This window comes from Cebidichthys violaceus, unplaced genomic scaffold, assembly GCF_023349555.1.
Source record: "Cebidichthys violaceus isolate CVI_PGR_0920_01 unplaced genomic scaffold, fCebVio1.0.p SCAF_17, whole genome shotgun sequence".
In the NCBI taxonomy this organism is placed as follows: domain Eukaryota; kingdom Metazoa; phylum Chordata; class Actinopteri; order Perciformes; family Stichaeidae; genus Cebidichthys; species Cebidichthys violaceus.
The window spans coordinates 5,555,852-5,627,940 of NW_027176340.1; the positions used below are offsets into that span (position 1 = coordinate 5,555,852).

At 40.0% G+C, this 72,089-nt stretch overlaps 2 protein-coding genes across 15 annotated transcripts in view; both read right to left on the reverse strand.

Annotated features, from left to right (window-relative positions):
• Positions 1-521: 521 nt before the first annotated feature.
• On the reverse strand, positions 522-27,348 carry slc6a11b (solute carrier family 6 member 11b). The gene is made up of 15 exons (XM_068712310.1): positions 27,069-27,348; positions 26,325-26,552; positions 25,588-25,722; positions 25,090-25,230; positions 24,824-24,905; positions 21,989-22,121; positions 18,699-18,833; positions 11,214-11,317; positions 10,866-10,990; positions 9,867-9,979; positions 9,449-9,586; positions 5,953-6,055; positions 5,169-5,269; positions 4,396-4,566; positions 522-2,965 (listed from the first exon to the last, which is right to left on the reverse strand). The coding sequence occupies exons 2-15, from the start codon at positions 26,533-26,535 to the stop codon at positions 2,822-2,824; spliced, it is 1,836 nt and encodes a 611-aa protein (XP_068568411.1). The 5' UTR covers positions 26,536-26,552; positions 27,069-27,348; the 3' UTR covers positions 522-2,821.
• A 13,412-nt stretch (positions 27,349-40,760) lies between these two features.
• The window catches only part of atp2b2 (ATPase plasma membrane Ca2+ transporting 2), a 125,879-nt gene continuing 94,550 nt past the window's right edge, over positions 40,761-72,089 (reverse strand). For 8 of the 14 annotated variants that reach the window (XM_068712313.1, XM_068712314.1, XM_068712312.1 and 5 more), the window contains 13 exons: positions 71,279-71,493; positions 70,434-70,676; positions 58,935-59,176; positions 57,737-57,971; positions 52,545-52,724; positions 52,342-52,429; positions 52,031-52,137; positions 50,895-51,086; positions 50,421-50,634; positions 50,105-50,316; positions 49,917-50,024; positions 49,574-49,756; positions 40,761-44,692 (listed from right to left, as the gene is read on the reverse strand). In XM_068712313.1, coding sequence (XP_068568414.1) covers positions 44,384-44,692; positions 49,574-49,756; positions 49,917-50,024; positions 50,105-50,316; positions 50,421-50,634; positions 50,895-51,086; positions 52,031-52,137; positions 52,342-52,429; positions 52,545-52,724; positions 57,737-57,971; positions 58,935-59,176; positions 70,434-70,676; positions 71,279-71,493 — 2,528 coding nt within the window. In that variant the 3' untranslated portion in view covers positions 40,761-44,383. Of the gene's footprint in view, positions 44,693-47,240; positions 47,291-47,616; positions 47,807-49,573; positions 49,757-49,916; positions 50,025-50,104; positions 50,317-50,420; positions 50,635-50,894; positions 51,087-52,030; positions 52,138-52,341; positions 52,430-52,544; positions 52,725-57,736; positions 57,972-58,934; positions 59,177-70,433; positions 70,677-71,278; positions 71,494-72,089 lie in introns of all 14 variants that reach the window. The other 6 variants (XM_068712325.1, XM_068712324.1, XM_068712320.1 and 3 more) reach the window with 3 other exon arrangements.

Sequence of the window (72,089 nt, forward strand, 5' to 3'; positions counted from 1 at the left end):
GCAAATCCACATGAATTATTTGAGGTAGCAGGAATGTTAAGACCTCTAGTCAGGTGAAAGTAGGGTGGAGTTATGCAGGAAAAAAGACAACATAAGAGTGAGGAAGCCCAGTTTGAACACACACACATACACATACACACACTCACGCACACACACACACACACACACACACAGAGAGTCCTAAGAAGAGATGTAATGGGGCAGATTGAGTGAAAACACCTGTGTGGGAGGATAAAGGGTATGTGGGGGATATGATATGTTAGATTTTTCAGATATTTCATTCAGTCATCCGTCTTTCAAATGTCGTTTGCAAAATGCATATACAGTTTTATTAAAATGCCATCTTATCCGATCCCATCATTTTACCTATAAAGTCTCATCATAGATACAGTGGAGGCATTGAAACCCTTTCAAACTACTTTAAGAAGGAAATGTCAGTATCTGAGATATCCTCTTCAGGATAACTGTGATGCTGAACTATGAGAATGTATGAAGTTAAATAAAAAGACCGGAGCCAACACTCTGTTTTCCTTTATAATATTTATTCTTAAAAATGAGTAAGCAGACAGTTCATGTGTCCTGTGAATACCAAAATGTGTATAGAACAGCACAGAACAGTAAAACACCTTTCATTATATTTCTATAACAAGATCTTTTGAGCAACATATCAAAAGTCAAATCAAAGGTTGTATTCTTTTTAATACAGCAATTCTTTTTAAAACATCTTTCATGTAAAGAAATAGACCACAGATTTCTAGAAGGAGATGTAAAAATATACATCAACAAGATCAGTGTTAAACAGCAGGCTAGAATTTCCAATGCACACAACTATTAACTTGCACAAACATCAGTGAGGAGGTGATAACGTCATAATGCAACCACGCCAGCGGGACCAATCACATGTTTAAGAGGATGTCACAGCTTAGACAGGAGGGGCTTCAGTCACTAAACACTTCCTCTAGTTCCCTCGTTACTTACTCGATCACGCACTTCCTCAGCTCATCAATTCCTTATTTCTTCCCCTGCTTTCTTTGCCTCCTCCTGAAAAACTGTAAAGAGAGAAATTTGAGTTTCATTCTCTCAGATGCTCTCCTTTGATTGCATTTTCATCAGGAAACAAAGAACAGTGGGAAGAAAGGACGGGAGGTGAGAAAGCCAGATAAAGCAAGGAAGGGAGGTAGGAGGACAAGAGTCCTTTGAGTGCTGATTGGATGAGGCTGTAATGAACTGAGTTTGATCTGAACAATGAGACCAGCTCATTGACTCTTACCACAATTAAATGAATGACAGGAGCAGACTGGACTTTCACCCCGGCATTGCCTCAATCAGCAAAATTAAATGATGTATTCTTTCCAGTGTGGTTCAAGAAACACTAATCAATAGCAAGACTATCGCTGATGCATAAGTCTGCGACGAAACACAAAGCATTCAGCAGCATCACAGTTTCATACAAGGCGAGTGTCATTGCTCAAGCAGTGATTAAGAGAAGTCAAAGAAAGAATTGGAAAAACATTGGAAGAGGAGGACAAGCAGACGTTGAGGATGAGAAGGAAGGACAGGGGGAGAAAGGAGAGATGGAGAGAAGGGTAAAGAATAAAAAGAGGAGGTATAAGAGGACAGATGGGTTTTAAAATGCTCATCCGATGGGCGTGCATCTTCTCCTTTACAGGCGGAACAGGAAATAAAAATGCAGGGGTGGAAGCCCGTCTGTCCGTCACTCTGTGTTAGGCTCAGCATAATTGCTGTGAAATGACAGAAACCCACGACTTATAGGAGGGCAGCTAGAGGAGGGAGAGAGGTGTGTTTTTAGACTCAGCCTGCGAGTCACTCTCTATTTGTGGCCATGTGAAGCTTTGTAGCTTAAAACAATAGTCAAATTTAAGATTTCTAAAAGAGGAATGCTTTTACAGGTTTTGCTATTCATTTTCCTTCAACGTTAGTCTGAACCTTCCGAGAAGAGATGCCTATTTAGAAAGAGCAGTGCGTTGGAAATCAGCAAAGCCCTCAAGAACCTAATAAATCACAACTTGATGGTGAATATTCTAATAATATTATGCAATTACAGCAGTAAGCAGAGTTTTTGCTGATGTTGCTTTGCAACAACAATGAATTCAAGTAAATAAGAATCACTGAAGGCCTAAAAACCCTCACAGTCACAGCTGGTTCAGATAACGTCCGACATTTTGATGGCAAAACTCTTTTTATACAACTAAAGTTTAACTTGCAGGGTATGCCCTCAGTACTCTGGTATAGCTTCAGTACTAACACATACTGCAGTATTCTCTTAACACACACAACTATGTAGAATGGTCCAAAAGCTGCTACATCTTAGATAGTCACATTTGGGTACCTAGTACCTAATAGAGAGGCACAGCACTTTGCCAATAAATGTACAGCGTAAGTCTTTTGCAACACAGCACATTGGTATTGTTCTACAGGCCCAGACACTAGTGTGACCAGTGCTGACAAAGTACCAAGACAAGTTTTAACCTTAAATTGTATGTCATTAAACATATTTCAAAATATTAATGGTTAGAAAAGAAAGAAACAGCTGCTTTACTCACGATGTTAACTGAAAAAAACAACAACAAATGTGTTATGAAAGTTTGTGCAAAACATAAGCAGACTACGAATAATGTGATAGCTTTTGCTTTCTTTTCCCTTTTTTTTTTTTACAAAACAAAAATAACACTTTGAGTCATTTGTTTCATTTCCTGTTTTGTGTAGTGGTGGATAATGTTGTTGTTGTTTGCCGTAGTTTTCATTTGTTGGACTTATTGTGACGAGGGCACGCAGCTTGGTCGGTCAGTCAGGCGGTTGGTTAGAAATGCGTCTCCTTCTCTGAGATGGTGGATATTTTCCCATCAACCTTAAGTTTTGCATCGTTGGCAGCATAAGGACTGAGGGTGGCGAGCTTCCCTCTCATTTTCAGGGCCGGGCTGGGAGTCGTCAACTTCTTTATTCTCTGCAGAGAGCATCAAGACAGAGACACAATGCTATTTTTCAGTCTCCCACCACAATGCTTTTTTCGGATAACGGCATAAAGCAAATGCAGTTCATGCATATAGTCTTACTCTTTGAAGGAACTTCAAATGCATCAACAAAAAAATGTATCCAGATATAAAATGTCTGTGCCAGCGATTCATTTGTTGACAAATACAGTAAATCAGCTTTTTATGACAGTTTATCAACTAACCATTACCTCATTTGTATAGACATTAAACTAATAGGTGATTTCCTATTTATTCAGTCTCGAGGTACTTCAGGGATGACCAAGTGAACAGAAGACACTCACACAGTTTGTTCCATAACATACTGTATATATCATATCAAATGATGAAGTATGTCTTCCACTCATTTGACAATGTCACACTAACTATCCAGTTCACTAACTGAATAGTCACTGTCCATACAGGACTGCACATGAACATATATGAAGCTGTCACAATATATTGGCATTAAAAACATACAGATATCACTAGTATCATTCCTTTGCTTTTCATTATGCATCAGGTCTGCTGAAAGCCAGAGGCTACTACTGATCATCTCACGTCAGAAACCTGCAATTTGTCTATTTGATCCTCCCTCGAGCGGTGATGGAAGATAAACTGTGTCAAAATCCCTCTGAGAAAGTCAAATAGATACAGTAGCTGGATTATTTTAAATCATGTCCTTCATTACAAGGTGATACGGGTTGCATCTCTAAAACAACAGTCACTAATGCTGGTCTGCTTCTATGATCTTTACGACTGTAAAGTTTTATCTACATTAATTCTATGAATTATATCACATGTGGTGGTCACACTGCCCATTGCTGTGTTGAGGAATGACCTGCTATGAGAAATATTGGCTTTGCGTTAACTTCCAAATATTTTGCTTGCGAGGTACACCTATTGATGATGACAGTCACGGCCGCAAACCTTGTAATCCACACTGCATTTTGACAATGTTTGCCACAGATTTGGGGAAATGACCTACTAGATTAGTTGAACACACACAGGAAGGTTCTCTATGTCATCAAACTGTTACCATTGCAGCTCATCCTGTGCAAATATGACTACTGTAAAGGTTCTATGGTCTCTCTATCTGTCTATGGTCTGTGCAAACCAAATAAACACTACATCTCATTTCTGGCCTTTTGAAGAAGAAAACAATCTGTTTTTTTATGTAGGAAGCAAATATTTGTTCTCAAGATTGAACGTTGCAGGGTTTAGTTGGAGGCTACTGATCATCAAGAGCATTGCTTCATTGATTTTAAAGTAATTACTGGTATGTTAAGGAAGTTAATTTGTCAACGACATTATAGTTAAAGCTACATGCAATAAGGCATGAACGTTACTGTTTTTCTTTAATGAAAGAAAACCTTGTAAGATTTGTCCATGTGTGTACGCGTACCTCAGAGAAGGTGCCAGGAGTCTGCCAGATCTTCCAGATCATACCCAGAGGGATGCAGACCATCGAGGACATGGCCATGAACCAGCCGATACCATAGCCCCAGTCAGGGTAGGTGTACACGTTGTTGTACTTCAGCGGCTTGTATTTAATCAGGAAGAACAGGAAAATTGCCTGCAGGAGTTGAAATTAGAATCCTATTTGTAAATGTTGTTTTTTTGCATTGTAATAAACAAATACAAGTACAATACATGTATTGATGACTGAAGGTTGCATACTTTGAATTCAGAGTCAGTATGGTTCTGTAGCAAATACAGGTCTGGTAAATGTAAGGCCACACACAATAGAGCCTTCATGTACAGAGTAAGTCATGTGAAAACAATCCAAAGCCATTGTTTAAAATGTTAATACCTTCACCCAAACCCAGATATAAATCAAAGCTGTATATGCGACACTCTGTTTTTGCTTCTATCAAGAAATATTTAAAAGATAAATCCAAAAACATTATGGGTTTGTGTAACTGGATATAGAAACAGCTATAGGATAAAATGTAATTGTTCACCCAAAGTGAGAAAGTATCTTGCAAACTCAACCAATAACAAATTCAACAATTGCTTTCCATAAATAAATAGGGGTATTAATTTGAAACCCAGGATCCATCTGAAAGATAACAAGGAGCATCCTCCGAATGTGTCTGTCCTTCATCACTATTGAGCTCATGATATGTTGTCGATGCTACTGCTGACGCTTGATTTTGTGTCTGCAATCAGACTCACAGCACAGATGCCCGGGGTCAGGATCATCCAGCACCATTTGATGAAGAAGACAGGTTTGTAGCCAATCATGTCCTCGATGTTTGTGTAGAATCTGTCACTACCTGAAATGCAAATACGTGTCACTCAGAGTTTCTGCGTGTAGCATCAAAATAATGATGAGATTGATGTCTTTTGGCAGTTTAAAAGATATATAGCCATCTAAACAAAGCTGCTGAATAGATGTGGATAACATTTTGTTTGAAACTTTCTTGGAGGAGAGACAGACATTCTGCATTACTTCATGTAAAATATACTTTTAATATATATATATATACACACACACACACACACACACACACACACACACACACACACCAATCGTCTGCCTAACAATAATTAAATGTGATGATATTTAAACACATAAATAAAAGCCACAAATTCCTGTGGGCATAATGTCAATTGCAGGAGAGCATATAAAATAGAAACAAATGCACTACACTATGTTTGCTTAATAAAATAGAAAAAAATGTCACACTGCTATAATACCATAAAAAGATGTGTGTGCCTTGTATAACTCTAAGTGAGTGATGCATGTGTTTGTGCCCATTCTCCAGCAGAGGGCAGAGAAGAAATATTATTTCAGCAGAGGGTAAAAGCATGATTCAATGTTTGTGCAATGGCCTTTTTCTGTGTGACAGTTAACATAAGAAAGACAATTGTTATCTGAGATGACAAGGGTGAGAAATGAAAAAGCACATTTCTCTGAGATCTCTCGTTATATTTCAAGTTGAGACTGTTATCTTACCATACACCCAGCCGATACATATGGACTCAAATATGGCCACAAACAGCAAACACATCCCGCTGGCAGCGTACGCGTCAAACAGCTGGAAGACGTACATCCCTCCCTGATGGGACGAGACAGGTGTCAGTTTTCTGTCACAGACTTGGTTTGATCACATCAAATATGAAATTATTCATGTTTTCTTAATTTGGTTGTTGGGGCCGATATCATAGTGACATATAGTAAACCAATGTAAAAAACAACTCGGCACTGATATTTCTTATAACTAAAATTTGGATTTGTCCCAAAATGACCATGGCTCTCGTGGCCTCCAGAGCTGCTGTGGTGTTAATTAAACATCTATGCAGTAATCATGGTTATTTCTTTGGAGGGCTATTTAAACCCAAACTACACCCTGTTCTTGTATGGCCCATTATAGCTCCGATACATTTTAAAGCAATGTACTGTAGAAAATCAACTTCAGCCAACAGCATGATCTTTTTTTTGTTCATTATAAGATACTGCATTATATGTGATGTTCATGCCCATTTTGGGAAATACTCTAATTTGATATACCACACTAATATCTGTCAGTTAAATATGTAACTAAAGCAAGCAGCTGCTTAGCTTAGCTTAGAATAAAGACTGGGAACAAGCTAGCCTGATTTTGCCAACAGGTTAAAAAAAAAACAGCAGCTCTAAAGCTTACAAATGAACACGTCATGCTAACCGTCTGCTAGCTGGAGATTTGAAAGGACATACAATATATATGAGAGTGGTATCAATCCTATGATCTAATTCCCAGCAACAATGCAAATATTCATACATTTCCCATAAATCCTTTAAAACTGTTCCAGTGCTCACATCATCCACTCTACCTACCCTACCTCCACTCAAGACAACTCATTTGTGCTTTTATCTTCCACTAACAGGGTCATCATGAATAAAATCTCACATGAATCTGAAAGTAGGGTTACATCACAGCTCTGAACTTCTCGTAAACACATAAGAATAACACCAAAATGTCTCAGTGAGTCTTTTTATCCCCACACTTCAGCCTGGTATTGAACTTTACTCCCAGAAGACCGTCTGAGCGGTTATTTAATCCTACTCCAGGCCTCTCGTGACTTTTTATTAATCATGATGGCTCTTTGGTGGCAGAAAAGAATAAAGTGGCAAGAGGTGCAGGTGCTGAAAGCCGAGGGAAAAATTGGTGGTGACAATGAAACAGTCTACAATCGCAGAAAAACTGAGAAAGTCCTGCACTTTAATATTGCATTAAATTATTCTCCCCTGTTCCATCACCATTATGGGCCACCAGAGAGGGGATGGATGGAGAGCAGTGCATATGGACACATGAAAAGCTTTTAGTGGATGAAAGACCTTCTTCATAGTGTCGGGAACAAGATTCTCTTCTATTATTATGACTTAAAGATGAAATGTCTTAAAAGCACAGCAGAGCTGGTGACATGAACATAGCTCTAAATGGATAGCAGACCTTTAGGACTGAAACATGATAAACTCTGGATCAAATGATTTTAATCCAACAGGGCCACATTTCTTCTATCATATGGATTGTTGACCTTTTATCTAGAATGTACCTGACTGGGTTTCATCTCAGACTTTAGACGTAAATTGGTGGTAGTGATGATGATGATGGTGATGATGATGATGATGATGACGGTGATGAAGGTGATGCTGACATGCCCACATAGAAAAGAAAAGAAAAACATGATGTGAAGGTAAAACCTCCCCAGAAATAAGGTTGAGTACACTTTGACTGTACATTTAACATATTATTAAATACATTTTCATATTGTGTGTCTTGTATGCAAAAATATCAATCTGTCAAGTAACTAAAGCCATTTTTTTTTTTTGTCTCCTGTTGGGCTGTACCAAATGGTTTGAAGCATCGAAGCTTCATTCATAACGTTGCCATTCAAATTCTAAATCAACATTCAAATGCTGTGCACCTTTGTTGTGCACGTCTAATCATTCTGTTTAAACCCAGTATAAAAATCTGCCCAGACGCCTTCATAATTACAGATGAATCTCTTTGCAGTTTAAGTAAATGGGGACGATATTGTTGATTGTCATAGTCTTCAACCAATCAGACTTTTAGTTTGACATGTTGGTCGTATTCTTTGGCATGTCAGAGCTTCTAGCTGGCCTACAAGTACGTCAACATTAACGTGTGGCTTGATTGGTCAGTGGACTAGCGTGACTGTTGTGAAACAGCTAGCAGAACTTTGTAGTAGTAAGAGTTCAAGTTTAAAGATATGTAAGACGTTTTTACGTGACATTACATTTTTAGCGTTTTGGCATGTTTGCCGGTGACAATCCCAATATCTACTGCCTCTGGCGAGCGGACATTTTCACATTTTCAGCCCTCAAACACACTAAAACGTATTCAAGAAGTACAACTGGGGAGGCTCGACTGTCATCACTGGCGTCCATGAATTAAGAAGGACCTCTTTAGGAACTGAACCGCACCGATGTACTGTACAACCGTGTCATTAAACTCTTTATTAACAAAGAAAGGAGGGTGGACTTTGTCTTTAAATAGTGAACAGCAGCTTTGGTAAGTGATCTGCTTTTGTTGTTTTTACATCTGCAGTAGCGTTACTAATACTGTGTTAATTTTTCTATTGTGTCGTTTTTATGATATGGTTAATATTGTTCCCTCTGATGTGAATAATATTTGAATGGTCCGTGCCCAGGAGTGTGTGGTGGAATGCGTGTTTTAGTGCCGCAGTTTTGCTGGAATGTGCAGAGGCCTGTTGAGTCGTGTTATTTGGGTTTTATGTTATTCTACCTGCTTTGTTGTCGTATAAATATGTGACTGGTTCTTGTGAGTTTGTTCTTGTCATTGTGTTAATTACATTGATATTGACTATATGACTATATTGACTATATTGACTATATTGACTATATTGACTATATTGACTATATTGACTATATTGATTATATGACATATATATAACACTGCCTGTTAATGACGAAGCATCCCGTCCTGCTGGCGTCATAAGGAGGTTAATTGGGTTCAGGATTTCAAGAGAACATTAAGGGTCTAAGGTGGACATTAAAAAAACCCTAAAAAAAACAGTTTTCTCTCTCTTGCCGCACACAGGGTGGCACCTTTATTAACAGGGCGGTCTAGCAGAAATCTAATAGCACCTTGAATTACATTTATATAACCACAAAAACTAAAATTATAATTTTTTTCCATTGTCTTTAGGGTGATGCCGTCATAAATTATGACAGACATTTAAAGCTTCATTTAAAAACCTCAATAAAAGCTTTGAATGTAAAACAAAACCACAGTCTACAGTCTACATCTTTGACTCGTTTGTTTCATTGCTCAAATACTTCATGCACTGTAGGATTGTAGCAGTGCAATGCTAAAAAAATAGTTTGTCTCTTGGTGTAGTTTGGCAAAGACGTTCTACTTTCTTTTACTTTCTTTCGCTGGCTTCTCCAGATTATGCAAACATGTCTTCCTATAGTTGAGTCTTACCTCTGTACACATGATGAGTCCTATGAAGAAGGAGACTATAGACATGCCCAGAATCAGCAGCTCTCTGCGGTAGCCTCTCCTAAAGGTCTCCGGGTACATGTCCACCACAGCTGTCACTAGACTCTCCACACACACAAACTGCAAAAATAAAATAGATAAGATAGAACATCCTTGAGAAAAACAATACTATGGTACAGTACAGACAACATAGTTATTTCTGGCTTAGTATTCAACAACTGAACAAAATTCAAAGTGTAAGATAATGTCAATAAATATTTATAAACAGTGTAATTTGAGCGAAAACATCAAGTCAGCCCCCCCCCCCCCCCCCCCCCCCTTTTTTTTAGCAACCTTTGAATTGTATTCAAAAGTTAAAGATTCTCTATATTCTCAGTATTCTGACACCAGTGTTCCTCACCTGACTGTCCAGACCGAGGAAGATGAGCATCATAAAGAAGAGGCCGGCCCAAAGTGGAGACAGTGGCATCATAGTAACAGCCTTTGGGTATGCAATGAATGCAAGACCAGGACCTGTACCACAAAAAGAAAACATAACGGTAGTCATATTAGAGCAGGTGAAAATGTCAAGACTGGAGTCTGATGGCCTAATAGCAATAATCATAGATTGGTCCATAAATCTTTCGCTTTTCAGCTACACCCTTAACCTTCGCTCACATTTCTTTTAATATTTAGCAAAATCAGCTGATCTTTGGACTTATAGCTGTCTATTTGACAGCGCCTTAAGTTCAACACTATTTTCCTAGGAGTCCACATAAGGCTTTAGGCTTTATTGTTCAGTATAGTCATTTTATCATTGGCAAATGATTGTGGTGTAAGCAGGATTATTCCAATACAAAAACATTATCAAAAATCAATGCAGATGCTAGTAAACCTCCACTTGGCAAAGTGGTTTGAATAGCTCTCTCAAAAAAACGCTGTGTACAAACTAAAGGCAGATAGACGTGTAAATACACCGTCAGTGCACAAAGTGGCACAATGCCTGATCTTGGGGGAAATGAGCGAGATGAGATGAGATACAGTTGTAAAGCTGATTCAAAATAAGAGGTGGAATGCCATTGCGTTATTTAACGCCTACATTTTGTGACAGACCCTTAAACACATTATTTAAAACATTGAACTTTGTCCTCACCGTGCTCTGAGACATTTCAAATCTCTCGCTCTGTCACATTCACTAAATCATTCATACTGACTTGAATAAATCATCATACGGTGGTCTGAGAGCTTGGGTGAAGAGTGTGGCATTATATAACTGGTTATGTTTCTCCATTTTTTTCCACAATACAATGATTCAGACAGGCTCTCTCCAGTCTACAGCATGCCTTAGATAAAGTATACAGCCACACTACAGTTCTTGGACTTGATGCTTGATGAAGAAACATGATTGTTATTCTCTCACCAGATTCTGCAACAGCCTCGATAGGAACATTTTGTTCGTAGGCCATGAAGCCCAGCACAGAAAAGATAGCAAAACCTGCTACAAAGCTGGTGCCGCTGTTCAGACAACACAGCATGAGGCAGTCCCTGAGGAGCAAGACAGACAGACAGAGAAGGAGATCACACTTACTGTAGGGCTGTCCCCGGACCTTATACTAAAGGCAACGCAGACTCTCTGCCCTATATATTCTCATGCAGGGAACTACTGCGTGATGAATGGAAATGGAAACAATATAGTATGTGACAATCCATTCATTCTTATCAATCACCTTTTAAAAGTGGGGCTTTACCTGTATTCTGATAGTCTTACCGGTAGCAGTTATTGTTGTAGGAATTGTAACTTCCCAGAGCAGTGAGACAGCCCAAGCAGATGGCATAGGAGAAGAAGATTTGGGTTCCAGCATCCACCCACACCTGGGAATAAACAGACATACATACATAAACAGGTCAACAACAAATCATTATAAAAAATAACAAACAGAAAGTATGTCTAAATTGTTTTTCCAGCAGAGAGAACAGCTCTAATCCTCTTTAGCATATTGTCTCTAACTGTCCTGCAGGGAAGGTTGAACACCATTCTTCTGAAATATATTCAGACACAAATCAAAGTTTGAGAAACTGTTAAGGCATCTGATAATTTGTCATGCTTTGCAGTTAAGGCTTAAATTTCCACTTCATCTATGCGTCTCAGCGCATTGTCACTGACAATATACTTTTTTGTGAGATTGTTTTGATTAATTGAATCACAGAATTACGATAAGTAGAACAGGCTTTTCCATTCAAAAGAGATTACCATGATATGTCAAGAGGTGACACTTATCTGCTGTAATGAAACCCCATATTTCTTTTGTTACTCCTCATCTACCTGATTTTCATCATCTCAGTGACTTTGTAATGAAATTATGGCTCAGCTCAATCTATTTCTTTGCCCTCTAAGAGGCACACAGTGGCGCAGCATGAATCACGGATTAACATCCTAAAAGTAGATACAAAGTCTTCCGATGCTACACCAACTCCAGTCCTTTCGACTGTTTGGTGGGGGATTAACGGGGTTTACTTAAACATTCAATATTTTTTTTCCAATGGAATTTGTCTGTTGTGGACAAAGCATTGAAAAAGTAACACGCAAAATTAAAGCTTGATTTATCCTTGTTGCTTTTGCGAGGAAGACTTGTAAAAGAACTAAACGTTTCATAGTCATGATTCTGCTTCAGCTCATTTCTGTATGGAAAGCATAAATTAAGCTTAAGATGGTGAACATAGTTAACATTATACTTATGCAACTTGCAAATGTTGTCATTTTCATTGTAAGCATGCTAGCATGCTGAATTTAGCATTTAACTCAAAGCAACACTTAAGTACAGCCTCACAGAGCCACTATGGCCGTAGACCAGGGGGGCCCAAACTTGTTCCCTTGGAGGGCCAAAACTGAATCTCAATGGTGGGCCACGGATAAAAAGCAAAGACCTATTGTATTCTACTGTTCAGATGCAAAATGGTGATAGGATCCCAAGATCCCTTAATTGGATATTTTTTTTAGCTTTTACAGAGTTAAATAACACATTTCCATTTTAATCCCAGCCGCTTTCTCCCAGCGTACAGCTTTCTTTTCAAGCAATCTCCAAACAGCCGCAAACAAATCTTTCCCTTTCATGGTGCCGCAGTGTCTTGATACAAGCCAGTTCTTGTGTTCTGTTTATCTTTTCACTCGCAAAAACAACAAAAGCTGCACTGAATCAGAATTATCACTGCTCTCACCCCAAGCTATTGAAAAAGCTACAAATTCTGCAGTTTTTGCCCTTTTTTTCCACTATTATGTCCTGAGACATATCTTCAATGTGGTGTGTTAGTGTTTTCTGTGACAGGCTAATTTGGGAGAGCAGAGGAGAGTGCCTTGCTGTGTGCAAAGTTTAGCTAGCAGTTCGCTGGTCTTTAGCAAAAACGCATGAGAAAAGTTTTTCATTAGAAACATCTGGAGGGCCAAATCTAACCTCATGGAGGCCCAACTTTGGCCCGCGGGCCCCGCTTTGGGCAGCCCTGCTGTAGACTTTAAATCTTTTTTTGTAATTTGGGTGTCTCTAAGACACTATATCCTCACAAGAAAAGCAAAATAATTTGGTTGCTCATATTTTCTTGACAAGCACATTTTTGTGGTTATGTAAATAATGACTGTCCTCTCTGAGCAGCGAAGTTGGAAGGAGCTTGACAATGTTGTACCTCACAAAACCTTGAAGCATTGTGACTTTGACACTGACAAACAACCTATTTAATCATTTAGGTGTGATGATTGTTGTTCCGTAATTAGCTGCTACACTAAGATGTCCCTGAGTAAATTCCTGTCTTAGGGGATCATTAAAGATAATTCATTAATCTTCTTTAGGGTTGCGGCTCAGTTCAGTACACAATGGGTTGAAGGGAAACATCCTAGTTAGGTCCCTGTTTCAATGCAAAACAATTCAGAATCACACTGTTTGATGATAAGTAAAGATGAAGTGTAATGAAAGACCTTCATCACCTTCTTTATCCCGGCCAATTATGTAGGTATAATGTGGACATGGGTCAAAGTATTTTGATTTACAGTCTGCATGGGGATTTACACATGCAAGATTCTTTACTGAGACAGTGAATTAGTAAAATTATTAAACTAGTTTGTAGTTCAGCACAGGACCTTAGAACCCACAGGATAGCATGGTGTGCAAGCAAATTCAAACTTAATGCAGCATGGCTCTTTGAAAACTCTCTCACATCACCATTCAGCCACTAATCTCATTTCCCGACCAAAACAATTAACAAACGCACGGTCTTCGCTCCCTCCTGAGAGTAACCACGGTAACTTCTGTGACCTCACAAACACAGGACTGTTCCTGTGGTAGAACAGGCCTTTCTCTCCTAATGTTCATTAATGTTCCCTTTAGTTCACCCTCGGCTGATGGCCGCACAGCGCAGGAAAACCTTAAAGGCCCAGGCGCAGAGAGAATCACTTGTTGATGTTGTGCCTAATTTGGTCGGCTTGTGTTTGGTTATGTTGAGACTCTGGCTCCACCAAACTTTTCTACTGTGTGAAAGCTGGATGACATTGGCTGTAAGATAGTCTTCTTGTAATGTAAATGTAGCACTCTTGTATACTCCTGACGCCGCACTCTTTGTATAATTGAGATCCATACAGTAGGCAATACTGTTATGTGAAGTGCAGCAAGATATGTGGTTGAAATAAATCAGTTAGATTTCACTCGCCACTTCACCTTGGACCCATACAATGGACATAATCGTACCTGTATCAAATAATCATCACGTTATAGTACATTGTACAGATGGTGCAAGTCTGCAGCAATGAGTCAATGAGGGATGCTTTTAGCTTCTGATAAACAGTTTTGCTCTCCTACTTCATTACTCGTATGTGTACGTCTTAAATGCAGATTTAGGGTGAAGTCAGAAACTTTTCTTCTTTAGTGTCAACGGTCTCGTAGTGTCGAACTCTACTGTACATCATTCTCCGTAGAGAACGTCAAACATCCCAGAAAAGTAACAAAAAGCAAAACTCATCGGTTTTCTACCCATTACAGAATTAGATGTGAGATCAGGGAACAGATCAAATGAAACTGGTTACCTAAGTTATCATTTTTAAAATGTGCATGTTGATTGTGTCATGTAACAATTTTGTCTTCTAAGTCTTTAGTCGACGACACGCTGTTGAGTTTTCTGCAACTATTGTGTTGATAAAATGAACTGAAAAACACATGGTTCTTAAAAAAAATAAAACAATACTGCAAAAATCAAATGTAGCAGACTGTAGTGCATTAATGTTGTTTATTTAAATTAAATGTAAACTCATCTCAATAAAATCTATTTGAAAATGAGATTCTGAATAGTACATAATTAAATACACTCCATGGCAACTAAACAACATAAAAGCGTTAAAAAACAGTTCACAACTTTACTGGTTTAATTTAAAATCACTGCTCTCAAAATGTTGTTTTGAAGCTCTTTCGGCTCTAAAACTCCCACTTTACATTACCTGCTCAGCATCTAACAGTAGAGAAGACATCTTCAGCTAGCTGCTGGATGTGTAATACTTTTATCATATCAACTTTATGAGGTGATAATAGCTCCCCTACGGCTCAAGTGGCAAAAACATGAGCTATTGCAGGTTAAAGTTTTGAATTTAACAATAAACCCTGAAGGGACTATCTGCACCTGAACATGTGAGCTTTTAACACATCCACTGAGTAGGCTTATCACATATTACCGTCTGGCTGATGTCTGTGTTGTCTGTCTCTTTTGATAAAGAAGGGTACCACACACACAATAACATGCTGGGCCTTGCTGTTTGTGTATATTACGGGAAGAACATGTTCTGATGCTGGAAATACAGAGAGGAATGGAGAATGGAAGTTAGAAGGTAGGTTTGACTAGTAAGAGGCTGCAAAGACACAAATAGCAACAGCGTTTTGGTTATAGCACATGGAAAGATAACAAGGAAGGGGGGAGGGAAGAAAGGAGTGTGTGAAGTGCAGAGAGGAGGAGTGATGCACAGTGCAGGGGGAGGGGGGAGGGAGAGAAGGGTACGGGGGGGGCGGGAGAATAGATAATGCATGATGAAGTTCAGGGGTGTAAAAAGAGCGGGTGACACACAGCCACACACACTGCACACAGCCTGGTGAACAGAACAGAGCCCTGATTGTCCCTTAGGAAGCTAATTTAACATCGGTGTCAGAAGTAATGTCTTCCTCTGCCAAACAGCAGCACTTCTTTATCACCTTCCTTCACTCGCTCTTTGCCTCTGTTTGTGTCTTTGTTTGTCGATCCATTTTGTCTCACTCCTTCACCATCTATCTGTATGTATCACTGTGTGTGTGTGTGTGTGTGTGTGTGTATGTGTGTCTCTCTCTCTCTCTCTCTCTCTCTCTCTCTCTCTCTCTCTCTCTCTTCCTCTCTCTCTCTCCCTTCCTCTAACTTAACTGAATTTCCAGATGCAACAATCATCTCACTGGATAACAACTGGGGAAAAAAAAAATCTAACATCATGTTATAGGCTTACTTTATTGCATTGCAAATGCATGGATATAAAAATGAAGTATAACTGGTAACAGGCAGTTTATCAAGAGTTAATGTTTTAGTCTTTATATACTGCATTATATCATCCAAGCCGTGATCATGGCTTGATACTGTATGTTCTTAACACCTTTTCTCACTGCAAGGAGCTGCTTTGCCCAGTCTTGCTTGTCTGTCTGTACATTAGTTACATACTGACTCAATTTCTCATCATTTCAGAGGCAATAATGTGTCCTTGTTATCACATCCATAGCGTCTCACACTGTGGACCGGCTGTTGCCGTTTAGAGTTTAAAACAGGTGTTCAGACAGGATCGGAGTCTGAACAGGAGGAAGTGATTAAATATTATATAATCTGTATAATCTGTATAATATGATACAACCTGACTATTAATTTCGATTATATCATATTTAAAACATTTAAAATTTATTTTGCCTGCTGAAAGAACAACTGTGGTCCATAGATTTCATCAGCTGCAGCTTGTTGGCTATATCAGCTCCATGAACTGAAAACACAGACTCCACCCGACTCCTTTAAGTGTGCACTTGAGCGCTACTTACACCGAGGCCGAGGCTAAAGCTGTATGTCCCAGGAAAACTTAATAATAAACTCCTTTGCCATGGAGATAACGATAGATTACTACTGCAGGGGCAAGACTAAGCCGCGCATGCTAACGATTGATGTTTACACTACAGCCAGTAAACACACCGTGTCGTCCCTTCCTTACAGTTTTGCTCTTGTCTTAAATCTCAGATATTGCTCCTGTTACCGTCCACATCACTTCAACATGCATCCACATAACACTGGTTAATCTGTGATTGGACAATCGCTGCTTGAGGAAGGGATTCAATGAGAGGTCAATTCTGAAGTCATGTCTTTCCATCTAACCATCTGTCCATCAATCCATCCATCCATCCATCCATCCATCCATCCATCAATCCATCCATCCAGCCATCTAACCATCTATCCATCCATCCATCCATTCATCCATTCATCCATTCATCCATCCATCAATCCATCTAACCATCCATCCAGCCATCTAACCATCTATCCATCCATCCATCCATCCACCCATTCATCCATCCATCCATTCATCCATCAATCCATCTAACATCCATCCAGCCATCTAACCATCTATCCATCGATCCGTCCACCCATTCATCCATCCATCAATCTAACCATCCATCCATCTAACCATTTATCCATCCATCCATCTAACCATCCACCCATCCATTCATTCATCCATCCATTCATCCATCCATTCATCCATCCATCCAATCAGCCATCCATCAATGTTCCATTCTGTTCTGTCTTTCCCGCTCAAACTCTACATCCATATCGATTCATGTTGTCATGACACCCCATCCACTGACATTTTCTTGTGCACTGTTGCCTAGCGACCTCGTCCTTTTCCAGACGAGGTCAAGCAGTCTGCTCTGCGTGTGTGTTTGAGTTATATGTTAATGCTCCACCTCTATTAGCCTCAAATCCTGATCTTTAAACTCCTCCAGGCTCTGAAAACTCACTATTTACTTGACCGTTGATCATCTCATTACCAGCAGGAAGTGTCAGCACTGCTATGATAATCTTGGCTGTATATTACTGTAAGCCACAGTGTCAATGCCCTAGAGAGGGGCGTATAAACAAAGCCAAATGTTTACATACTATATGGAACGGTTGCCTTTTTTTAAACTTTGGCCACAAGAGAGGTGCCATTTAGAAAACAGTTTCACTCTGCATGAAATGGTCAAATAAGCAGTTGTTTGGCTATTTTATGCAGAAATATTACTGGACTTGGGTTTTCTGGACTTGCAGTTCCAACTTGTGCCACCAGCAGCAAGAAAAGGAATTGCAGCCACAGTGTATAGCTGTAAGAGGTGGGCATCAACAGAGGCCCTACGATATTATATTATCACAATACTTAAGTCACAATACGATATTATTGCGATTTTGGGATATGCTGAGTATTGCACTATCAAACATTGTGATATACTGTATTTCGATATATTACCTATTTTCATTTGCAAAATATGCAGTTTGTAAACATCTGTTTTCTTCAATAAGATAAGATCACTCTGTTCATCTCAGCCCCTTTCTAATAGACTTATAGCCAATGAACTAAAATATTTATTATCATCATCAACTATTTCCTTTTATTTTGTTTAAGTCATCTATAGTGGTGATGAAAAACATTAGCAATTTTAATTAGGTGTTGATTCCCTCTGAAATGTTTACAGCAACGCTTCAGGTGAGTGGCACAACTGTCTCAAACACAAAAGTAACGCAATAATTCACGCAAGAGGAGATTTCACTGCACACAAACAAACCTCCATGCAGGAATCAGGACACCATAGATATCGTAGCTCCTTCAACTTGATGTGATTTATATAACCGTATGGCCAAATAGGTTAATCCCGACATCCCTAATTGTAATATTAATAGTTTATGCAATAAAATATCTATACTTGGTGTTTATGTACCGACACAATATTGCCATGCAAAATACCGCAGCATTATGCGGGATCTGTTTTTTCCCCACCACTAACAGCTGTATTTGTAGACACCAATAGCTTCTACAACCTCGACACATGTGCCACCTGCAGCCAATAACTGTTACAACTCCATTTTTTATAGCTGCAATGTGTGGGAATGTCTGAGGTTTAAACATTTGACTTTTTTGAAAGAGGCAGATTCGTAACCTGTTTGCCATAGAATGAGAGCGATACATTGGAAATAAGCCTACCTGAGGGTCAGAGAGTCGTGAAATGTCCGGGTAGAGGTAGAACTTGATGCCTTCGTATGCTCCTGGCAGCGTCACTCCTCTGATCAGCAGGACCAACAGCATCACGTAAGGAAATGTAGCTGTCACATACACAACCTGCAAGTAAAAATATGCAGATTTGGAATATGAATTTATATACAGAGTTCTGACACTGTCAGAACTCAAAATGAAGCAGTGCAAAGCAAAAAACCTTCCAACAGTATTCGCAGCTGATTAATGCTCTAACCAAAATGGCCATGTTTCACAACTATATACATATACTTTGAATACAGTATGTACAGTACAACAACTGGTAGGATTTCATGCACAACAACTCCACGATAGTAAATTCAGTACAGTACAGTAGCAAACCATTAAACCAACACTCCCTTTTTTATTGAACTATTCAGGTTTTGCAGAATTGTGCTCAACAGCTCAAGACTCTTAGAAATCTCTTGAACAAAGACCCTGGCCTCTTGGAAGGCAGAGGCGGGCCACATACATCCCCTGGCTTGCTGGCATCCAGTCAAAGTCCAATTGAGGGCAGAACAGGACAGAACAGAGCCAGGCCAGGAGACTGAAAAGAAAAGAAGGCTCCTCTGGCCCCGTCTCTTAAACAGGAGAAGCCCAGAGGAGTGATGCTGGCAGTGTGGGAAAATGTGCTTTTCTTTGAAGCACGTACAGAAGTGCATGAGTGCACACACACACACTACTTCATTCACAACACCGAAATGGGTGTGCACATACTACAGACAAAGATAAAGTAGATCATTCACACATGCGGGCCTAAACACACACCCATAAACGCATGCACACTCCAATTAACTGTACAACTCTGGTCACATTATAACTGCAAGCAGCATTTGGATTTGAAGCATTTGATGTACTGAACTTTTTAATCCAACTTTCAGATAAGTTCAGCTCGCTTTTACAGCGTGGGGACAAGTGTGACCTATGTGAAAGGCCAGTTAAATCTTTATTTTGCCCTCCACCAGAAATTGATAACATTCGGCATTACTGAATATCCTTAATGTCCTTCACCTTAAAAACCTGAATCAAAAGTTTAGAAATAAATTAATTCCTAACCAAGGTAGTGCTTGAGCTGTAAGGATGCACAAGACTTAATGAGGCTATCCGCACTAAGCTTTGTTAATCCTAGCGTGGCCAACAGGGGAAAGTGTGGGAAAAGTTGTCTCCTGCCTAGCAAATCTCTCCTTTAATTTGTCAAATAAAACGATCACGCATCCTAAACCTTCTTGCCCTCTTTCTCTCCATCTCTCTGGCGATGAAAAGGACAATATTCAATCTCTGCATGCACTTTTGATGCTCCACAAGCTCCATCCAGCTCACCACGGGTAAACATTTAAGCCACCACAAATTTACTGGTCAAACTTGCCCCTGCCTCGCCGTAAATCTAACAGGAGGGCTTAAATGCGAGAATGGCTGGCAAACACAGCCAACAAAAGCAAACAGCTTAGCAGAGTCGGAACTGAATGGGCTGTAGGGTCTGTGGAGAAGAAAGCACTTCTCTCTCTTGCAATGGGTGGCTGTGGTTTATTTCTCATAGCAGGAGAGAGAGAGAGAGAGGCAGCAGAGGCAGAGGCGGAGGGTATACTCTGCATGCCCCTCATGAACGTTCTCCTTTCCTCCAGTGAATACAGAAATCAATCTTGGACCGGCTGCTAAAGCCCAGCCATGAAGAAGCCTTCTCCCCTCTTACTTCACAGCCAGACAAAAGACACTTCAGGGAGATATAGGCATTGCCGCTTGGTTGTTTCCCCCACCCCCCGTCATGTAGAATGTGAACCCATTCATTTTTCCCTCACACACCCTTTTCCCTCTCTTCTTTTCTCTTTACTCTCTTTCTTCCCTCTCTTTTTTCACTCCATCTCCAACTCTCTACTCATTCTGGCTCATTGAATCTGAGAGGAGTTTCTTTAGTCGAGCTGAGCATCCAAAGCAAGGTGCAGCATCCTCACTATCCTCCTCAAAGCTGCTAAAAGAGACTCAAAGGACATTCAAATGGATGATGGGAGGAAAGGTGGAAGTAGGCGGTGTAGACACATCTTTCGTCTTTCATTTAGAGGGGGGATGCATTGATAACCAAACCTTGTACAACCAAAGTTAGTGTCCGTATAATAGCTAAACACCTGTCCAGTGGATGTTAGCCTCCACCAGGGTTGTCCCTTGTCACCAATCCTGTTTGTGATTTTCATGGACAGGATTTCAAGGCGCAGCAGGGGGGAGGAGAGAGTCTGGTTTGGTGACCTCAGAATTGCATCTTTTCTCTTTGCAGATGATGTGGTTCTGTTGGCTCCTTCAGTACGCACTGGGGCGGTTTGCAGCCGAGTGTGAAGAGGTTCGGGATGAGAGTCAGTATACATCCAAGTCTGAGGCCATGGTTCTCTGCTGGATAACGATGGATTGCACCCTCTGGGTTGGGAGTGACTCACTGCCCCAAGCGAGGAACTTGAAGTATCTTGAGGTCTTGATCAAGTGTGAGGGTAAAACGGAGCGGGAGATGAACAGGTGGTTCGGTACAGGGTGTCAGAAGTGCTGTGGCCGTTGTACCGGACCTTGTGGTGAAACTCTTGATTTACCAGCCCATCTACATTCTGACCTTCACATGTGGTCATGAGAATGAATGAATGACATCGCGGAAATGAGCTTCCTTCGTATGGTGGCTGGGTGCAGCCTTAGGAGATAGGGTGAGGAGCTCACACATGGTTTTGGCATCTGATCAGGAAGCCTCCCTTCATAGTCCAACTGGTAAGAGGCGCCGGAATAGACCCAGAACACGCTGGAGGGATTGTATCTCGTCTGGCCTGGGAACACCTCAGGGTTCCCAGGAAGAGTAGTGAAGCGTTGCTGAGGAGAGCGACATCTAGAATACCCTCCGAAACCTGCTGCCCCGGCGACCCGACCCCGGAAACACGGATAGAAAATGAATGGATGAATGGATGCATGTGGCCTCTTGTGATGGTGTTGTTTTGAGGACAAGAAAGGAAATTGCTTTATCTTGTGGTTGTTTCAGTGTTTAGGTGAATACAAAATTACAAAGTAGCATGCACACATATTCCTGCATATATATATATATATATATATATATATATATATACAAATTTCTCCATCATGAGTTGGACGATATGATAACAGCATTACACAAATATTTCCTCCTGTTTAGCGTGTGAAAACATTTGGTGCTTGCAGTTAAACCGCACAGACTTCCACTTACTCACACATAATAGTGAACCTGCATTACTCAGTCTCACCTTGCCAGTTGACTTGGGTCCCTTCCAGATACAGAAGTAGCAGATGAACCAGGCCAGGGCCAGGCACATGGCGAGCTCCCAGCGCATTCCCCCCATGTGCTCAATACCATCTGAAATCTTCAGTACTCTGCGTCTGATTTGGCACAGAGAGCAGAGGTAATTTACAATTTAGTTAATACTCTTGTGTGGCATAAGTACAAGCCTTGTTAAACACTTAGATGTGGATGTAATGAAAATAGAACTTCAGTCAGTCTTCAGGTATTAATTGCAAATTGTGCAACTTAACTTACAACACAGAGGATACATATTTGCTTGAGGCTGCTCAATATAAATAACAATGCATTTTTTTTCTTGTTAACCATAGTTTATAGTTCAGTTCATGCATTATTCAACCCCACAAAGTACATCTACTCCTCAAAATCAAAACATTGTCCATCACCTCAGTTGGGTGATGAACAAATATAATGTACAATGACGTGTTTTTTCTTGATCCTCAAAGCTTTGATTTTGATCAAGATTTTTTATTGAATGGGGAAACAAAACAAAACAATTTCTTCTTTGCTTTGATCACTAAATGGCCTTTATTGTGTTTTATTGGTTCCCCATGTACTTGCCCAATCACTCAGGACGAATGTAGCTCAGTCATTAACATTGCCATCCTGATCAAATCATACATCCACTTTCTGTCAGCGACTCAGAGAGCAACATGACATCAAGGGGAATAACCAGCAGTATCACTTCCTCCTGTCCATCACCCTCATCCTGCTGCTAACCTGACAGTTAAGGATGCAACTACAAGGTAATACAACCCTCTACCTAAAACGTACAAGTCACTTTCCACCTGCCATCTGATAACTCGAAGTATCAAGCAGCTGTCAGCATTTGCTCTGTGACGTTTATTCGTTAATTTGTTATGGAACTGCACCGTGGAGTCCAAAGCAAATTCCCCAATGGGACAAATAAAGTACATTTTGAAATGGTTAGTTTCAGCATGCTGCTCGGCAGTAGCGCGCCATCAAGCCAATAGAATCCAGTTGTAGCTTGTAGTGTGTCACTGTAATAGTATAGGACTACTACAACTGTAATGTTCTTCCCTGCAATATAAATGGAACAGTGTAGGTGCAATATAACAAGCATGTTGTCAGCAATTATGACATCATCTTGTCAGCGGTGGTGAATTAACAGTGTGTTTCCTGTTTGTTGAAGCAAAGCCAGGCAACAGCATTGATGGTGGATGAGAAGTGAGACTCAGAGCCATAGGGCTTCATGGGGCTGCCAAATCTTTGCCACCGAGTTCACCCCCGGAGCTCCTGACCAGCCATTGATCATCGTGACATGTTCTTGGTGGCCGGCCACAGGCTAGGTCCAACACAGCCCCCCTGATCAGCCGAGAGGGCAAGATGTGAACACTAATGTGTGTAAATTACTTTTGTGTGATCTAAAATGTATATAAATCGGTTTTGTATGGGTGCTAAGTGCTGCATATTTCTGCAAGGCAACTTGTGGGCATACTGTGTGTGGTGTTTATGACAGAGTAGGTGAGCAGGTTTCTCTGGTCAATAATAATGTCTAGTCATTTTTGAGGGTTCGGTATGGCTCAATCTACGGATAAGCAAGCAGGAGATGGATATCTTTTACATGGTCCCATAAATAACCATCATAAAGACACTCAGTTGCGTTAGTTTTACCAAAGAAACAAATATCATTTTCCTTTTCACATGTGTGAACTTTTGAAATGTAAAAAATAACACAGTACTGCATCCTCTTGGTTAAGAAACCCCAAGACATCTGCATTGATATCTTGTGTCCAGTCTTTTTTTTTTGGTTTATTCAAAAGTATGTGTCCACACTACTTTAGTGATGCACTGGTACAATTATTGCACATGTGTACAAAATGAATCGCACATGTACAAAATAATGTGGTTGTTTGTGAGTCTTTCATCAAACTCTATTTCAGTGAATAATCTTTTTTATTTTTAGGAGTAAAGATGGGATGATAAAACTGTGCAACATTATTTTGGAGCATCAATGTAAACATTCATACAGATGGCAAAATACAGCTTGTTTAACTTACTGCTCTGATGTTTGTTTATGCTGTATATACAGTACAACACATAACAGGCTGTCTTGGCATGGATCAAACAAAGCCTGGTTGGTTTCTAATTTTGCCAGCAACATGGGTGGTTCTCTTTTTGGCCATTACCCTTGGGCATGGCCGTCTCCGAGGTTAAGTTTATGTTTATGGCTTGAATCTGATGTTTTCATTCCTGTTACACAAATCATCACTCACTTCATTTTGATTTAGAAGCACAAATATATATATATATCACATTTTTAATTCAACCATCTGACTGCAATATACAGTTTTTTTTTTATTTAATTAGATTTGACCCAGCAGTGTAAACATAGCCACTGGCAGCGAGACAGGAAGTGTGGTCAGCATTACACACTGACAACGCCTGATCCGCTGCCACACACATGGCTCTAGCTGGGAGACAGCTGGCCCACCAGGGCCTGTTGACACACAAATATGAAAAGGGCTGACTAATTATTGGGGCAAATGTTAGGGGGGGTCAGGGTAAGTCTGGAGCTATCAGAAGCTCAGATTTTCCACATTAAAGGAGATGCTGTAGACTGCCTGAACTGCATCTCCTTGTTGTGTTTTTATACAAACTGTGATGCCATTAATACTTTATACCCACAGAGATGAAGGCCATCATAACAGTATGCCCACCAATGGGACTTTGCACACACAAACAGAGCGTGAAATCTCATATAAAGACTAATGAACATGACAGAACACCTGAAAAAAAATGTAATGAAAAATGTACTCACTCCCAGAACTCAATGACTGGAGAGGTTGAATTGGGGTTTGTAATGTTGGTGGCATTTTCTCCATAGTTGTCGACACAGTTCTCTGTGAATACACAATGTTATTACTTTTTAGTGCGTCCTGCAGGTAGAGATTTAGATATGGCATTTCACATTAAACCCTATGAGGTATTTTCTATTTAATTTACTCTTGAAACAAAAAAGATGCACATGATTATTTTTTCACACAAGAATAATTTCCTCTCGTATCCAGTGTTCCCTCCTCCTACCTGTATTCCAGTAGTGCCCGCAGGCAGCCCACGGCAGCTCGGTGGTGAAGCAGTTGAAGAGGTAGAAGATGGCCCAGGCAAGGATCACTACATAGTACACGTTAAGATGAGCTTCAATCACTTGCGTTGCATAACCAATTCCTGAAAAGGCAAAGAGACACAGATGTCAAAAGAGACACAAAAGAGATGAACAATTACAGGTAAATGGGCTGGATCTTCACATTATTGTAACCTGCAAGTGTTCACAGCTGCAGTGACTAATATCAGTAAGACACCTGTAAGAGTCCATAGCTTGTACAGGTGTTGCAACAGATAAGACAACAAATAATTTACTCTGGATCATCATGAGGAAATACATATATATGATAGTGTGCATGTGCAAGAATCAAGTTTCATCAGCCCCGACTATTTTGTCTCTTTAAAGTTTCCGATCTTCTATTTCAAAAGTAAGATCCTGAGCACACCTTGATAAAAGATATGAAGTGCGGGTTTTCTCACCCTCAAATAGCGGGCAGACTTTCCTCCAGCAGGTGATGCCTCCCTCACTGGTGAACTGACCCAGGGCAGTCTCCAGGAAAAACACAGGGATACCGCAGCACACGAAGAAGATGACATATGGAACGAAGAATGCACCTTTAGGCACACAAAAGAAAAATATTTACAGAGCGTGAATCAATAAAAAAAGTCTGATAAAACTTTAAAACGAGTGCGACAGGAGCAATTCACAAGATTTCGATCAAAGCAACTCGCTACGATGACACTCTCTACTGCAAAATGACCTTTTCATGTGATAAATGGAGGATCCATACTGTGCTGTCTAATGGTGTCTATTGAGGGAGCCCACCTCTTTCATTGACATGATTGTGCATAATGGATGGAATAGGCTAATAAAGGACATCATGTTTTGATACTTCTCTTGCCATTTTTTATAAAATCAAAGCTAATAGAAACAAAACTGACCTCTATTTTTGGTATGATAAAATAACTTGTCGTACCTCCTTTACTCAGGAATCTGCCTTTTACATTTTAATGATCATATATTATCCTACGTATGTGTCTAATCAGAGGTAATATTGACTTATGTGTTTCTTTTGTAATCTTGCCTTTTCTATTCGTACCTGTCTTGCCTCCTCCTTCCTGCAAGGGAGCTTATGTCCACCTCTGCAAACACAAAAACCTCTCCTACCACCTTCACTCTTTGGCATATGTCCACAGATAATTGAAAACTTCTTTACCTCCTCCATTCTTGTAGCAGAGGTAAGGAAACCTCCAGACGTTGCCCAGCCCGATGATCTCTCCAGCCACAGACAGGACAAACTCAATCTTGTTGTTCCAGTGGCCCCTCTCATTGTACTGCGCTTTGTCTAGGCTGGCGCTGGAACCTTCCGGGTCTCTGCCATCCTCTGGTTTCCCGTTTATAACGGGCCCGCTCTTCTCAGCTGTCATGACGCTCCAGCAGCCCGCTGGACAAACACAAGAAAAGAAGAATTGTAAAAGGTGACCTCATAACCAAAAACTGGATTTAGTGACTTTCTCTGGAATTTGTATCTTTCCTGGAACATTCGAATGGGACTGTCCCATCAGTGCAAAACCACGCCCATTGAAAAGTCCACACTTATGTATGTGAAGGTTTAAATCAACAGAAGTCCAACTAATATTCACTTATTATGGAACTGCATGGCCCTTTAACCAGCCATGTATCTATATAAAAAAAAAGAACAATTAAGTGTGATGCCTCATCAACTATTCATTCAATTGAAGGACAACAACATCATGAATAAAAAAGTAGAAAAGACATTGTACATTCATGTTAATGTTAGTGGGCAAATCATTAACCCAATCATCATTATAGGCTATTGTACTTACTGAATGTAAGTTAGCAGCCTAGTAAGAAGTTGGGTCATATGTCAATAAAAAAAAAAAAAAAAAAAAATGGATCATGCAATAGAAAGACATGAAACAATCCGTCGCTTACTCACCGGTCTCCTATGGAACAGTGGCAAACCTCCTTTTGGCTCCCGCGATGATGCGCACAAACAATTGCCTTTACAAAGCACAGGGTGGTTAAGCCTGATCAGGGGGGTGAAAAAAAAAGGAGAGAGGGGGCAAAAGAGGAAAATGAAAACAATCTGGATCCGCGTTGAGTAAAGTGGTGGTGGTGAGTCTACCGTCTATATAAAGGAAGATCCCAGACGTGGCAGAGTGACGGTAGATCTTGCTCCATGAAATGGAAAACCTGCAACTGCGCTCCCACTCTCCAAGCGGTCTACTCTCAAGCGCCTCTACTTGGATAAAAGCCATCTGGTAACCAATCTAGCTCTCACATCAGCGTTACCACGGCAGAGAGAGAGCAAGGTGACATGAGGAGACGGGCAAAACGCGAGGAAAAAAGTTAGGTTGGCGTAAGTTTAAGCATGAGCTTTGGAGTTTTTTTCTGTATATTTAACAATATTTAGTAGCTTATTATATTACAGCCGCCCCATTATTTAGGCTTTATGTCAACAAATCCATGGCTGGCATGTGGCATACACAACTCAATCAGGCGCTCCCGTACAAAATGCAACAAAAACCTGATCTTTAAAAAGGGCCCTAATACACATAATGTAGGCTACATATCAAGCCCTACATTCGTTTAAAGTTGAAGATTCAGCATGCAACCAGTCAGACAACACTACAGATTTTAAAGCATTAACCTTATTTTAATAATCTGGGTCTTATTCTGATAATTATGTCCATTCTGACAATATACACTTAATCAACAACGATCTGCAGCCTTGTGTAAACTAACTGGTGTGTGCAGATGAATGTCAGCAAGGTTTGTTGGCCGGCAAGTTGCAGGTTGGCAAGTAAAGCACTGTGTGCTTAGCTAAAATAGCTAATTCTGAATTTCTCCGACGAAGATCGCAAATTAACAAAGTGGGCATGACCCATTGACAAAATGTTCACAATTATGAAGGAATAATGAGTTTTCAGAGCTAAAGTCTTCAATGTATATGTAGCCTTATAGTTGATAATGTGATGTTCACACTAAAGCCACTAAATGACGCTGTGCCTATTAGGGCACCCTCTCCAGGAAGTAATATTAAGAGGTGCGTAAACAGGTGAAAAGCAAAACAGGAAGTGAAGAGTGCTTCATTTCGAGCGACTCACCTGTAGCCCCACCAGGTGTGCTCTCTTGATGAGAAAGACGTGCATTAATAGGTTTGTTAGAAGTCAGATGAATCTAGGTCCAATGTTTGCTGCTGAATGATGCTAGCTGGTCCCATGAGAGGACTGAAAGGCTAATACTTCCTGAAAGCCTAACAAGTTCATCTTACAGATATGTATTTTGTTATCAATCATGTTGGAGGACGTTCAGTTTGTGTGCATGGTACCAAACCATGTTTTGAAAGTTTGTTTTCATTGTGTTGCGCTGTATGGGGTCGATTGCCGCCTCCACATGTGCACTTGAGTAAGCACAAAGATAGAATGTAGTCTGTATATTGAATATAATACAGCATTTCAATTGATATCAACGTGCCAAATGGTTCGTGTTGTATCGGAATTAACTGCATGTGGCTTTGTTTGTTTTATTTTTGTATTATTGGAAGAGTTACCACTACAGTTATTTATGCACTGAATTAATCCACCAAATGGATATACTGTAACATTATGGTTTTAAGGCCCTTCTGTTTGGTATATGTTAGTATATGACATAGTATATGTTAGTAGCGTATATTTGTGGAAGTCTTGTTGGATTATTTTGAATAGTGAGTTACATTCTGTGGTGAGAATTTGCGTCTGAATTGTACATTTTACTGTAGGAAAGTCTTTGGGACATTCTGAATGAATTTAATACTATTCTCCTACGTAAGATTAGTCGAGCAATAAATATCCCTGATGAAACTTAGTGTCTGGTGTCTCTTAAGTTTCTCCTGCCTACACTTTGTTAATAATAATATGACAAAATCATTTTATGGAAAACATGATACAAAATCTATATTAGAACCCCGCCGATATATCAGCATCTTTTATAGTTTCATCACATATATTGTTATCAGCCTATAAATCAGCTGTTTACACTTTTTTTTTTTTTTCCCGCCTGAGGTCCTTGTTGGTTGAAGAAATGTGGGAAGACAAGTCTCGATCTCCAAAGAGGCAGTGAACCCGTTTGATTTATGAATTGATGTCAACAGTCTGCTTCCCTTTGTCAAAGCAGTTGCTCCTGGGGCTTTGCTCTGAGCATACCAACTCACACCTCTTTGTCCCATCTAGAAGTCACTCTGCGCCCGAGCATACAATATGAACGGATCTCCTCATTTGAAAACATTGGATTGTTGTTGTCACTCGCTAATGATGAATGATCAGCCCATCATAAAGTCTTAATAACCCATGCTGCTTGAAGAACAATCCTTTCCTATGGGCTTAAAAAAAAAAGTTTATAGGGTTTGTAGGGTCTCTTCATACACCGGTTGATTGCCTGGTTTCCAGGCGTGATAGACTCGGTGCACTAGGAACTCCCCTGACTCTAAAAGCCTGACCTAGTCTCTATGAATCCCTTCACGAAAGGGTCACTTGTCATTAGAAGCTTAAAGGAAGTGCCCTGCATAAAAAGTATGGCCACCCAAAGCGGCTGGCAAACACTCACTGTGCTTTTCAGGCAGAGTCAAGTCCTTTATTTGTGTTGCCCTGTACAACATTATCAGGGGGGGAATGCTTGATGCGGATACAACTTTGATAATTTCTTGGAGGTAGAGGGCTGCTTCAGAGGCAAATGTTCCTGTTTTCATGCGCTTCTTTTTATGATTGGTAAAACGTCAGACTTAGTGCTGCAATGTTGCTGCGGTGTAATGAGTGTGGTGATACAAATACACAAAAAAAACATTTGACCCCACCTGATGCAGTGCCAAACACTTTAGGAAGGTCAAGAGTGAGTTGTGGACTATGATGTGAGGGAGATTGCCCCCAGAAGATGTGTTAGAAACGGAGAACCTTTTATCTGCAGCTCTGGATTGTCTGTTGACAAGATGGTTACAGGCCATTCTCTTCAACCACGATCCTTCTGGCCTACTGACTCCAGAACAAGCAAGATGCTTCAAAGGGATTGGCCGCCTCGGTCCCATGGGACCACAGACTTTTTGTTCCATTGGTTGTTAAAGTCAGGGGGAACACATCACTTTGCTGTCCAGTTGGGACACTGGAAAAAAAAAAAAGACTTGTTGCTTGGATACCTACCAACAGTCTTTTACAGGGTGCAGCGAGTGGTAGAGAAAATAAGCCAAGAGATTAGATAGGTGGACTGAAAGAACTGTAGTATGTAAGAGGCAGAAGTAGATGGAATACAAAAGGGTAAGTAGTAGAAATGAAGCAGAAAGACGGAAAGGATGGAAGCAAAATGAAAAATGAAGGACAGAGAGAGGACAAAGCTGTCTGTCTGCATCTCTCTCACCCTCTTCTCACAAGATATTATATAACAGTGAGAGTTTTCTTTCATTGTTTAGTGAATGCTGAATCTCTACAATTGTGTTCACTCAGCGGTGAAACATGCATTAAATAGGTTTATGCATTTGCTCTTTTCACAGAAACGGTTTGTTTCTCACTCATTGTGCAACAAACTGTAACAACAGCCTTAAGCAGCATCATGCATTGCTTTTAATTGTTGGCTTCTGAGCAGTTTTCCATGTTCCTTATTCCACATTAGCAGTGAAAAAGTTGGAAAACAACAAGAGACAAACAGAACACTTAATTTTTACTTACTTCTGACTTACTTCAACTGAGCAATTATTGCATTGGACTTTAACCAGAAAATATCGTTTGAAATTGAATTGGACACCTATTAGTTACCAGAACAGGCACTTAATTAAGCAGTAGCTCACAACAGGCCGGTATGTTGTGATTATATCACAAGCTAAGGGGATTTGTTAGGCACTAAACTAAAAGCGCAACATGTCGTGGACTGAAGTGAGCTATTGCTTTTATAAAACGGTCATCAAATATGATACATTCAATTTGAAATAGTTTTTTTTATTAATGAATAAATAATAAAGCTAACAATAGAATAGTCTCTCTTGGGCTAGTTGCCTGCACATACCGAGGTGGTTGCTTTGATGGCAGCCTACATTAGCAGCTAGCATTTTTATTTTTTATCACAGGTTAGCATTATATTCATTTTTATTATCTATTAACATTCATTTTTATGTTGCCATTTATTGTGCACCCACTGAAAACCTGTCCTTCACCAGTAGGATGGCTTTGATAACTGCTTGTAGACTTGCACTTTTTGTCAGGTGGAGGTGAGTTGCTTGGAGTGGCGAGGATGTTGCTCTTCTTTCTCCAGTCCCCGATTTCTGGTTGCAATAGCTCTATAGAATCTCAATAGAACTTTCACATTTGTGGCCAATCATGGTGGCAAATCGTGGTGCTGTGGAGGTTGTTGTTTTTGGTGTATTTCTGCTGCGTTCTTGCTCACTTGCATATTCTGGCCAACATTGTTGCAAAGTGATGTCGGGTCTCCAGTGTACCTGCAACACACAACAAATAACATTTTTTACATTAACAGCCAGGATACCTAACTCTACGGTATCCCAATCGGCAAATAAATATGCACTAGGGCTACTCTTCAAACATTGTTGACACCGCAGATCACTCTTCGTTTTGGGTACAAACACAAGGCTGGTGCGTCCTAATAGAGAGATATAAATCTATAGATAATACAGGGCAGAGAGGATCGTCAGGCTGTTCGTATATTAATCTCCTTGTGCTCTCATTATTCTTCTTGTGTGGGTCACTGTGGTTCTTTGTATGCTTGTTGAAGGCCAGTGTCGCGTACTTAAACCCAGATTCTTCTCTTTTGATGGTGAATGACGTGGGTTTGAGCTGCCGATTCCCCTCATTTCCCCTGTAGCCAAGGTATAGTTGGACGTCAAACCACACTCTGTTTACTAGCTCTTCAGGATTTTTGGAATACAGCACCTTCCTTATTGCTTTGAAGTCATCTTCTGATATTGACCTATGATAAACTGTTGTGTCGAGTCCTTTCTTTCTAAGGTTTTTCACAACCCTGATGAATGCATGTTGCCTTTTGTAAACAGTTTCTGAGACACCAGGACCAACTAAGTGTAAGTGCAACACACAACAAAGCAAAAATCTAAAAATGTTGGAAAATAATTTCAGAAATAAAACAATGAAACTTATAATTTGGAGCCAATATGGTCGAGGACAACTTGGAAAAGCACCGTCAGTCTGCATTTGAGTTGGAAAATAGAGTTTATTATAGCAGTTTTGGACCCAAACACTGATGAGGAGGCAGCGTGTGGCGTTTAATGATTTAATGATGACAGAATGAACTGACAGGATACAGTCCAAGAGCAGACAGGTAAAAGTGATAAATTCAGAAACAATCAAAACCAGGAGTACAAAAACACTGTTCAACTAACGCTAGTAACAATCTGGAGTTCTTCTGACAAGAAGAGACAGCAAACTGACAATGAGCCAAGGGAAACACAGACCACATACACAAGGAGAGCAGGTGAAGAAACTCAATCACAAAGGTGGGAAGTAAAACATGACATGTGAGGAGTGAACCTACAAAATAAAACAGGAAACAGACACTAGAAAGCATTCAGTCGAGTGCAGATCTCCACCAGGTGTGTCTGTGACGACCACTGCTGTAGTGTGAAAGAATAAACACAATCCGGACACAGAGCCAGAATTTTACAGTAGATAGCCTTCTTGATTGAACTTTCTCCAAGCTTCATTCTATAGGAGGATTTTTGAATGGAATTCATTCCTCTCATCTTCTTTTGATATGTTTAACATGTTTGGAACTGAGCCCATTCAAGGGAAGAACCCCAGTTGACTGATAAAAGACAAAGTCATAACTTCAGCCCGATCTGCCATTCAATGCCTTGCTATGCTAATGCTTTCCAGAGTGTATAAACCTGCAGCTCAATAGAGACACCACCCCACATCTTCATATCAACAGCAATTTGCTTGAGCAATTCAACAAAACGCCCCCAGAACATTTAAACATGGGTCACTTCACTGAGAAAGCCTTAGACTGCATTGATGCACAATTTTAACCAACAACAAAAAGAAACTGTGAGGGAAAGGGGAGAAAAAAGAAGCTAGGGGAAATGCAAAACAAAGAGCTGAGCGCAACAGATCCCAAACCCAGGTTCAACACACAAGCTGCAGCCAATCCACTGCATCCATTCAGTCCACTTGAATTCAGCGTTTCTTTTATCCCCATGCGACAATTAGTCTGGTGTCCAACAAAAGGTAGTATTTACATTCACAACAATAGTGTGACTGTATCAGATCATGGTATGAGAGCGTGACAATTAAGCATGAGTCACATATATACACATGGGCATGCATATACACAGACACACACACACCACTACACACACTCTGACCCCACCTTACTGAGTCCAATAGCTTTTTCTGTTTGGCAAGAGAGGGGAGTGTTGAGTAGCTACCAACCAGGCCACCCAGTAGTGAGTGAGACCTGCCAGCAACACCCCCGTAAACATGCCAATGGAGCTGAGAAGGCTGATATTGGTATGCTGAATATTAATACTATTAACGACTAGCGCTAGTGTACCATCATGCAAAGCAGCAATGTAGACAAACACAGCCCACACCACACCACAGCAATCAATAAATCAAATGCTCTGACAAAAAAAACAAAAACATTTTTTTGTGGCTGTTGCAGGACTCTAAGAAGTCCATCCAGGCATTTCAGCCAACATGAAATGACTGGATGGTATGCCTGACTGTAGTTTCATCTACAGTAACACTAGCGTCAGGTCAAAATGTCAAACTATCCATCCCTGTGTGGTTAAAACAGAAAAAGAATAAAAAGCAGTTTAGAGCGAGCACCAACCTTAACCATAGCAGTGAGAGATGAAAAAGAAGTAATATGAACCATTTTGGAAAGGTCAAATGCATTTTGGAAGGAACAGACAAAACGATTCTGCCATAAATGTACACAAATCAGAAATGCTAATATGGGTTATTTTTGAGAGTCGATGACAAACAACCTCAACATAAGTCAATGAAGCAATCATAGAAAACAGACACAGAGCATTGAAGGAATGGAAATATAACAAAGTCAAAATACATGGACTATAGTAGAAGAATGGATGGAGTTCTTCGGAGTCACCTGCAAATTGACATTCAGTCACAATAAGTTAATACCTTACTGCTTTTGTGAAAGGATTTGTGGTCCAACAAAGTCCTGAGTCCATTTCTCTCACAGAAACGCCAAATGCAGAGACAAGTGTCAGTACTGATTACTGTCACTGTCTTGATGAGCACCAAGGTAATTCAAGCCCTTCACCTTGCAGACTTCTCATGGGAGACTGATAATATTAAACCTGATGTGCAATTATACATTCGGCTATTCTTAGTGCTATCCGTCTCCGTGCTCACCTGCCAGACAGCCTTTTGATGCACGAGCCATTAGTACATCCTGGAGTGCAATGGACCATGGGTGATGAAGACAAACTGGAGATGTCATACAAATGATGGCTGGTGGTGGTCTCCTTCTCTCTGTTTCTCACCATCATTCATCCACCTCCCCCTCATCCTTACTTCAAGATGAAATGTCTGGGATATATGACCCCCCCCCATGTTTTCCTCTGAATTTGTCATTTCACTTATCGTTGGCTGACATCTCGGTATCGACACGATGAGCAGGGGGATGGGAGCTATTATACCTGTGAGGTTTAGAGGCTGGACGGTAATCACACACCTGTCCATCTGCTGTCACCAGAGGATTGAGGGTGATTGCGTCTTTGGGGCGTGAAGGCATTAGTATGTGGTGTTTAACTTTGTGTACGTGTGTGTTCCCAGGCTGTGCATCTATTCATGTATCAAAAGGTTTTGCGGAAGCTTTCATCAGCAAATGGAGTTGCTCAATTGTCATGGAGATGGTTTAATTATCATGCGCCCGAAGTATTGACTTATGGTTGTGTGATAAGAGGTGGCCGTATATATAGAGGGACTGTAATGTCTGTCTATAATCAGCGAGGGTCTTCGGCTAACTGAATGTCACACTTACAGTAGGTCATGTCATAATACACCTAAACAATCACATTTGTTCGCAGCTATTTCCAAGGTCAGGAAAAATCGTCCAAGGTAACTGCATCTCCACTGAACTCCACTGAAGCAAGGCAATCATACAGGTTTCAATGATAGAAAGTATTGTTATCCTCATCTGAAAAGACAAGATCGGCAGGAAGCCTTAAAAGACAGCAGATTCAACGCCTGCAATGACAGTCTGACATGTCTTTCAATCTTAAATCTGTAATTGAATTATTGTCTGCTCAGGATATGATTTGACTTAATGAGATAATGGTTCCCAACCTGGGGTTTGAGACCCAAAGGGGTACCAAGATAGATCTGAGGGGAGTCACAATATAATTGAAGGTAAAAGAGAAAAAAAAATATTTACTAGTGTAATCTCATATACATTTATTTTTCTAATTATTTTGTGTCACACTGAATAGTTTCCTCTCTTCTGGCCCCTTAAAGTCCTTCAAGAAAATCAATGTGAAAACGAAATCCCTCTAGTAGAATTGCTCATAATAACTTGTGACAAGTACTAATTTGTTTCAATGGGTCACGAGCCAAAAAGGTTGGGAAACATTGAGATACCAGCAGGCTTGTTAGCATGAAGGCCTTCATGAATCTTATGCCACAAATGACCCCTACTGGTCAGCACCCTTCATTGCAACACCCCCACAACCCCCTTCTTCAGTTATCTACAATGTCACTTCTTTCATTCTCCTTAAATGACCCGTAGTTTTGCATTGTGTGAAATAACCAACATCAACAAAAAGAGATAAAAGTTCAAAACTATGAATGCACTCTGAGCACATGAGTCATTACCTTTTTTGATTATGGTTGTGTTTTTGTTTTGCAAAAAAAAGTTAAATTCCTGCCCAAAGGTGTGTCATAACTTTTTTTTGGCGAGTGTGCAGACTATTTAAAGCCTTGAGGTGAATCTGGGAGATAACAAGTCACCACATATATCCTTTGCTTTGAATCAACCAACAACGTAGTTGTTAGTGCCATGAATGCAACGTGTGTTTTAACGTCATTCCCACAGTCCCATCCCCCCCAACAGGAACCATAGTCTCCCCTTATCCTATTAAGACAATTGCCAAGACTGGCATTCAAACATGTGCATGTGTGCGTGTCTTTCTCTCTCTCTCTGTCCTTGTCTCTCTCGGTATGCGTGTCTCTATGTTTGTGTATCAGTGTATGCGCGCAAACACACACACACACACACACACACACACACACACACACACACACACACACACACACAAACGCACATTTACGGACGAATGCACACAAATATACCAACCCATACACACACTGGGCAGAGAAAGAGTAATTTCAAAATCAATCCTTTCGGAGAAAAACAGCGGAAAAAAAAGGAGGAGAGCCCCAAAACCTCCACCAGTGTTGGCTGATTGTAAAGGACTGTCAGTTACTGCAGCTTTCTATTGGGCAAAAGGGAAGCAGCAGGATTCAACTTGGGGCCCAATAAAGGGCTATTCTTCCTGGAAATCAGCCCTCGCACATGGACTTGAATGCACTCGGGCGCTAATCTTCCGAGCTGTGGGAGCCCACTCTAAATTCACGGGCTGTGCCACCCCAGCAGGCACAGCCGTGCATGCTGATGCTGTTACACACTACCACGCTAATGCTAAAGCTAACACAGGGTTAATGCTAATGCACTGAAATCTCCGGTTTTTGATTGTTCTCTCTGATTCTTCTTCTCACAGCGAATGTTTGAGACAGTATACATCTTACACGTATAGCACCTCTTGCAAGAGCTGCAACAGAATTTCACTAAACGATATTTGTAGGTATGTCTGCTTCAACACCTCTTACATAAGTGGTTTAAAGGGCAGGTCATCCAAATTACACATGGTGATGCTTTGTTTTTTGTTTTTCTGCAATTTCATAATAATGTTCTATAAATTAGGCGAAAATAACTATTTAATTTTGTTGAGAAATGGAGACCATGTTAAATTAGTGCATTTTCTATTAAATTAAACAAAATGAGTCTATTATATAAAATGAGTCTATTAGTCACTGGACAGCAAATGCTTTATATTTGCATAGAACTTAACGTATCCATAAACTAAAGCTTCCAATAATAGATGATGATGATGATGATGATGATGATGATGGTTGATGAATTAATGAACATTGCCTTGGGTTAACGGGAGCTTTTTCTCTCAAATATTCAACCAGATTAAAAAGCTCTTACCAAGAAGCTTCCTAAGAAATAATTAATAAACAACGGACCTGTAAAATAAAGCAACATCTAAATATATTCTCACTTATGTCAAGTGGTATCAAGCCATATGGATAGTTTTGTTTTCAATTGCCCATATGTTTAAATATCTGTCTTTAAGATGTCCGCCTCCTGTCAGCATTCAAAATATTTAACAGGAATCCGCCCCAAATATCCTGTTTTGTGTGATTGAATTAATCCGACCCACAATTCATGCTGATACTGATGGCCCCATGGGCTATATGGTGTCGTAAAGCACACTTCATTCATCAATTTGCCCCCCAAAAAATGAAATTCCCCAAGCTGCGGTTAGTTGCAGCAAAATGGGAGATTTGCCGTGGACAGACACAGAGCTGCCACTCACACAGCTGCACGGATACATTCACTGGATGCGTCTTCGCCTGATTCTTCTGGCAGTGATAATGAAACCATCTGCATGGATAGATAGGAAAAATGACGTAAGTTTTTCTGGCGCTTACATCCGCTTAAATTTGGCACAGCGGGGACATACTACTCAGTAGATATGCTATTGGGAATATTGTGAAAACCTTTTATAATTCACAAAATGTAGTAAGGTAAGGATATGCCCCGCGGCCTTTGAAGTATAGTTAGGTTACCACTGAAACCAGTTCGCTCGCTGGGTACGGTAACTTGCTGACAGCGATGCACAACATCTGCAAACAACAACTTGTGTCATCAAAATAATTAATCACAGAAAACTAACACACACACACACACACACACACACACACACACACACACACACACACACACACACACACACACACACACACACACACACAGACAGGTTCAATTTATACTTTGGTGATGAGGGTCAGTCAAGTGAAGAGTGATAGTCATTGACATCTATCGACCTGCATACAAACACCATTCATTATGTCCACACTGACCCGGTTTCCTTTACCTCATTCATTCTGTCGTGAAACTGGATCTATTTCTGCTCAGCGTGTGGCGGTTAATTATCCACATCTTATTTTTTGACTAATGCAAATAAATAGCCTGCATTGTAATTATGGCGACTGCATTGATCAAGATTTTTCACATGCACAGTACCGTACAGTACCCGTCATTTGAACATTTCTCATTTTCAGACTTTGATTCTTTGTCATTAACCTTTTTTTATATCACTGTCTGAGAATGTGTAATATGACAGGCTCACATAAGCAAAATGATTAAACGATTGGCAGTTCCATTTAGCTCAACGGAGCATTTTAACGTCTCCTTGTATTGGTTTTCAACTTTGAACTTTGGTTCACTCACACCACTCTCATCTATGCTGTTTTCAGCTGCAGCAGGCGTCTGTAGTTTAGCATAAAGGCTCTGATAGACTCACTGTACATGACCCTTCCAGCAACAAGCTGGTGAGGAGTAGGTGAAGAGGACTTTACATTTATCTACCCATTCACTTCAATCAACTGCTAATGAATAAGCTGCTGCTTGTTAACACATTCACCATGTCAACTTTAGAAGGCGATCATATGTTGCTGTTGAGTTTATTGCTTGTTGCCCCAAGCGATGAAAAAAACAATGAATGCAGGTTTTATCATTTCAAATGGTGTGTACGGCTTTTAACTTGACTATTACTACATTCAGTTGTTTTTTCAGACTAAAGTGAAACAAAAATTCAAGACAAATTTCCTATTAAGTTCTCCAACTTCAGTTTCAAACTTGTCAAAAGTCCTCATAACCTCAGACAAACACTGAAGGGAAAAACATGAGCAAGTCTTCCCTCTACTTGTCGTAAACAACAGTGATGTTCAACCTTCAGGATCTGGAGACTGAAATGATGCGAAGGATTCATCTGCACCACTCACTGATAAGAACATTGATGCTTAAGAGACACTTTTTCAGGGATTACTACATGGATGATGAGGGACGACCTAATGGCGTCTTCAGTTATGTCTAGTGAAATACTGCCCTCCAGTGGACATAGACACCTTCTATGACCTTTCTATTATACAACAAGCCCCATCTTTCACCTAGATATTAATCATGTCTTCACAGACGAAACTGTTTACAAATGCAAGAGGAGTGTTGGGTTGGGACGTGGTTGCCATCCATCCATCTCTCTCTCTCACAGGCAAACAGCTTGGGCTTGAGGAGTCTCAGTGTCTAAAAGCTAACTGATACTATCAGACTATCAATTTAGTTAAAAATGGAAAGAAGACTAAGTCGTGCTGTAATGCTCTTCAGACGTCCATTTCTAATAGTGTGTCAAACACTCCACTATGGTCGCAGTAAACACATGGTTATCACTGTGAATTCAAACAAAAACACTCGCTAAAGGTTTAGGCAACAAAAACCACTTAGTTAGGTTTAGAATAAACATCATGGTTAGTCTTCGAAAAATATGTAACCCAAGCAAAACGTAAACAACGTATCATAAGTGCAGAAAACGCTTCACAAACATCACTAACAGAACTTCAAGATACCCTGTATGCTAATTTTTTTTCGGTCATTATGTCATCACATTCCCGGAGCATTGTCAATGTCTTTGCTTACTTGAAAGCCCAGTGCGTCTCATACAGACATTAAAAAGGGCCTTGTGCATCTATCTGTACTTGACACCCTGAGGGCTGGCTGGGTCCCCAGAGGATACATCCTAAAGACAATGATGATCCCCTGACTGTCAATCTAATACCACCTTTACATCAAACATTTCAATTTGTTCAACACTTTGGTTTATGTCGAGCATATTTAGTGCTAATTAGTAAATGTTAGCATGCTAATTAGTAAATGTTAGCATGCTAATTAGTAAATGTTAGCATGCTAATATACTGTACTAAGAAGAACACTGTGAACAGTTTTACCAACTAAACAGGAGCAGGTTTGCATCGTCAATGCATTTAGCTCAAAGCACCGCAGTGCCTATAAGTACAGACTCACTGAACCGTTGATTTGTAATGAAATAACGGATAGTGACACATCATCAGGCCTTTACTGTAACAATCTCAGAGTCACACTTTGCTGGATCACTTTTTCAAAAAACATTTTATGCCTGTGTTGGACAGGAGACGGTATAAACTGAGAGCAAAGGGTTAGGAAGATGGGAATGATATGCGACAAAAGGAAACCAGTGATGTTGCTAGAAATGCTGTACATGGTCATCGTCTTAAACCCTTTCGACATCAGGACGCCCTAATATTTCCTCGTTTGAAAGGGTCATGAGGTAAAAAGGTTGGGACCCACTGGTTTACGGTGCATAACAACAAGAGCTCCTTTAGACCATCACACTGAAACCCCCACACGTGTTCTATAAGCAGAACCTTTTGAAACAGAACAACGAAAATGGAAAAACAATCAAAGTTGACACTGAAAGGTGAAGCACAACGAATCAGAACAGGACATGTCACACGGGGCCAGGACACACCATGCTGGGTCATGCTGCTCTGGGAGATTTATTTAGTGATTTTTCAATATTTTTTTGTTTGGTTTTTATTAAGTTTTTCACTTGCGCTCCTGTCAGGAGAGTTGTAAATGGGACAGTCAAGCAGCAAGAGTCACAGTTCATCTTCATCATCATCATCATCATCATCATCATTATCATCATCATCACTGTCACCACCATTATTATCATCCCCCTCATGGTATCATAATAATAATTTCATCATCATTTTACTTTCCTCAAGCTAAAAAATAATTTACATCACATTGTTTTTTTTACTGACTTTTGAGACCACAAACATTCCAGCAACACACTCTAGGATTAAGGGTGGGTAACAATCAGAAAAGCATGACTTTTTGCATAGTATTAAATGAACAAAGACATTGAGTTCTTTATTTACAATTATTGTATAGATAAAAAAAATATCATAAAAACAAGATGAACACTTAGATCACTTACCCATAAATGGCTAAGTATGCCAAAAAGTTATCTGTTGGCATTTCTCTTTTTCTTTGTTCCACAAACTGCATGCTGCTAAATACAGTACATCGAGGCAGGTGAGAGTATATTGCAAGTATCATTGATATCATCATCATCATCATCATTATCTTCGGGGTCATCATTAACATAATTATTGGTTGTTACAACACAAGTATTTATTTGGATGTATTCATGTTGTTTTGAAGTGTTTCTGACAGGAGCAGTGATTGATTACGTACAGCCAAACAGCTGCATCGGCAGTATGACTCGTGGTGCATGATGGTAGACGTAGTCAGGAAGAGTTCCTGTTTTCACACCAGTCCGCATGGAGTTTCTGTCCTCAGTGGACTCATTGCTGTATTTACAAAGATTATTTTGAAACGTGTGTTTGCATTCTCTTAAAGCTGAATGTCCTCCTGGATGTAAAAGTGGTTGGAAAATGTTGGCTTAAGTCTTTTTTTCTTTCTTTTTTATTGAAAATGCTGTTGTTCCTGTTGTTATGTTTTTTTTTGTTTATTGTTTTTAATTTTTTACAGACAAATAAACAAATAAATTGTCAAGTTAAAACACTGGAAAGGGAAACAAAATAAATCAACAGCTTCTAAGCAGAATATCAGAATCCAGACAGTTTTTTTTCCAACTTAAATAAGACAGATATTATTCAAATGGTCCATATTACTTTTTCAACACGCCTGAGCTGACTGGTAAAGCTTGTGCACCCTTTCCAGATGGACGGATCGACTGGGAAATGACAGAGGAGGAGGAGAGAAAAAAGAAAAAAAAAAACAGCTCGGCTAAATGTTGAATATACTGAAGTAGTGTATAGGATTTTTTTAAGTAGAAAAATCGTTAATTTTTTCAAGTTGCATAATGAGCCTCTCACGTCATGCTTGCCAATGACTTCGGTTAGTAATAGAAATAACAATAGTACAGACTAGTTAAGTGGCCATGTCCTTCTGAGTGCAATAAGACTGGTTAAATGTGCCTTCTGTATGTAACTTATCTCTGGTAATGTCTGATTGGTCAAAGCACAATAAATAGTTTACGACTAGTGAGTACAGTTGAGATGCTAGAGTACTGTATATTCTGTGACGGCAGAAGGACAAGCTTGGTTAAAACACACAAAAGCACATCTAGAATTACACCACAGAAGTTTTCATTCATAACCAGATAGTGCAGAAAAGGATCGTCTTTTTTATATATAGAAAAAGAGTCAAAGCAACATTCCATGTTTGTTGTAATTTGTCATTTTTTTTGTGTCAGTTTTCCTTTTTTTTGATGTTAAAAATGCCAACAGTTTTGTGGGGCTGCGTGTGTCACTCTGCTAGAGGAAAAATCCTTTTAACAAATAATGAATCAAAATGAAATTAAAAAAATAAACAACACAATATATTTCAAATTTTGAACGAAAACAAAACAAAAAAAGGTCTGATTTCCATGCTGCACAGATAAGACAAATATAACTCTGTAGATGTCTAATATGACTTGAATGCAGCCTTTTTGGTGGTCACACACATTTTTTAAACATCAAGTCCTTTGAACAAGCAGGTTTATCTGGAAGAAAGTTCACTGTAAAGGTCCTGATATCAGCCTTTGACTCGAGCCCTGACCCCAGGCCAGCGCTGAAGCACAAAAAAAAAAGAAAAAAAAAGAAGAAAAAAACTCATAAAAAAAGAGAAGTGAAAAAAAGAATTAAATATTCCCCCTCTGTCACAAAAAGGAGGCCTCCGTTTAGAAAAGGCAAGCCACTCCAACTTGATCCCAACAATCATAAAGAGTAATACTAAGATTCCACATTTACTACGTATCCCATTATATTTTGGTTTCTTTTTGTTTGTTAATCCTCTAAAAATATCTACAATATTTGAAAAGATAGCAGGCAAATTCCAGCACGTTTTTTCAGTAATAACACACCAACGCAGCTCTGGTCCTTCTGAGCTTCAGTTTTGCCTCTTTCCTTCTAGAAACCAGGAAGTTTATCTCTACGAGGTTGTAAACAAATTACATTCTCTTTAAGACATAAATAAGTCAAAGTATTTTGAGCCATTGAAGCAGGAACAAGGCAACATGCCGACAAACAAAGATAAACTCTCTCTAAATATATTTATATGTATTTATATTTATAGATTATATACCATAAATGCTATCATCATCATTATTATTTTGCGTTCCTCTTTTCCGATAGGTGCAAAACTACTGTGCAAGTTGAGCCCTACCACCTCGTTACACATTTCTGTTTATGGATGAAATAAATTTTTACAGTCGGGGGTACATGTTCATGCCACACAGAAGAGGGAACTTTGCAGGCCAGGATCTCAGAGAAGCCGTCATTAAAATAGTAGTCCGCTGCAAGGCCTAGCCCATCTGAACAAAAGATCTCCCATAAAATTAAAACCCTTTAAAATAAAACTTGGGCAATGTACATTCATGCAGGAGCAACAATAATAATAACAATAATAATCAGAATCAGAATCATAATAATAACAATGTTTTTCAATTTAATTTAAACTATTATCAGTATTGACAATGTTATTGTTGAGGAGAGGGAGTGTAAGGGGAGTTTCGAGTCTGTCCTGTGTTGTGATTTTTACTCCTCAGCAGTGTCTCCTTCCTCATCGTCCTCCTCCCGGTGCCACTAAAGACACAGTCATACATATGTGCAGTCAGCGGTACGCTTATACAGTACATGCTAACACGCATATAGTCATACACACAGCCACCGCCGTCACCGTACACATACAACCACAAAAGCAGGATGGCTGTGTAGGTTTTGTGGCTTTGTTTGCGCTTTTTTGATTGTATGATAAGTTTGTTTTTCTTTTCACCTTGCCATATTACTTTAGATTTTCTCCATTTTCGAGAGGAGCGGAGAGCTTTAAGAGCTCAAGGTTAAGGGAGGAAAGATGAGGATTTTGCCACAGGACCTGTCCCGTGTGGGTGAGTAAATGGGGGTAAAGGGGGGCTGGAAAATGAGAATTGAGATGGAGGTGGTGAAATTTTGGGGGTGACGAGGTGTAAGGTTGCAGTTAAATATCTGGAGGAATTAGATAAGCTGCCCCCACACTGCAAGAAAACGACATTAGAGGTTAGAGCTGAGGTTAGGATCAGGGTTAGAGGCTGGTCTCCAAGCTGTGAAGAGGGCTGGCGGGGCTGGAGGAGGCGGCTGATTTACTGGTGTCGATGGTGAGATTGATGCCACTGTCGATGGCGTTGTTATTCTTGTTGGGGGATGAGGGCTGGCTGGAGTACTTCCTCCTCCGGGCAGAATCATCGTCCGTGTCGTCGATGAGCGGAATGTTGGGCGTGGAGTCTTCTATCCTAAACTCGGGGTGTGTCATGAAGTTGTGGATAGATGATCTGGAGTCTGGTTTTTCCAGGCCTTCATAGAGAGAGCTACGGAATGCATTCACAACGCGGATCTGTTGTTAAAAAAAAAAAGGGAGGAAAGAGAAGAAAAACAATAAGAGGTGATGTCAGAGACAAAACGGAAGGGTGGGAAGGACCCTCGGGATGAGAGAAAAGAGGAAAGAGGAGGAGAGAAGGGACAGAGGGGAAGGAGAGAACCTCTCAATTGAGGATAAAGAGGTGAAGGAGAAGGTAAAGGAGGAAAAGCAACTGCAGTCTGTGTTCTGCTTTCACAAGATGACTACAGTTCACAAGTCACTCGATTTTGGCGTGCACTAAGTAAAGCCGTGAGGAACACAATCGTAAAAACAAAACCAAATCATACATTTCAAGAAAAACAAATACCAAAGCAACACAAACGCTCGTTGTAAGTATACGCTTTAGTCCAATGTGCTGTATACCTAGAAACAAGCCACGTTAATAAATGGAATGCTCACAGAAAAAATGAAAGGAGAATATCACATGCAAGTTTGAAGAAATCTGGTGGACGAGGTCAGTAAGAAGGAAGGAGGTTAGATCTGAGAGATCCAAATCAGGTGGTTTAAAGACTTCTGGAGTTACCAGAACACTGTCTGGGACAATATCCACACAGACTCTGAATGGGACACACACATGTATAGCACAGGGTGGGTGTGAAGCATGGTCCAAAACAGAGCAATGGAAAGAGTCAAACTCTGCATGAGGAGGGTCAACACAAGCATTGCAGTGTAAAACTCACAACAAAACGACAACCCCCCCCCCCCCCAAAAAAAAAAAAAAAAAAAATCAACACAGCAGGTTAAGATATTATAAACACAGGAAGTAAATAAGAGGTAAACAAACTACATGCAAAAAGACAACCGGACCGTGAAGAAGTGGACACCGGCACACAGACTGCTGACACAAAACAAATGGAAGTGAATAATGAAAATAATAACTTTACTGTCAGAGGTGTGACAGCTTTCAACTCCATGCACATCTAAGTAAGCACTCAAGTATAGGCCCCAAGCAGCTATGTGAACCTTTGGTAGTACAGATAGTACAGAGAGTAGTATTTAAGGATTTTAGGAAAGCGTTGTTTTAATCAAAACCCTATCTGCATGTACAATATCAACAAAATTTGTTCTGTAGGATTATTATGTGTCAATATTGTCTCACCCTAAACTTACTAGAAGTATTTTGTTTAGCCGAAGCCATAAATATAGTGTTTATTATAGGAACATTTTATCCCAATGATACTGAAATCCATCCTCTCACATATATTAAAATCTAAGTGAAAAATGCTGATTCTCTAATTTTCAATAGAGGTTTATTTATGTCATTAATGGGCCACAAATGCAGCAGTATATATATATATATATATATATATATATATATACATATATATATATTAGAAACCCAAAAGCACTCAATTTATCTTGATATAAAACAGAGGGGAGAAAAAGTAAATCCTAACCTTTAAAAGCTCTGAGACTTTAGTAAGTCAATGTTTTGTGTTTTTTGTTGAGAAATGAATTCAATGATTTCCCGATTGTCAAAATAGTTTTCTCATCAATAATTTCAGCTCTGAATATTAAAAAAATTCTTGGTACAATAATGTTACAATGTACAATAGTTTTTAACTTTTCCATGGGAAGATGATTTAAAAGACATGAACAGTGCATTGAAAGCCTCATAGATATTGAGTTTTCTATAGCTGGGAATACTGTATATACTAGTACTTCTACTCTTGTAACCGTGGCAGAGTAGGGTATAAGGAGACAAAACAGATAAAACAAATAATAAGAGGAGCCTGTCGGGATGAGTGCATGTGACAGGATGTCTGACAAGTAACACTGATGGGGTGTTAGAAAAGGGTGGGGGGGGGGCTGGTGCTGTAGAGGATCTATGTCCGTAACTATGGCAACATGACAGTCAACTACACTGACAGTATGAAGAGACAAGACGGGATGAATTATTGGTGCAGTGCTGCTTTATGGTGATTCTCCATTCCTGTCCACACAACCCTCAGCAGAGTTTTACATCTGATTCTCATCTGTAGATAAATATTAGAGACAAAGTGTGTGTGTGTGTGTGTGTGTGAGTGAGTGTGTGTGTGTGTGTGTGTGTGTGTGTGAGTGAGTGTGTGTGTGAGTGAGTGTAAAAATGAGAGGAAGAAAGAGAAGATGAAAGTGGACAAAATAATTAAGTAGAGATAGATATTGACAGTGACCTCTTGTGGTTAGATTTTAGTTGCAGCTTTTGGGATCCCCTTTTGAAAGAACATTTTGAAAGTGGCTATTGCAGTTTTTTTTTGGATTAAGTCTGGCACACAAACTAGTAGCGCCCTTAATGTTTTCCTTTATCTGTCAGCTGGAGAATAGCAGGTGAAAATTTGCATCCGCTCAATGTGTGATTTGCCTCATCAGTAGCAAACTCACAGATGGAATAAGACAACATTGCAACTTATACTTGAATGTTTACCCAGTAATTGGTGAGTTGATTGGAATTAGTTCACGTTAATGTCCGTCAAGAAATAAAAATGGACGGATTGGAGAATGGGATGGTGGATGGGGGATGAGCAGAGGGAGACAAACTCACAACCTGAAATGTCACGCCGTGGGTATCACCCTTAGTCCTGCGCTCCTAGCACTCTGAGGAAACAAACACACATTCACCAATGAGACGACAGTACACCCAAGCATGGGAGGAGATATCAAGATGAATTTGAAATCCAGTATGAACAGCAAAAAGACAAAAGAGAAAGAGAGGAAATGAAAAAAGCAGAGAGCAAGAAAGAAAGAAAAAAAAAAAAAAAAGACTTATCTTCAGAGATGCCAACCCCAAAATGGAGAGTGTCAAGGTAATTTGTTGTAAGAATTACAAGCCAGACAATGTGCAGAGAAAAATAACTTCATGACATGATGGCACCTCTGAAGCACAGAGAGCAGAGAAGCAGACTGACAGAGTTCTGACTCACGGCCAGTAGTGGGAGGAGCAGTAGCAGCAGTAGTGCTTGTAGGAGAGGAAAGGGCATTGGACAAGGACACGTGACTAGGACTAGAAACATTGGTTACATCCTGGGTCTGGCTGGTGGTGGATGATTGGCGTCTCAGAGCCCCCGCCCCCTGAAAGGAGGTGCCACTCTTGAAGGTGTTGACTACGTCAATCTGTGGGAGGAGAGCGGAACAGGAGAGGACAAATGGCTGCTCAGAGTGACAGAGACCAAATGGCAACACAGGTTGACTTGCTGGGTGACTTTGGTGGTAAAGGGAGTACAAAGTGTCTCAATCATGACACGATGGGGGTGGGAGGGGGGGGGGGACACACACACACACACACACAACTAAAGGTCAGGGTGTAGTATCCCCTCACAAACATTTTTCAATTTGACTCAAAGGGTAAGTTCACCCAAATTACAAAAAAAACATCTCTCTTACCTCGCTGCAAGATTTCTGCCCCCAACCAAAAACAATGGAGGTGAATGAGTTTTTAATTGTGGTGCGCACAGCATTAAAAAAAAAAAAAAAAATGAACAGTGACCTTGTCCTTCCAGAAACTATGTCCTACGCTGCTCTATAACTGATCCACAGATCTCACTGAGAACAGTTCTAACTGGGACTACTTTTACTGAGGAAGTAATCCAGTGAAGACTACTGACAGAAGACTTGGTGGACTATCCAGAGTAATGGTGCCATTATTTCTGGAAAGAGGTGTTGCTGGTGAATATTTCAAGAGTCATTTTTCAATGTCGTCAGCACCACAGAACTAAATTCCCTTCACCTCCTTTGTATTGAGGTGCCCTTTTCTTTTCCTAGACGCTATAGGAAGTAAGGCAGAGAATGAGTTTGCTACTTTGTGTGATCTGACCCTTTCAAAGACCGGCAAGCAGATGTAAAGAATACAGATGCAGCCATTTACATTATTCAAGGTATTTTGTTCTGTGACCTCTCCACTAATTTTACTTCAGGAATTAGTGAAAAACTCTGGTTTAGTGCAGCTTTCGTACAAAGTCTTATTTTAGCAGACGAAGAAGCAGAAGTTGGTCTGTAACTTGTGTTGAATGTGTAAAACAAAGACTTTGTGTTGTAATGTTACAGATAGTTTTCTTTTTCTCTTCCAAATAAATCTTAAGAATCTGAGGGGTTTGTATAAAACCTTTTAGATCATCTGACCACTCTTGCCTGTTGCCTCGTTAGATCTTTATTAATGTCATCTGCTTTTTCAGTTGAAATAAACCTTAGTTCTCCTTTTTTTTAATACTGAACCCATACAAACCCTTGAACCCATATTTTTTCTATAACTTGGCTGCCTCTGTAGGATGACAGTATCATGTCTCGGGATAGCTTCACCCTGGACCATTAGTGACACAACACAGAAGCAAAACTTTCTCGAACGTCACAGTGATAACGGTGTGCAGAGTTGGTCACAGTGAGAACAATTCAGTGACTCTGTCCAGCTGTATTTAACCCTTGAGGATTGATTGTCGAGCTTCCACAGGTCCACACGCGTGATCGTTCAGTCCAGAGAGCGAAAGCTGCATCTTCATGTACCTAAATACCATCTTGAGATAAAATTACTTTAAGGCTGTTACTGACTAACATGAAGAACATAGAACATAGTCTAGCGCTTCTTCTTAGGCTTCTCAGGTTATATCTGAGGTCGTGCTACGTCCTAATAAAAATGGATTATATGACAAAGACAGACAAAAAGTGAAACAAAAAGCCACGTCAGAAAACAGCCTGGTGAAATTGAATCTGGATGGTGTTTATTGCTGCTTAACTGACTACACAAAAACATTTTTATCATCAAGTGAAGATAAGAGTGACCCTGTTTAATCAAACTTTCTCTTTCTTTCAGGAAGAAGCAATCCAGCTAAATCTCTCTGTGAAATCAAACAACAAATCGCAACTTGGGGATTGAACTTGTGTCCTCACCTGAGTCTGAATGCGGTTGAGTCCTCTAAACCAGAGGATCTGTCCTCTCCTCAGCTCCCTCTCTGCATGGTCAATCTCCTCGTTATCTTCATTTACGTCCTCCTCTGGTGACTCATCTTTCTGAGTTAACTGGCCAGCCCTCCGCAGGAAACGCAACTTGCTATTGGGTACGCTGGCTATCACCTAACCCATAGAGGAGACAGAGCACCAGGTCAAAAGGAAAGGTGACAAGCACCCAGTACAGCAGAGATACAAAGAGGAAGAGTAAAACATGGCAAAGTAAAGCAAGAAAACAAGCACAGTGGAAATTAGAACGACAGCGACGGATGAGTTTGCACGTTACCTGTCCCCAGACAAGCTCTCCCAGCCCGAGGAAAACACACCACATCCACTTTTCCAGGTCCAGAGGTTGACAGCTGAATGGCTTCCCTCCAAACTGCACAATCACAATCTACAAAAAGCAAAGCACAAGTCATGAAAATATATCATATCTAACGTATGACAATAACCAACCAAAAATAGTCTGCTTACCTGCATAAGAAATGTGCCAAAAACAATAGTGCAGAAGATGGGGTTCCTGAAGATACCATCGAAGACGTTCCTCTCTCCGTGGATTTTGCGGGCATTTATTTCGTTGAAGAGCTGCATCATGACGAAGGTGTTGAAGATGATGGTGTAGTGCTCAGATGGAGGGGAGTGGAGAGGAGCATTACGGCCGCTGTCAATGTCAAAGATCTTCTCTCCTACGGGGGGACGGGGGACGGGGACATTAGAACGATGTCATTAACTCTGAACCCATTTCATGATTTCATGGATTTATAATCCATTTCAGAATTATAGTCCGTACCAACAAAGAGCAGTGTGAAGATGATGATGAGCTGATAGACTCCGTGTCCCAGGATGTTCTTCGTCATGGTGCTGGAGATCAGAGGCTTGTTGCGACCGTATGGCCTCCTCTTAAGCAGACACTCTGTGGGAGGCTCTGTGGCCAGGGCCAGAGATGCAAACGTATCCATGATCAGGTTCACCCACAACATCTGCACGGCTTTAAGAGGAGAATCCTGCACAAATGTAAGGGAAATCAGAAAAAAACAAAAACAAATATCAGTACAAGGAGGGGTGGAAAGAAACTAATAACCAGTACTTCTACAGTAACTAATTCACTTTTTTCACATTATCTCCATTGTTTTATTTGAAGTATTTCACTCAACAGCTTTTGAATTACAGAACAGAATACAGTTATGCTAATACAACCCAATCACACGCCCATATTTACACACACACACACACACACACACACACACACACACACGCCTCTGACCTGTGTGATGCAGGCGCCAGTGAAAGCCACTATGACGGCCACAACGTTGACAGTCAGCTGGAACTGAAGAAATTTGGAGATGCTGTCATAGACGTTCCGGCCCCACATTACTGCTTTAACGATGCTGCTGAAGTTATCATCAGTCAGAATGATATCTGACGCCTCCTTGGCCACATCTGTACCAGCAATGCCCTGGAGCAGAGCAGAAAAGGTGCAGTCAGTTAAAAAGTAGAATCTATTGCATCACATTGCACTATTCCTAAACTCTGGACACGAGTCAGCTATAATGATGGCTCATTAGGGATGTCCCAATTAAGGTTTTTTTTTGCTCCCAATCTTGAGCTCAGTCTTTTAATATTGAGTATATGCTGATACCGAGTCCCTATCTGATAGGCCTACTTCTAACTTCATGGGTAACACAGCTGCTCAGTGCACCCTTCAAGTACATTAAAGTTATGTATAAGATTGACAACTGAATAGCTCTGCATTGCATTAAGAAAGAAAAAACCCACTTGCATCCAAGCTATTACTTGATTTTTTTTTTCCTCTAAAACAAAAAGTATAAAACAAGGAAGCTTCCATGTGAACGTTTTGCTTTGCAAATTTGTGTCATATTTGATGTAAAACAAAGGATCGGATCAGGCTCAATACATTGCTATTATTGATTAGTTAAGAAGGCCTTGATTAGCCCAATACCGGGACATCCCTCATGATGATGCAGACTAATTTAGAGTCAGTGTGTGTGTGTGTGTGTGTGTGTGTGTGTGTGTGTGTGTGTGTGTGTGTATGTGTGTCTTGGTGGTTTGATTACAGGAGCATGAAATTAGGTTGGAGACCTTACGATGTTGGACCAAGGAGGAAAATGGTGCTGTGGATGAGCCAAATGATTTAATTTGTGAGGAGAGCAGAAGTAGAAGAAAAAACAAATATTGTATTTTTGAAAAGTAATACTGCAGAGAAACTGTGTGATCTCAGGCATCCACTAGGGGGAGCTCCTAATCTACACCGGCAGAGGCAGAGATCCTAAGAAGAAACCCTACATACTGCAGAGGTGAAGAAGATATCTGCAGATGTTGAGTAAGCAAGCAAGGCAGAAAATGACACAAATGAATTCAAATAAAATAGGGTTTGCTCACCATGGCGAATCCGACATCAGCTTTCTTTAGTGCAGGTCCATCATTGGTCCCATCTCCTGTCACAGCCACCACCTGCCTCTGGTCTGTCGTAGTACTGTCGATAATGCCTGTCAAACACACACAGTGCAAATACGTTGAACACATTGAGCGTCTGAAAGGCAAAAATCTTGACCAAATAACTTCAGTTATTTCTGGCCTTTGCGAAACTCTGACAAATTATATAAACAGTTAAGCAGAAGGCCAATGTTAAGACAAGGTGAGTTTCATTTCGATCCGCAGTAATGAATATGAAAATAGTGCAACCAGTTCACCTTTGACGAGTGTGTGCTTGTCGGTTGGGGAAGATCTGGCCAGAACTCGGAGTTTAGGCCAAACCTTGTCAATACGCTCCTGCTCCACCTGGGCATGCACACACAGACAGAAATAATAGGACAGGTGGTTATGATTTAGGCTTAGAGAGGTACCTTTATGTCTTCTGAGCTCAGCCTCTCTCACTCTGACAGAGTTACTGTACCTCTCCTTTCTCATTGCGGATCCTCCTGTTGAACTCTTTGCCATCGATACAGAGGAAGTCCTCTCCGGGGTGGATGATACCACACTTGATGGCTATGGCCCTGGCTGTGTTTATGTTGTCTCCTGTCACCATGCGCACCGTGATGCCGGCACGCTGGCACTTCTTGATAGCATCGGGCACCTAAAGAGTGATACAAGAACACATTTATTAGCATTAATTTGCCACCTGATGAATACAAGTCAGATATTCACTCTCCTTTGGGCTCTTTTTTTTGGGGGTCTCCACTCACTCCTGAGACAAATGTCTTGCTTTTTGCTGCTAAACGCTCCTCTATGTTCACCAGCTAGTCATTGACTTTGACAGTCCATTTGGTGCTGCGTAGGTAACATACAGTAAAGTCTTCATTGCTGAAAACAGCTGCCTGCTGCAGCCAAAAAAAAACCTCTACAGTACGAGAGCTGTGAGACTGAAGAAAACAGCAAAGGCAATTGTTTTCAGCACTTTAATCAACTCCTTTGACGAAGAAGAAGTCATGTAATCCATTGCTACTATAAAATATTGATTATAGCCCCTTAAAGAACATATACCAGTAGAATCAATACAGTTATCTTTGACAGACAAAACACACACACACACACACACACACACAAAACGAATCCAACTGAATTAAACCTTTATTTTATCTGAACAGTATGCTGCCTCTGTCCCTTTTAGTACTAACACGATATATATAATGAGACGTTGCATATTTATCTCTCTCGTCCCGAGAGACATTATACGAGTAGAATAACTGGGAGAAGTTACTGCATGGAGATTGATCTGTGGTAGCGAGCTAGCAAAAGCTGAATATTAATTCAGAAACCTTCCTGACAAAGGTCAGTGTGGGCGAGCACTGCACTCCAAACCCACACACAAACAAACATGTGCACATACAGTAACTCCTTCTTTTGCACATACACATAGGCCTGCGTCTCTTTTTCTCTCTGACACACACACACACACACACACACATGTTCACTGCCACACACACACGGAGGAAGGAATATGCATACTTTCCATTTAACACTTACAGACACTTGGGCATATTGCACAAACACATGTGAGCATGCTTGCACTCAAATATGCAAAGTGCAAAATATGATGGATCCACCACCGCAATGTATAAATATATTGGACTGCCGAACCGCCAAATCAAGCTACTCATGCGTGTAAAACACAAAGGATTCAACTCATTTAAGGGGAGCGGATTACAAAGTAAATCTATACAGTGGAGGAGGACAGCTTACAAGTATAATGTATGGCTCATTATAGAAAGCTTTAAAGCAAAACTATGCAACTTTTGCCTGACAGCCACCATATGTGAAATGCATAAACCTACAATAACAGCAGCAGAAGTGGAGACATTTTGAGTCAGTCAGCTGACTCAGTAATGTCCTTTACACGGCCATATTTATCTAAAGTTTGATAATATTAGCCACCATAAGTTACTAATCATACCAGACTAAATAAGGCCGTAGCTACAAAATCTCTGAGTATGTTGAAGTGAGCAAAGATGTGTTTTATGGCTGCTGAATTCAACTCATTTGTAAAGGAAATAATGTGTTATTTCTACTCATGCTTTAAAGATTAGAAGTGCAATGCTTTAAAAAGCTCAGAAGTATTACAATTTTGAAAAAACAACCAGATATGCTTAAATTTTCATTTTGGAAAAGGACTAAGTCCTAAAGCCAAATTAGCTTTGGCTTACATCCTGGTTTCTCTGCTCTCACCAAGTCATTGTTATCAAGATATCAAGTTCCCGCCTGCCTATCTGTCATCCCACGTGCCTGTTTTACTCTTTTTTTCCTTTGGATTCCCCCTTTTGGAGAGCCGAAGCAACTTATTTAAAATACAATCCGGCAAAGGTCGAGGGTAGGAGGCTAGTAGGTGAGACAAGCCTCTCGTGTCTCTAATACGGATCTGGTTACACTCGTTTTCCTCGGTTTCTCCCCTTACCCGTCCTCCTTCTCCTGCGGTCCGACATTCCTCTGACATGAACTTGATTTAGAATCTGTTTATCATTCTCTGCCTCTATCTTTCCTCTTCTCTTTCTTCTCCTTTTTCTCTCCTCTCTCTGGAGGCAACCCCACAGAGCAGCTACAGTTATTAAAAGATTCTGAGGGAAGAAACTGGAGACTAATAAACAAACCAAAAACATGTTTACCACTCTGTGTGACCTTTTTAGCAGAGAGGGAAGTCATCTAATTTCCTATATTAGCAAGGCTTACTAAGAGACTTGGAAAGATGTTAGTGGATTGCAGCAGTGCGCCGCTTTTCCACATCAGTTAATGAAAATATCAAATGTTAAGAGACCTCTGTGGTGGGAGAAAGGAGGAATGCTGCAAAATGTCAGGTTTAGGGTAATGCAAGGGGTTATATTCACAGCTAAAGTGGGAATTATTGGATCACATATGTTGCAGAAATCTGCATAAATACATGTCTATTATGCAATATTCAGCTTTTTGTCCTGCATATTTTCTTGTTGTTTTTCATGTTTAATTGTTATTCTTTTCAGGACGACTCTATAGTTTGTTCAAATATACAACCTTAAATAACACTGTGATAGAAAAAGGGTTTCTTGTTAGCTTGTCTAGTTAACTAATTAAATTTGAGGATGATGGTTTCTCTTTTGTCCTTCTACTCTCTGTACCTACTTATTTTATCTAGGTCTGTTTAGATGCTTACATAACTCGGCTTCACACAGAAAGAGAGAGAAAGGCTTAGGGAGAAAGAAAGGTGTGTGCAGCCAGAGAAAGTCAAGAGAGAAAGAGAGCAACCAGAGAAAGGTGAAAGTCAAACACTAGGATACGGAGAGAGGTGGAAACGAGGAAACATGCTGAGGGAGACGTTGAATGAGAGCCCTTATTAGAGAGTGAGGAGGGGGATGGAAAAAAAGATGAAAGGAGGAAGTTGAATAATGCAGTAGTCAGTTAGCTTCCTGCTTCCCTGTACCTGCACAGGAGCTGTCAAGTGAGGTCAGTTTCCCGCTGTATATAGATACCTCTTTCCACCAGACTTTCTTTGTCCAAATTATATTTCTTATTTTCTTTAAATTTAATTCATCATGAAATAATTTCTTGATGCACCAGTTATTTCTATCATTTGCTTTTATTTTTTTTATTTTTTACCTTCACCAGAGCTGAAAGAAGTACTCAAAGTAAAAATGAGCAAAAAGACAAAGTAAAAACGACTGAATTACAAGTAAAAGCCCTGCAGTCAACTTGCAGTACATTATTTTTAATAAAAATGAATAAGTAAGAGAATAAGTATTACAAGTATTAGAAGTAAGCCATTTAAGTATCATTGTGATTAAGTTCATCTCAAAGAGAGTTAATGATGCCTTAGACTACTTTTTAATGTTGCCAGTAGCCCGAGTGGAGCTACTGTGTGCTCTTACTGTTTCATTGCAGTTTGGGAGTTTAATCTCCAGCAATGCATGCATTGTCACTGTTGGGTGCAAAACCTTGTAACACGTCTCCAAATTAGGTGATTTTTACTTAATGTACATTTTTGGAGATTTTTACTCAATATTTTATGATCTTATTTTATTTTGAAATATAAAATGTTCCCCTGCAAACTTACAAGTAAACAATAGTGAAATATATCATCTCTATATAATACAGTGTATATTCACAACACTCATATAAAAATATCAGCAAAGTACGGCAACTGAGCTGCAAACATTCCGTCTTAAATGAAGCCGATCGGTCCAGTCTGGAGTGTGCATTTCATGAATCAATACTCATTTAGTGAAGCAATCAATCAGTGAAGCAATTGACAAACACACACACCCTAATGTCAAGTCTTTCAAATGACACATGATCGCTCTCTATGAGCTCACTGTGCAGGCTGCTACTATCACAAGAGTGTTGCTGCTCGTTCGATATGTGTCCCCACAGCTCCAACTGTTTAGATGTGATATTATCATCCACTACTCAAGACTAAGAATACAATAGTACATGTTCAGCCAGTTAGAGATTTGGAGAAGGGGGATGAGGGAGGGGGGGGGGGCTTCTCTCTTATTAGCAACATGACTAAAATGCATCCCCCTTTTTAAAGCTGCAGGAATTTCCTGAAAAACAATGTATAGACTCATAACAAGTAATCCCTCTCAATCATCACTTATGACACACTAGAACAAAGACTTGTGGTTCTGGTCTGATGTAACTAAAATCCTGAACTGCATATGTGTGGCGTGGGCTTTCTAAGAATGGATTTACTTTTCCAACTACTTAGAGGCTTATTAACAATTCCAGGATTTGAAATCCAGGAAAATTCAAGGAAAATTGCATGAAAGAGTTTTTTAGAGGCTGGTCCAGAATCCCATATTAAAAGTACACAGTAAATATAACATACTCTGTTCCTATGGGTAGCATACTTTTTTATTCAAACTGTATGTCTACAGTTTGGCAAATAAGTCCTCAAATACTGATTCATTCTTCCAACATCATGTGCAGAGTTCATTAAGAGGCTTATCCTCAGTACTAAGATGTGTACAACACTTTCTTCTATCAACGCTTCCATCAAACTGTACTACATTAAAAACACATGTACTGTTCTCCCAGTCTGAAGCAATCTTAAAATGTTACTTATGTGCGTAAACCTTCTTATATTTTAAGAATGAAATCACAATTTCATGAAATATCAATGTATATATATATATATATATATATATATATATATATATATATATATATATATATATATATATATAATCCTGTTTGTCCTTTCAAGCTGTACAGTATATCCACTCTTGTTACAGCAAGTTATGTTCTTTAAAAAAAATCTGAAATTACAGAAGTGTAGGTAGAAAAGTCTAAACACCTTTATAAATGTATGTATGACAATTGTAAGCATAGTATAGATGGTTAATACAGTAGGTGGACAGAAGATACAGTAGATGTTGGTATACTGTATGATACTTATTATGTTCTGGAGCAGCAAAAGCAAGCAGCACAATAGAGATACTAGAGATAATAAAAGGTGTTGAAAAGGCAAAAGAGATTTCCTAAACACATGTACAACCTTAATAAAGTCATGGTGAGGAGGACACAATAGTGACTTAGCTGCTTATACTGTAACATACAGTAACGCCCATTTACCCAACATCCACTCCTCTCAGCGTGTTGCCAAAATATGTCACACACTCCTACCTCTGGCCTGACGGGGTCCTCTATCCCAACAACACAGATGGCTGTGAGGTCATTGAGGATGTTGGACTCATCGTCCCAGGAGGGCTCGGGATCACCGGAGAAGTTACGGTACGCCACACAGATGGTCCTAAGGCCTTCGCATGCCATGGGCTCGATCACCTTCTTGACCATCTCGTCCTTGTCCCGTGGACGGAAAACCCTCGACTCACCCACCTCGTTCAGGATATGGCTGCATCTGAAATTAAGAGTGGAGCGGTGGGAATAGGGTTCTGTATTCTGTATATCTTAAATTGTGTGCTGTAACTTTAATATTGTCAAAATGACCCAACATGGAAAACCAAATATAATGAGGAGTATCCCAGCCTATGCACCTCCTTCAGACTTTAAATGAACAGAAAACACAATCATCATCATTGGTGCTCCATCATCGTAGACAAGTATGAACACTGAAAGGAATATTTTTTTAAATACCCTTATTTGGTTTCTTGCCAAGAATAAGACGAGAAAATCTTTTACATTTTCGTATCTATGCATTCAATATGAAGCTACAGCCAGCAGCTGGTTAGCTTAGCTTAGCATAAAAATTGGAAACAGGAGGAAACAGTTAGCCTGGCTCTTTCCAAAGGTAAACACGAATCCACCTACCAGCACCTCCAAAGATCACTAATTAAAACATTATATCTATCTTGTTTAATCTGTGTAAAAGATAAGCTGATAGCGGGCTGTATCTTACATGGTATATTAATATTGAATAAACAGATATGAGAGCGCTGTTGATCTGCTCATGTAACTCTTGGTAGGCGCCAAATGAGTTTAATCCACAGTGTAACAGCCATTTATTACAATTTCATGTTTCATTTTCATCGTCAAAAGAGAATTTCTGCTCCTTTTCTGGGTGCAGGAAGCGTTTTAACTGCGTCTCATGTTTTTCTCAGAGTCACTCATTTGTTACTGTACTGTTATTGTAATGTTCTGTAAAATGACAATTGTGTGACCTTCTCGTGGAAATTCAGCCCTCTCTCACTGCCTAGGGGAATGTACAATAGGTTATTCACTCAAGTACGTTATGCACTCAAAATAAAAAGGAAAATAAAAAGGAAAAATTCAGCTCTTGAGTATATCATATTACTGTACATCAAGGTTATGCACTGCTATTACCATCAGAATCATCTCATTTTTATCACAAAACCAGACTCACTTTTTGAGCACGATCTCAGAGGCTCCCTTGCTGTACATGCGGAAGCTCCCATCAGACAATTTGATGACTGTGCTCATGGACTTCCTGACAGAGTTGAAGGTGTAGACTTTGTAAAGCTTGTCCTCTGGGATCTGGTTTCTTATTGGCTGATAATCCCGCTTCAGGTCCATGACCAATCCCAGCAGGCCGCACTCTGTCTTGTTGCCTACTTGCTTCGGCAGACCTCCTTCCTTATCTGGGGGCTGGAGAGGGGAAGAGATTTTTTTGGATGTTCAGTTCTATTTTCAGTCAAATATTTGCTGCAATATAGTCGTATTTTCTATCTGTGGTTGTTTTTCACTTTTCTTCTTCATATAGGAATTGATTATTTATTTATTTTTACCCCTTGTTTTATATACTTTCATGCGTATATGTGTTTTCTGAAATGGCAAATTAAAAAAAAATGCTACTATAGAGACTGAAGTCTTTAGATTAAACGATTTTAAGAACCAACGCTCTATACTAATTGTTCTGTGATATTCTCTTTTCGTCAGCCCTGGAAATAGCTGCTAGTGATAATTAACCAGCTAGCAGGTGAAAGGGTTGCTCTGTGTGGGAGGGTGGGAGATGAGTTAGATGGAATCAAATTTGGATGTTCTTATTTTAGGCATTCTGCTCAATCCATTGCAAACTGTGTTTTTCTGCGGTTCAGTAAACATCTCAGTATCAACATTGGTACATGACGACATGGACTGTGTCTATAGAGACGGCAGCACTGGGTGACATGTTTTCTTTATTTTTCACATAAATCATGTAAAGTGTGGTTTTGATATGATCGTTATTTAAATGACCAATTTACATGCAGATTGTTGTTTTGTTTAAGTGATCAATCATTCACTCTATAAAAAAATGGCAATCAGTATATATCCCAGAGCCCGAAGAAACATCCTCAAACTGCTTGTTTTGTTTCACTTACTTTCCAAAATCCAAAACATTTACTGTCATAGAAAACAAATCTTTGTATTTATTCATAATTCTTTATTGGAAAAACAGTCACTCAATTTAAAAAAGAAATTGTTGCTGATGTGTGTTTACTAAGGAGTAAAAGGGAAATGTTCTACAGTATGTGATGTAAGTGGTGCAATTTCTCTTCCTCTCAAAGCTGGAGTGTGTTTATTATCAGCGAGCTGTGGAGCCTTTTAGGTTACGTGTGAAATCTGTGTCTGTGCACGTGGCTGTTCAGGTGCTACAGTATATGTGTGCAATTTGCATACACCCTCACTGTATGTGCACGTGCGTGAGTGTGGTCAGCTTGTGTGAAAAGTAAGCGTTGCCATGGTAACACTGGGCCAAGCATACTTGGAAGGAGAGACTTGGGAGAAGAGAGGATGCTCTCTCTCTCTGTCTCCCCGCCACTTGGGGATTCTTACTCATTGGCTCAGATTCTCTTACAGGATTTTCACTCATCAAACTTCACACATGCTCCAATATTTCTGTGTCTCCCTTTTCATCTTTTCCCAGTCCTTGTTTATCAGTATTTCCCCCGCTTCGCTCCATTTACTCACTCACTCTAATTAGTCAAATCACACAGAAATACGACCAATAAAGCGTATAGCGTGACTCTACATATTTCTTTCTAAATGTTTTTTTTATTTCAACCACTATGATAGAAGAAATCTCATTAGTGTCTTCATCCTACACACACACACACACACACACACACACACACACACACACACACACTTACCACTGAAGTGACACTGATGCTGATAAGCCGGGACACATATAAGAGTGTGCAATCCTTACTGTCATTATTCATAACATGCCTCTTCACATCATCACACACTCTCCAGCTGATATTCATTTTAGTTTGATGACAGACGTGTGGGGACAAAACAGATCAACTTCCCTCTTCAGAAACGCTACTCAAGGAAATACAGGGTGTAAACATTGATTATTATCACTATTGACTAATCTGCTGATTATTTTCTCAATTAATTGATTGATTGATTGATTGTTTGCTTAGAAAATGTCAGAACATTATGATCAAGGCAGTATCTTTACCAGTCTAAAATATTCAGTTTACTATCATATATACAAAGAAAAGCAGCAAACCCCTACATTTAGAGAAATGAGATATTTGGCACTTCTGCTTGAAAAATGGCCATAATAGTTAATTTTCAGTTGTTTGACCAAGCGTTTAATAAACTTATTGTTTACACTCTTAAGGAAATAAGCACAACTTGGGCAACATTAATCAAATTTGTTAGAAAATAGAAAAGCAAGTGAGCGTTGTTGTATGTTGTTGTTAATCAGTATTGGTAGAACTCTTGTCCTTTTTGTTCATTCGGACTCCTATTAGCTGGCACTGAGCTGAAACCTAGTCTCCCTGGGGTTTCTCTATTCAGTACGCTTGACAACTACACTCACAGCTAAAGAACAGCATGTCAGGTACACTCTCTAACACACACACACACACACACACACACACACACACACACACACACACACACACACACACACACACACACACACACACACACACACACACACACACACACACACACACACACACCTACGCGTACACACACAACAACAGAGCATGTCAAAAGCACACTGAACATAATGCATCTGACTTGCCGCTAAGCAGACACCTTCAGTCTGTGCTATTTGCCCCAAAATAGATTTACTGCAGGCTTTCTGTTCTGCTTCTCAACAAGCCTCCAACCAAGATTAGATTTAAAAGGAGAGCTTGACATTTTCGACGCTTTGAATTTTACTTTCCATTTGTTGTTTTCTTCACTCAGCACTTGGCGAAATGTGTTGAGAGAGATTCTGTATCGACAGTGTAGTTAATCACTTTAATGGCTTGTTGGAATTTGTGCACTCACACTCTCCATCTAACGGCCGCTCTTGTCCATCTGCTAACGATGTTTTGATAGAGAATGCGAATAATGTGCCAAAGCCTTTAATATATCTCCATGCAGTAAATAAGACAATAATACTCAAATGCAATCTATACACTGAACCGAGGGACTAAGAAAAGTGTCGTACTTGTTTGCTGTAAAACCCTTCGAGGGAAAATTGCAATTTCTGATCTGGGGTTATATAATATAAAACTGACTTAACTTGGTTGAGATCAACATCAAATAAAGCAAATATGATAAAAGGATTCTAAGCAATCTGTGCTAATTTGGCTGAATATTGCAACGCCTAATTCACCTGTCTAGTGAGGGATATATCTGCTTTCAATGTTTGCTTAAGCGGCTCAATATCTTAAATCCACAATTTCTTAAGAAACAATGGTTATTGATTCATTCAGGCTTGGCCGTATATTACATGTCCGTTTTGCTGCAGCTGCTATGAGGCAGATGTTCCAGCGGAGAGGGTTAAAGAGAAAATTCATCTAAAATCTCATTAATCATTAAAACCCAATCAGAGTACTGGCCCATGTTCACCTAGTAATTGGACATATCTGGTTAATGTTCAGCTGTGTGTCTCACAGACACAGACAAGAGTATAAATACTTTATTCCGAGTTTGTGGTAAATAACAGAATTAATGCCTTCGCCTAATGACCAATGATTACATCAGGAAGACACTGCCTGTCATTGGCTAATGAGAGGATGGAACAAATGGTGTCATCCGCACTGTCTGCTAAGTGTTTGGGAGAATAAGCTCCCAGCAACAGGAAAAAAAAAAATCACACTAAACAACTAAACCAGCTTAAAACCATACAGGTTTGCATGCATCATAGTTTTGAACTATCGTTCATACAGAAAGCCGTAGTAAAGAAGAGTCGTTTGCTTTATAAAACACACTAAACGTTGCTAGGCATTATTTCTGCTTTGCAAGAGTTCTCTTCCCTGCTATTTCTAATGCAGTAAATCAGCAGTTCCACAATCTATTGAAAGACACATGTAGTTTTAGAAATCAAACTCACTCAAGTGCAAAACATTTTAACTCATATATTCAGCCTTCAAGACATATTTTTCCTAAAAGAAGAGTATTATCTGACCAAGGGGAATCAGTTATTTACAATGTGGTTCCCTTTGCTTCATGACGTTTGTACAGATTTTAATTTGACTGATTTTATATTTGCCTATTAATGATAATATGCAACTTAATTTGTATGGCATATTTCATCCAAGAAATGCAGCACTAAATGCTTAACATTTAAGGAAGATAGACATTTCCAGCCGGACATAATTTTAGTTTCTTTGGTTTTTAATTCCAAAATCATCTCAATTTGCTGTCATATGTAATTTAAACTGAATTTTAATGTACTCTAAGACAACTTTTATTCTCTGGAAATTCGATTTGTGGGGCCATCTCACACTAAGGACTAGACATTAATGACTTTACATATTCATAATTTATTATCTGTTTGTCTCTGCCAACTCTCTCCTTGGTTGTTGTAAAGGATAAAAGCAATGGGGGGAAAGTTCTAGTCTGTCTTGTTTTATTAAGTCAATCCAAAGCAGATGTAGCAAAAGTCTTTTAATTGGGGTAATCTTATATTTGGGTCATCACCCTGACTGAAAGCTGTTTTTGTTGCAATTACAATTATTCATTTTGAAAACAGCAAACAAACTAAATCTATTTTTTTCAAAATTAAGCAAAAGGTACACATCACAGTTTTCAGTTCACTGAATTTCAATTCACATTTAGAAAACACATTTTGAATAAGCAAACTCGTGACTGAAATCCATTTGGAGAGGCAGAAAACTAACACATGACAAACAGTAATACCGCTGCTTTTTAGTCTCAGAGATTCCACAGAGGTTTTGTTTGACGCAAGTTTCTACGCACAAGGACAGTTGCTGGCATGGGATGCCCAACGTTGGCATGACGGTGCTATAGCTGGCACGTCCTGGCCTGGACGTGGCTGAGGAACAGCTGCCCTCTCCTTGGTCCTTAGGTGCTCCTGCGGGCAAGGACATATGCCAGAGGGAGAGCTGGCAACTTTACTTCCTATTCCACCCGGGGCTCTCCTTAATCCACCCATCCTGTTCCTTCCCTTTGTCTTCCATTTTCTTCCCCTGCTCTTCACACTCAACCCCACCCTCTTACTCTCTTACTCCTGTGTCTTTCTATTTCCGTCCCTGTTTTCATACTTTTTGTGCCGTCACTCCCTCTCTCATTCCCTTCTATCCCTATTGCCCTTCCTCCCTCTGGATGACTCTGTCCTGTTGCTCACTATCAGTTTCCCCAGTCTCTTACTGCGGCCCACTCCCGACTGCCTCCACCTTCCTTCTCGCTCCCTCTTTTCATGTAGGAGTGGACGATATATTCCTCCTCTCCACATGACTGTACCAGCCAACTGGGCCAAGGCCTGGAGGCATGCTGCAGGGCAGTAATACAGTCTTCCAGTCCATGATGAGGACACTTGTCACGCCAGTGTGCTTTCTCGCTCGTCCTCTTGTATAATTTTCCAATCTCCCTTCATCCATTTTTCTTATCCTTGCTTCCATTTACCCCTTCACTACATATTTACCCCCCTCCCCTTCTATTTGATTTAATTGATTTCCTTTATTTCCAGCTAATATATTGTTATGACTTTTATTCTGCTTCAGGGATTTGATTGATGGCATAGGAGTGGAGTGAACAAAACTGTGTTTGAATGTGTTTTCAATAATATCTTGTAACAGTGCAATACTGATCAAACCTGTCCTTGTATCAAGTCGTCTTAAATACTGTACAGCATGATGTCCATTTAGTAAATAATGGTCCCGTTTAGAGTAAAATAGACAATAAACAAGGCCATGCTTTAGAGCGTGGCTGACTTGTGATTGAAAGGTCGCTACCACGGCGTTGTCCCGTCTCACTGTTGTCCATGTTTTTGTTTTAGAACGTCCACTTCTTATATACAATCTATGTGCTAATAACGAAGCTAATTGTGTTGTGCTCTTGACGCCATGTCAGCTTCCCTGCTTCTTACTTTATCATCTTTATTTTCCAGTTTTGAAAAGTGTCAAATTCTGACGTCACAGACATGCAATGGGCCACATACTTAATATTGCTTTACCCTAATTAGGTAATTCAAGTTGAGAGAAAAGAGATTGTTACATTAGAATCACCCGGTATAATGTCTAGGTGTATTGATACTTTATCTTCTTTATTTTATCTACATCTAATATAGACCCACACGCCATCCTGACATCGGGGCTTGTGTGAGAACATTCTTTAAAAGCTGTGCATGGTACATCACTTGTGTACCTATCTATTGATATAGAAATAACACACATTTAGATTAAGTTGCCTGTAACTTTCATTCTGCCTTAATTAACTATTTCACAAATATCAGTTTGATTTATCTTTTGAATGATGAACACTTCAAATGTACTTCATGGTTATTATCTGAGGTCTGGTCACCATACTGTTGGTGACCAGCTGAAAGGCAACACCAAATGACTATACATTCATATAATATTCTATGAATTTGATTTTAAAAAACAACAACAAATCTAACAGATTATTAGATTTATTACCACTGACCTCACTCTCAATAAAGCTTTTATGTATTTAATTTACACTGACTAGACAAAAACTAGAAACACAGTATCTAAAAGAGAGAGAAATGCAGGGAGTCCATTAAGCTTTGTGCCTCTGAAACATCAAAGCATTGTCATTCTAATGTGATGACGACTTCTCTTTCACTGCAATCTCAGCAACACTGTAAAATCTGTGAGGAAGTGCTGAACACACAAAGAGAGAACAAGAGAAGAGGAGGACATCATTCTTCTGAAGATGTCTCCGTTTCTGCTTTTTTCCCCACTGGTTCTCTTTCTCCTCCCTCAGTGTCCAAACCTACTCCACAGGGACACTGGGTGCTTCAAGCTCAAGACATCCAAGACACTCTCATCTCTCCTCCATGTTGCGCAAACAAGCACGCAATGTCCAGATGACAAAAGCACTGTGAGCCAAAACCAATTATAGTAGGACCTCACTACTCACTACCGAACAAAAATGAAGGAGTTTGTTGTAATAACTGATAATAAAATGCTCAGAGCGACAGATGGAGGTTTTTTTTTTCCTATTTAACATGAACTGAATCTTGTTTTTCTATCATGTACGTTTCAACATCAGAAACATTCTGTCAAGTTGATTTTCTTAACCGCATACTGAGGTTCTGTAATTTTCCCAAAGTGCCTATTTCTCAAAATTGAAGCCATGTTTGTGTGTGTATGTGTGTGTGTGTGTGTGTGTGTGTGTGTGTGTGTGTCTGATATACCTCTTTTGTCCCTGACCAGAATAATGACCTGAGCAGGTGGTTGAAACATGAGACTGAGCTCCCAGGACACTCACACAGCCATGCTAAACACATGCCACTGTGCTGCGTGAACATACACTTGTGATCTGAATACCTGCTACAGTGCGAGTATGCCTGATATGACAGATGTGTGCATCTGCACTTTACCAGTTTTACTCAAACAAAGTCTTCTTATTGAAGCATGTAATACTACATCTCAAAACTAAGAATGTTGAGAGGAAAAGTTGCTGTTCTGCTATGAGGCTCTTGCCACTGGCATGTTCCTTTAAAATGACATCAGCACGTTGACGTCACTGAACGCCGTTCACAAATTACTCCGTAGCATGCTTGACTTGTCTGCAAAGAGCCGTGCGAGGCAAATTGGTGTGCTTATTTGTATGCACGCATCCTTTTTTAGAATATATGAATAAGTGTACGTGTGCACATGGATACAGTATCTACGAGCATGGACATGTGCTTATACTCTATGTATGGATTATTGTGTAAATGTGTGTGAATTTCTCCCCCAAGGATGAGGCTTCTTCACTTCAGAGTCGGTATGTGCTGACAAAAGAAGAAGAGGCATAACACTTGCTGTATTATGAAGCCAGAGAGGCAGTAGGGGTACTGATGTGGGTATCAAAGCCTGCCTCTTTGCCTTTGTGTGGTGGCCATCAAAGACTTCCATAGCCATCATGGCATCCCACAGGATTGGCCTCTTATATAAGAACACACCAGCCAGCATACTGCAAGGCTGGAGTGGCGCTGAGGGGAGTGGGGGCGGCTGGGGGAGGAGAAGGGGATGTGCTAAATATTCCTCAGAAATGTCCCTTTTGCATCCTGCTTTCTGAGTTCACTTCATTCCTTAATTATGTCCGTCGTTCTCTGTCTTCCCCTTTGTACCTTTTCTTTATTCTAATAAGAGCTATCAGGGAAAAAAAAATGCATTCATTCTGACATGTGCTGTACTCCCTGCTATTAATGTGCTAGATTTTGTGTTCTGTACTATATTTATTCACGTATATTCTGTGGATATATGCATGGATGAACAGGCTTGGATGTACAGTATGTATATGGGTAGCTAAGTTGTACAGTAATTACTATATGGAAGGTAACAAACAGTACAAGTATGTACGCTGATATTTTTTGAAGTTCACCCTAAGTTTGACTCCTACTTTAGTGCATGAGGTAACCTCTTTTATGAATGAAAAGATTATAGAACAGACTTAATGTGCCATTTAATCTAACAAGTCGAATGAGAGCGCTAGCCAAGACAAGAAAAAAAACCCTAGCAACGGTGTAAAGTCCTATTTAAAACATTGTTCATATCATCAGAAGTCTGTGAATGTCATCTATAGACACAGTTCAAATGGTGATTCAGTTTGTTTGATGGAACTATGAGGTTGCCTTCGTTTTCTTTCTTTACCAAGATGTAATACATTAAGAAAATGTGTTCCCTTTTTGAAAAACCTGGACAATCAGACTCATCTCAATGAAATCAAGCGATTGCAGAGTGCATCTTTATCACAGTCAGTTCCCATAGAGACCCATAACACTTCAACATCACATGCCTTGTTCTTACTTGTTTTCCATATTTGTCTTTGCCATGTAACAACCAAGCGTTCTCATTTTAGACATGTAGTGTTATGCATATATGTGTTGAAGGACATATTACTTTCATTGTTTTTGTTAGTTTGGAATATAATATTTTTTTTCCTCAGATCATGATTTTAAGAAATTCTACATTTGATCAAATGTACATATAAACCGCCTAAATTTGTATTTTTGAAGGCACTTGAGGTAAAATCAGTCGTTTACTGTTCAGACTATTGTACACAGTATATGATGCAGAAACGACTGCACCACTAGATCTTTTCCTGTTTTTATCACATTTCTAACTTTTCTAAATTGAAAAGGACTGTCCTGACTACAGCGCAGGCTATAGGTCCAAACCAAATACAGTGTCACTTTTTGGTATTTGGCAAGTGGAGGAAAGATGGACCTGTAAATCAAAGGATTCTTTGAAACTGCAGCATGTGTGGTGTGATGTCAGATTTGACAACAAACCTTTATTTAAACAGGAACATTATCGTGGAGAGAAATGTCCGAGCTAAAGGTCCTGCTTTTTCAGGAAGAGGGAAATGAGAATATACATGTACATAGTTTACAAATTTGTCTCTGTTATATATATTTAGATAGGTGCTGTGTGAGCGGACGGTAAAACGGTTTTAAAAATCAGTCCGCAAACTGGCATAAAGCCTGGGAGACATTGTGCTTCTTGTGCGCCTGCAGTAACTGCATTGCTTTTCTACTGTGCTTCAAAGACACACACACACACACACACACACACACACACACACACACACACACACACACACACACACACACACACACACACACACACACACACACACACACACAAGTATGTAGCTCTCCATCCATCTCCAAACCGAGTGACCAACACACTTCACCAAGACTGTGATTGCGCCTTGAGGTGTAGGACGTAAAATCTGTGGGATCCTTCTATCGCAGATGTCCCGCCTGCTCAGCTCCTTCCCCGTGCGAGTTCCATAAGGGTATTTTTCAGTTGGTCGGCCATAGACTCTTAAGGGGTTTAGAAGGATAGGGACACAGACAGGCAAAAATGTGTGTGTGTGTGTGTGTGTGTGTGTGTGTGTGTGTGTGTGTGTGTGTGTGTGTGTGTGTGTGTGTGTGTGTGTGTGTGTGTGTGTGTGCAGGTGAGAAATCATGGTCATGCCAAAATTATTACTGAGGCATGTAGCTCCAGTCGGAAATTTGTCAATCTTTGCTTTTAGGACATTTATGCCAAATGCATTAATATGAAAATAATGTTTCAGTCCTGTAGACTGAAGGAATATCTATGCTAACAGGTTTCAGATTCTGAGATTAGAACATGTAACAGTACGTCCGTCTATGTCATATTGTATACAGGTCTTATTGATTTAGAGAGGATTTCTCTTCACTGCAATCACTGTAAACAAGAGACAATCTCCAGCACTTAGTTAGATTGGATTAAATTACAGTCTGCTATGCTGTGAATATCTGATAAGACAAAATTACACAACCGTTCTCAAGGTGACAAGTTGAGTGAATGCCTGATGAATCTAAAGCAGCAGCCAAGGACACAGACTGCTTGCTTCGCCAAGAAGAAAGCACCGCAGAACTGTCTCACTGTTACACCAGGGCTGCTCTCATCATGTGGTTTCACCGCTCACACAGAGGGAGCTGAAGTCCATCCAGCTAACCCACGATATTTAAGACTTAACTAAATAGGCTTTAGTATAATAGAATATCTTAAATATTGTGATGAGGGTTCATAGAGAGTGCCACATATGATGTGCAGTATACAAATAAAAGGAGTATATATAGACTTAGTTACTATTTTGTAAACTATAAATAAATGAACATGTTTAGGTGTATGTGTTCAGATGCAGTAACATTCATGTTCAACCCCTAAAGAAAAGGCTCTAAAGCAGCGGTCGGGAACCTATGGCTCGCGAGCCATATATGGCTCTTCCGGTGACGGCATATGGCTCCCAGACAATTTTGAGTTGAAAAAAAAAAAATCAGTTTGGAACTGATTTTAAAATACTTGTGATATTTCTTAATAATACTGTGTCATTTTAAAGTAAACAGAAATTAGTTTTGAAGATAAAGGTCACGGGTCACCCGTGGGTCGGGTAGGGAACCAATGGCTCGCGAGCATGTCTGGGTCATTGTAAAGGTGAAGAAATCTATTTTATCAGATAGCCAACTAGTTTATCCGCTTCAACCCTTGTAACGGAAAAGATGGCGAAAAGAAAAAAAGACGATGATTACCGTGCATTCCAGGCTGCGTGGACAGAGGAATTTGCATTTGTGGACAGAGCAGGATCTGCAGTATGTCTAATATGCAATGATAAAATTGCATCGATGAAACGGTCAAATATAAAGCGGCACTTCGATACGCACCATGCTTCATTTGCATCGAAATATCCAGCGAGGGACAGCAGGAAAAGGGCATGCGAGCAGCTACAGCGGAGAGTGCAGACGAGTTAGCAGCAACTACGTGTGTGGACCAGGCAAGGTGACGGGAATTCCGCTAGCTTTGCGGGTGCTTTGGCAATAGTAAGGATACTAAAAATACTATATGGCTCTCAATGAAATATATTTCGAAATATTTGGCCTTTATGGCTCTCCCAGTCAAAAAGGTTCCCGACCCCTGCTCTAAAGCATCGTCTACAATGGCGACCACTACAGGTGACTTACCAGTATCTTGGTGGTGTAGGCGCTGTTGATGGAGATGGAATTGACCAGTAAGTCCAGTGATTTGGGTGGCAGAGTTCCAGGATCTGGGATTTCTTTGTAGTGCACATCTCCAATGTAACACTGCACAGCCGTCATGCGGTTGGTGGTCAGCGTGCCTGTCTTGTCAGAACAGATGGCTGTAGCATTGCCCATCGTTTCACATGCATCCAGGTGACGCACCAGGTTGTTGTCTTTCATCATTTTCTGTTTGTAGGAAACGACATGATGATCAGGAATGAATGCATATTTGAAAATACTTTAAAATATTAGATTAGACTATTGGCTTAATAGGCACTACTTAAACTGCGCTGGCTATAATGGCCTCAATGCAAAAAGAGGGATGCTTACGCTTTAACATTGTATGTCAAAATGCGTATTTAATTCAAAGCAACGGTTGAAAAACATCTGGGAATTTCCCATTCTCAAAAATAACAAAAAACAAAACAAACAAATAAAACAACACAAAAATTCCTGAGAATATTTCACAGTAAACCGTAGTTAAAGATAGAGAACAGATTTAGGATGCATAGGTGAACACACTACCTTATATGTATATGTGGATCGCCCTTACAGCAAAAGTATAGCAGTGTACAACTCGTTCTCACTCCAAAACCCTTACATCATATGATGTGCCAGTGTCCCACGACCTGGGCTTTCAACTAGCAGTTGTATCAGTGTTAGACACTTAGAGGAAATGACAAGTGCAAGATTATCCACTTGGGTGGTTGGGAGGTGTGGTGGATGGGTCAAACAAATAGAAAGGACTTCATACTTTAGACTGTATGTCTTTCAATATTCTTCCTCACCTTGACAGAGTAGGCCAGGGAGATGGTGACAGCCAGCGGCAGCCCCTCTGGCACGGCCACCACTAACACCGTCACACCGATGATGAAGAATTTAACAAAGTATTGGATGTAGATGGGAGAGCACTCTGGCATCCAAGGGTTCTTCTGCATCACAAAGTTGTCAATACAAAAATACAGGACCAGGATGATGACTGTGACGGCTGACATGAGCAAACCTGAAAAAAAGATTCAAAATGTTATCAGCTGAGCAACAGGATGTCAAAAGGTAAGAGTGGAGTGACACTTTTATGTGATCCAAGGGTGAAAATGTGTCTCAAGGAAGATTCATAATTCCTCCTGTAACATAGATTTGTTTTGGTATGGGGAGCAAATACAAGCCTATGAAAAATATGGGGAGAACCTTTAACGGTCCCAGATGGGCCGAGAGGGATTAAAACGTACAGCCTTGTTGCTGTGAGGCAACAGCACTAACCACTGAGCCACCATGTTGCCTTAACAGAATTGGAGAGACCCTAACCAGAACCACTTATCACTCTTTCTTCGTCCTTCCTCATAATAATATGCAATCTCGGGTTGGAAAAATAAGCATGTGAAAGATTCTACAGAGGCTAGAAAGTCCAGATGCCATCATCAAAGATGGCAGGTAGCTTTCTTTAACACGTCTCCTGGCTCTGTTTGTGCATCCATACATAGAGGCTGATACATTAACTTGCATGGTGTAAATGCAATGCAGTCACGTAAGCTATACAAATTTCATGATATCTGGGCGAATAAAACACACCTGGTGTCAGGTAAATACAGTGTATACTGT

Coding starts and splice junctions, on each gene's coding strand:
- slc6a11b (XM_068712310.1), bottom strand. CDS start 26,535: ATGACAGCTGAGAAGAGCGGGCCCGTTATAAACGGGAAACCAGAGGAT. Junction 18,834..21,988: donor GACCCAAGTCAACTGGCAAG/GTGAGACTGAGT, acceptor TTTTACTTGCAG/GTTGTGTATGTGACAGCTAC. Junction 11,318..18,698: donor CACGACTCTCTGACCCTCAG/GTAGGCTTATTT, acceptor GTTTATTCCCAG/GTGTGGGTGGATGCTGGAAC.